Below are 69,233 nucleotides of genomic sequence, written 5' to 3'. Positions count from 1 at the left end.
GCCCTCACAGGTACCCTCTTGTCTAACCTCAGCAGGGACTTTACATATATTCCTCAGGCCCCACTGGGCCTTCAGTTGCCCTTGACTCATGGACTATGAGGATTACAGACTCTCAGAATCAGAGAACCCTATGGAATTAGATCCTCCAGCTACTGTATCCACACCCCTAGCTCTGTTTTCACCTTTGCTTGCCTGGATGCAGAACATGGATCTTCCTCAGTTTTCCCAAATATCATTGCTTGACCTCCAGCCCACTGGCCCCCAAGATGGCTCCTGTTGACACCTTCCTCCTGGAATTCACACCTTGCGTCGTCCCCTCCCACAGTGCACAGGGCACACCGGTGCAACCAATAGGAAATTGCCTGAGTGACAGTGTATAACTTCTGAGGTTAGGTCATGCAAGAACTGTGGCTTCCTCCTTGTTCTCGCTCTGGGAGCAGCAGCTGCCATGCTGTGAGGACACTCGAGCAGTCCCGTTGACAGGTCCTTGTGACAAGGAGCTGAGACCTCCCGCCAATAGCCGGCACCAACTTGCCAGCCATAGGAATGAACCGTCTGTGAAGCAGATCCTCCAGGGCAGCCTCCAGACGAGCGCAGCCTCAACCAAACATCTTGACAGCAGTCTTAGGCAAGGTCTTAAGCCAGAATCATCCACTCCCAAATTCCTGGACCACAGGAACTGCGAAATAACCACTATTCTTTTGCTGTTGGAAGCCGCTAAGCTTTGAGGTAATGTGTTCCACAGCAATAGATGACTGATATGATAAGCATGTAGGTTTTTCTGAAGGGGGTGGGGGTGGGGAGGCTGAAGTGGGCGGAGGGGCTTACATTGCATGCTCTGCAGCAAAATAACTGAAAAATCCCCTTTCGAAATCTGTGTCTTCTCCAAAATTCCTCCACAGCCAGACGTCCTCTGGGGGCTTTCCTCTCACCTTCCTGCTGACCTGCCGTCTCCTCTCCTGCCTCCCATGCACTTTTCCCCAAGCCCTAGCTCCAAACGGTCTCATCCTTATTAGGTGCAGCCGTGATGTGCTCCCTAACCCTGACCTTCCACCTGGCATCCCCTGACCTGTCACAGTGCCCAGCAAAACCAAACGCCCCCAGCTAAGAGGCCCTGAGAAGGCAGCTGGAATCTATCTCTTTATACTAAATTTGGGATGGTTCCATGATGGGCCAGGGGCAGAGGTTTTAGTGGGGAAACTTCATTATTTTTCCCTCTGGGTTCCCTGTCTCCTCATTGGTCCTTAGTGATCATAGCTCGCGTTTCCAGCATTGGAAGCACAGCAGAAAATCTGATTTTTGGTCTGAATCCAAAAAAAGGAATATGACACCCCATCCACGGTCAGTGTGTGTGTGTTTCTCTAAAAGAATCACTTAACCTAATTTTCTTAGCATCAACTGGAAATGCCATGCGGACTAAGTGAAAAAAAAAAAAAAAACTCAAGTGCAACGGGGAGATCTTGTTTTTTACCTTAAACAGCACAGGAAGCTTTTTAGCAATTTATGGGTTCCTCTGTCTGTCTCTCTCTCTCTCTTCTGTTTTCTAAGCCATCAGAAAGGAAGCTATCCTGGAAACATGTGGTGATACGGCCAGGGCAGTAAGGTCATTTGGATGTGACCACATTTGGTCAACTCGGGAAAAAAGGGCACTTGGTGGGCTGTGAGAGGCAGCTCTCAGGCACTGCTCAAAAATCCCAGAGCCTATGAGGGTCTGGGATTTGGGACAGGGGTCCAGGCAGCTGGAAATGCCTGTGCATCATCTCGCGCTGAGGCTTCTGGGTTGGTTTTGCTTCTGTTGTTTTTTCTGTCCGTGCATCATTCTGCTCAAGACTCAATTAGTTCAGCTGTGGGCTGGGGGAGGCACTTTGACTCAAATTCCACCAAGACTGTGCATGGTGGTGGGGAAAGAGGAAAGTGGGGGGGGCTGGTGAGAAGGGGGATAGATGCTGGGTTCCCAGGACAAAAGCCCCTAATGTTCACATTAGTGACTTATTAATGAGAATAATGTATGTTAAGGACCCTGCCTGGCCCTGAGCGAGCCCCATACCAGGTAGCTACTGTGAGAGGTGATGGAGTGAGATGTAATTCGGGGGAGGACACATGTGAGAATGAATAATGATACAACGTGATGCGCGCTGTAACTAAGGCCTACACAGACTGTTCTGGGAGCCAGGGGAGGAAGAAGTAACTTGGCCAGCTCAGCTTAGGGATGGTCAGGGAAGGTTTCACTGAGAAGGCGGCCTTTGAGCAGTATCTGATGATAGACTGGAAGTAGACAGTTGGGGAAAGCATATGAAAGGAGTAAAGTCTTCCAGGCTGAGGGAACAGCATGATCAAAAGCACAAAGGTGTGGAGTTTATGGGGTGAGAGTTTCATGGCATGTTCTGGAAAGAGGAGATACTGGAGTCACTGGGACCCAGAGCCTGTATGGGGTGATACAAGACGATGCTAGAGACGTAAGTAAGGGCTTGAGTGCAAAGGGCCTTACTTGGGCAAGGTAAGGAGTTTGGGTTTTATTCCCTAGCAGGGAGGGTGTACCATTCATCTCTGTGTTTGCACCCAAGGCAGACATCACTAGCTGATCATGAAACTTTCTGCAGAGGGAGCTGCTGCCAATCAATTGGCATTGTCATGAAAAATGAAACGAACTGCATCCCTGCATGGGCTCTGGGGAGACATTGGAGGGGTTAGATAGGTGGGTGATGAAGGAGGCTGCTGCAGGTGTTCAGGTGAAAGATGGCAAGGCCTAACTTGGGACAATGACGACGGGGATGGACTTATTGCTGCCCGGTTTGCCCTTACCTGTCCACTAGAGAGTCCAAGCAGTCTTATCATCTCCACCCCCAGGCTTGGCCAGGTGCTCAGGATCCTGTGTGTGTGTGTGTATGTGTGTGTGTGTGTGCGTGAGTGTGTGTGTGCATTAGCTCTGTCTGGGCGCTTTCTTAGTGCGAAGGTTGCTGTATTTCTGGACCCGTGCTAACCAACATGGTGGCCACTAGCCACAGATGGCCATTTAAATCTAAATTCGTAAAATCAAAATAAAATACTCAGTTCCTCAGTCCCACTAGCCACAACGTCAAGCACTCAATAGCCACCTGTGGTTAGTGGTTACTGTATTAGACAGTGCAAATATATAACATTTCCACCATCGCAGAAAGTTCTGCTGGAAGGCGCTGGTCTAGGGAAAGCCCGGTCAGAGGGTACCCACCATGACCCTCAGTTAGCTCAGGCCAACCCCATCTTCTGTCTGGTGGAGGTGACTAAGTTAAGAGTCTGAAAGTCTTGCCAATTTATGTCTGCCTACCAAGGGCAAAGTCTCTGATGGGAGAATCTTTGAATGTTTCAGAGTTTTAAACCATCTCAGCGCTAGTTCACCAGACCTGGAGGTTCCGGGGGAAGGAAGTTCCCATGTGGTGAGCTCCAGCATTGTGCTGGCGGACAAGGCTGCTTCTCTCTCTTTTTTAAAAAAATTTATTTTATTTTTTTTCTTTTAAAGGCTGCTTCTCGTATTCGCACTTCACAAAGAAGGAAACTGAGGCTCAGAGAGGGGTGTGATTTGTCCTTTGGCAGATGACTGGGAAAGTCACGCAAACAGAACCAGAAGAGACTGTTTTGCCGTCCGCTGCCTGGTACTCCTTGGGGGTCAATACTCAGTGTCTTGGGCCAGAGGAGATTAGGTGGGCGTCCTCCAGTGCCCATGTCTGCAGGCCTCTGCACCGGAGAGCCTCAGCCACAGGGGCAGATTGGGGAACTTTCTGCAATTACGCCCTACATCCGCCAGAGGGCGCAAAGGCCGTTGTCGCTCCGCCTGACATGGGCGGGATGGTGGGGGACCGCTCGTAGAGCAAGGACTTTGGTCTGGGACCCTGCTTCAGGCCCAGCCCTGTCCAGGAAAGTACAGTGTGTTCCATACGGCCCCTGCCCTCTAGGAGAGCTCAATGTAGAGAGCAGAGACGACATAATGACATGTTTGGCTCTGCAGCAGTGGGCCTTGAAGGGTGGATAGGAGTATGCCAGGCAGCCTCGAGTGTAGTTGTGGAGGGCAGAGGTGGCATGCCCAACAGTCTGTCTTCTACTTGGAGAAACCGTGACCTCGGTAGCCTGCGTCCCACAGCTTGTCAGCTCTCCTAGTCCCACCCCAAACCTGCTTTCCTGTTTTCAGTTGACAGACAGGAGGAATTTCTGAACAGACGTTCTTTCTGCTCTAGTAATACCTAACTCTGTGGAGTTCACTGCACACACACCCCAGGTGGTTTCATGCCTCTGTGCCTTTGCACATGCTGTTCCCACAGCCTGGGACATCCTTCTCCACGTTCTTCAGTTGACCAACTCCTACTCATCCGTCAAGATTCAGCTCAGGCAATGGCTTTTTCCAGGGAGGCTCTCCCATTCCTGGCCTTGATAAGATGCTCCTGCTGGGAGTTCCTGCAGTCGGTCTGCTGTGCACTACCTGAGGACAGGCACTGGCGCATGCTACCCCATGAAAGTGATTGAGATACACAGGGCCTGCTCCAGGCAGGGCTTCAACCCGTACCAGGTGTGGAGAAGGCTCCGGTTTCTTCTGCACGTGACATAATCTCACCAGGCACTTGTGTGCCCAAGTGCAGGGGGTACAGACTCTGGACGCCAGAGCTTCTTGCTGCATCTCCTACCTCTGTAGGTGACTCAGATGTGTGTTTATGGGGGGTGAAGGGGTGGGAACGGTGGCCAGGGAGGAACTCGAGCTCAAAGGACTTAGGAGGTTTCTCTGGGCTGCAACAGAGCCCAGTGTCCCCCTGGGCATACTCCCTGAGGGGTGGGGAAAGGTAGTGAGCAGCAGCCCAGAGTCCTGGCCCAAGGACAGAGAGACCTGGAGTCTAATACTATCTCTGCTATCAAGCTCGCTGTATGACCTTGGGGGAGTCACTGCTCTCACCGAGCCTCAGTTGTCTCGCCTGTAAAATGGGAATGCAGCACACACACTTTTCGTGTTGCCAGCGGGGTGGGGTGTTGTGGGGTCCACAGGTGCGACGGGAGCCTGGGGGTGTAGGCGTCCTCGGGCGGGCGCTGGGAGGCGCTGCGCACCTCGGGCGGCCCTCCCGCCGCAAGTTTGCCTCCAGCTGTTGAATGCGCCGGCGGCGGCGGCGGCAGCGGCGGCGGGACCGGGTCCCCGTGGGGTGAGCGGGGCTGGGGGCCGGGGCGTGCCCAGGACTCGGCCGTCCGCGGGGCCGCGGCTGCAGCGGCGGCGGAGCCCGGCGCGGCCCCCGCCCGGCGGGCGTGTGTCTGCGAGCGTGCGTGTGTCCGCGGCAGCATCGAGCCCGGAGAGGGGGCGGGAGGGGTCTCGCTGCGGAGAGGCCTAAGGAGGGCGCGGGCGGCGCGGGCGGCGGACGGACCGCGGCCGCGGCCCCTGACGCACGCGGCGCCCCGGCCCCCTCCCGGGCGCGGGCCCCCGCGAGGCAGAGGCGCGGCGGCGGGGTCTGCGCGCACACGCCGGCTTCCAGACACACACCCGCCCCGCCACAGACACACGCCGCGCAGCGAGCCCCGGCCGGCGCGCCAAGCCCGCCGGGCGCCGCGCACATCGCTCCGCGCTCGCACTCGCACTCGCACCCGCGCGCAGGCTCCGCAGCCGCCGCGGCCGGAGGCGGCGCTCGGCCCGCAGCCCGGCTGGGGCCGGAGGTGAGTGAATTCCTTCGGATCTGAGCGCCCGCGGCCGGCCGGAGACGGTGGGAGTGGGCGCTGGGACCCGAGGACACCCCCTCCGCCAGTGGGGGTGGGGCTTGAAGGGGTACCCAGCCGGGGGAGGATGAGACGGGAGAGCCACCCCCAGTGCCTCCTGGGTCTGGGGGTCCCCGTAAGACCCCCGGAGGTCCGCCCTGTGTAGGGGGTGGGGGTGGGGGAGGTGGTTGTGGGCGGAGGCGGGGTGGGAGGACGAGGAGGACGGTCGGTGAGGTGAGCAGTTTTGGGGGGTGGTGCAGAGGCTTGATGGTGGACGGTCGTGCCAGCCAGTGCCACACCGCACCTCTCTGCCCCAATCTTTGCCAATCCGGGGGTCTTCGCTCCCCTCTTTCACGGAGTGCTGCCGGGGTCAAGGAATTCATCTTCGTAGCTGGTAAGGGGGAGTTGATTGGTGCTGGATGACGGCTCCAGGGGGAGGGGGCCAGGGTGGGGCTTTACCCCCCTCTTCCCCGCAGGAGGGCGATGGGTTTGACAAGAGGACCGGAATTGGGGAGTAGGGGTCCCGGGGGTGGGGTGGGGACCCTTGCGAAGGCTTTGCTCCTTTCTCCGTGGCGCCGGTGTGGGGCAAGCAGGGAGGCAGCCCGGGGAAGCAGCAGAAATCGGCAGACTGCAGCTCTGGCAGGGCCAGGGCCACTGCCGGGTGGTGTGTGAGTGTGTGTGTTTGTGTGTATGTGTGTGTGTCTGTATTTGTATGTGTGGGCTCCAACAACTGGCAGAAGAAGGGGGCAGGGGGTGGGTGTGTTGGCTGGTGGGGCGGTGTGTGCACGTGGGGAGGGATGTGTGTGCTGTGTGTGTGCACACAGGGCTGTGTGCAGGGGTGGACCCCAGCGCTCTGTCTGTACACACACACACACACACACACACACACACACACACACACACTCTCTCTCTCTCTCTCTCTCTCTCTGTGGCCCAGCAGCGTTTCCTCAGAATGTTTGGAGGGGGGAGAGCTGATGTGTTTGCACGCGTGTGCACTCGGGATCTCGTGTCCGGGGCAGAGGCAGCCAGGCCGTGGTGTGTCAGGCGTGCCCAAGGAGGGTGGTGCTGACCCCCGCTGGGCTCAGCCAGGGAGAACTGTGGTACCTGAGGGCACTTCCTGTGGCTCTGGGCTCCCTGCTGTGCCTGTTCCACCTGGACCCCTCCCACCCCAGTGGCTGCCTCTGGAGGGCACATCAGTCCCCTTGCCGGGACACAGGTGTTGTGTGTCCGGGCTGCAGTGGTTGCTGTCAGCAGGCCAGGCTGTTGGAGAAGAGAAGCTGAGGGGAGGAGGGGGTGCTGGCAGCACCTGGAGGAATGTGGCGGAAGCTGCAGGCCCCAGGCGGCCAGATTTAGTTACCGAGGGACGAGGGACGTTTCCAGATGGGGAGCTGCATCATGGGGGGGTGGGGCAGGGAGCACCGACTGGTGTGCGGTGTGCGTGCCTGGCTCACACACCTGTTCTTGGGGTCTGTGGGCACCTGTGGGACATGTCATGTCTTGGCTATCAGCAGGGCATGGGGGCCTGCACACGTGTGTAAGTGTGCGTCCGAGGAAAGGAATGAGCGCAGACGCACATGCAGGCACTGTCTGCAAATGCCTGTCCCAAATGAGCTGTGTTCGTGGGTGGGGACCTTTGGGCCATCGGTCCCCGGACAGGAAGAAAGAGGAGAAATTGAAGTGGGTATCAGGGAGCAGTGGGTGCGACGTCAGTGAGAACCTCTGGGTGTGACATCAGCTCTAGATTGCCAGTGACGTCACTGGGACAGCAGTGTGATGGGTCACCCCCAAGGGCCGGAGTGTGTGATGTCAGTGGGAGGGTGAGGGAGGTGTCACTGTGAGGGTGTGTGGCGAAGTGTGGTTATGTCCCCTACGTAGTGAGGGGGAAGAAGGCGAGAGGGATGGAGCCTGGGAGTGAGCAGTCCCTCCCAAGAGGCCCCATTTCCTGAGTGGATGTGGGACCCTTTTCCTTAGGGCCTGTCCCCCTTATAGCACATTGCCACTGCTTCCCCGACTTATGGTGTCCCCTCTCCCCCTCCCCCAAGCTGGGACCCTGCCAGTCCTGTTCTCCACCCCATCCTAGCCATGCCGCACAGACCCTTGGGTGAGTGTGTACTGGTGGGCGAGTATGTGTGTGTAAGTGTATGTAACAACAGAAAACTGCCACCACCAGAGAGCCAGAGACCTTTGGTTCTAATCCCACGTTGCCACTCTGGGTTTTCTGATTTAGGCATTGCCTTCACCTCTCTGGGCCTGTCTCTCATCTGTCACCGGGGAGGGGGGCAGTGGTTAGGGAGGTGAGAGGGGATTACAGGCTTCAGGGGGCTGGGTACCCAGCACATGGTGGGGGCTCAGTCCATGTGAGCCCCATCCTCTGGCGTCCTGTCCCCCAGCCCAGAGCAGCTGCTCCCCTGTTTTGCTTTAAGTCTAACTTTGTAAAGAATGTTCTTTTCTCTCCTTGGATCCTCACAGCAGTCCTGTGAGGCTGGCAGGCTGGCTGCAATTTTGTGGCCATTTGACAGATGAACAAACTGAGGTCAGAGGGTAAAGTAAGCTGTTTGTTGCTTCATTCTTTAGTGAGAACTCCCCCACCCAGTGGACGCAGGGAAAACCATCTGACTGGTAGTTCACTGCCCCACAGGGCACTCTCATTGAATGGAGGGACAGGGAGCTCCGTGCAGTGGGGGCGGGGAGTGGGATGTGCCAGAGTGAGGGCCCCAAGCCTGAGAGGTCAGTGGCTGCAGTGGAGGCTGCTTCCTGACTCCCAGTCCAGCGCTGGCTTGTTCTGCCCTCCCCATGACATTCCGAGATGGAGCGGGTGATAGAAATGGGTACATCCAGCTGCCAGGCCTTCCCTGGTGGGGTTGGCCCGGGGTGGTCATTGGGGGCTCTGTACCTGCTCCCATTGTGGCTCCCTTGTCCCCTGGGGTCTGGCAGCGTGTCTGCTGTGGAAGCAGAACTAGTTCTGGTGACACCTCTGCTGTGTCCTGGCCGTGTATGACACACGGGGATCAGCCTCTCCTGTCTGTCTCCAAGGCGGTGGCTGCTTGCCTTGAGGCCTCGATGAGCCAGTGGGAGAGGGTGGCATCCCTGGGCAGGGTCAGGATGGCACCCATCACAGTTACTCTCCCTGCTTCAGCTCCAGTGCCCCTGGGCCAGGTCCTCCCTCCTGCCACCCTGCCCCCCGCCAAATCTGCTGTGACAGTGTGCCGTGCAGACTAGACAGCCAGGAAGCAGGATTGCCTTGAAGCCCAAGTCTCCTTAACAAGTCAGGCCTCTTCGGGCACAGCGTTAATAGTCCAGAAGGTTAACTCAATCCTCTGCCTCCTGCTGTCCCAGCCCAATCCCCTATTAAATTAACCTTCTCCTGGCTCAGTTAGCACCTGGGGCAGAGGCACAGCCATTAGTACTGGGGATGGTGTCTGGGGGCTTGGAATAATAAAGCCCCTGTCTTCTCCCCCCAGTTCTTCAGACAGTCTCCAGGGAGACCCCAGAGAGCCCCTGAGGACTGACGCTGGGCAAGCTTGCTTACACCTGGGGTGCCAGAGGAAGGGCGCGGGCTGCCTGATGCTGCCGACAGCAATAATTATAGTGATAATAATAATAATGATATTAGCTCATATTCACTGAGCCTCTACTGAGAGCCGGGCCTGGCGTGAAGCTCTTTATAAGGGGTAGTCGTTTAATCCCGCAAAGCCTTCTGCAGTTAGAGCTATTATTATTTCACATTTCCAGGTAAGAAACAGAGAGGTTCCAGACTGGCTCAGGGCCACACAGCAGTGGAACCAGGAAGCCCCACAGGTGGACTCTTTGCATCATTAACTGTTAACTGATGAACTCCTTTGCCAGGGGACCCTGGGCATCTTGGGGCGCCCCTCTCGCTGAGGGACCTCTCAGGGCCTTGTTTTGCTTATCTGTAAATGGGGACAGTGACCCTGCCACAAGGAAGCAGTGGGTGTGGCTGCAGGGACAGAGGGGTAGAAAAGCTCCTGGGTCTCAGTCCCAGCTCCCCACTCCTCCTGCGCCCCCTCCCTCTGCAGTGACCTGTGACATTCCCAAGGGCAGCTCCTTGCTCCCTGCTTCTCTCACAGTGCCTGGAACAGCATAGGGCACATAGTAGGTGCTCCATAGGGGCTCCCCTGGGTGACAAAGGGGTTGCTGCTCCAGGACCAGTATCTTCCCCAGGCCTGAGTCCGTCATGGCCTCAGCTGGGGGTCCCCAGACCACTCTGCCACACTCCCCCATCTTGCTTGTGGAAGAGCAGGGGCTCAGGGTCCAAATTCTGCCTCTTTTCCTCCTTGACGTGTGTCCTGGGTAAGAAAATTCACTTCCAGAAGGTTCTGTCTCCTCAGTGTAAAGTGGGGGTAATGGTACCGAGTTCTTAACTCTCTCAGGTCGGTTACATAAGAGAATGGCAAGTGTGGAGTATTGTGTCTGGCACATAGTAGGTGTCAAGTAGATGGGTTCCCTCCCCCTTCCCGTCTGTCTCCTGTGTTCGTTCCTGGTTCCCTGGAGTGGGGCTTGGGTTGTGTGTGTGTGTGTGTGTGTGTGTGTATGTGTGTGTCCGTCCTTCTCTCTCTTTTCAGTCTCTACTTTCACTCCGTGAAATGCATAGAAACTGTTTCCTGGAGCCAGGCTGGGGGATCTGAGGAAGCGTGAGAAGGGCCTGGGTGCCGGGTCTGCTCCAGCTGGAGTGTGCAGACGGGCTGGTGTGGAGGCAGGGCATGTCTTTGTGTGTTCGTATCTGTGCGTGTGTGCAAGCTGGTCCCTACCTCTCTCAGGGGGAGGCAGGGAGCCATTCCTAAGGGCCCAGCCTAGTGGCTCAAGCCTGACTCAGTTTCCCTCCCTGGCCTATCTTTATCTTGTCTCTTCCCTCAAATCCTCTCTGGATCCTGGAGAGACACAGGCTGTGGGGTCAGCTGGCCAGCCGCCCTCCCTTCCCTGCCCTTCTCACTACCTGGGGGATTCCCTGTCTGTCTCTCCCACGGCATGGCAGCTCCAAACAGGTAGAGACTAGCAGGTCCTCAAAAAATACTTGTTGAACAGCTTCCTTTCATCTGCCTGCTGTTGAGGATGGGTTGATGTATTTTGCATTTAGTCCGTGCACACACGCACACAGTTATAAGCACGTCTCACTGAAGGATAACTGCTGGACTCAGACGGGAACCCTCAGGGATGAGCCCTGGTTCTGAGCAGACAGAAAACATGTGGACCATCTGCCAGGTGCTCAGCACGGGGCCTACACACAGTAGGGCTTGCTGACAGGCGATACCCATTGGTCTGTGACCCGACTGACTAGGGGCTGGTGCTGAGCCAGCCTTATAAGCAGGGCTGGAGAGGTCAGAACGACTTCTGCTCAGACATCAGAACCCCCATGACTGCACACCTGCTACGTGCCAGGCACGGGGCGAAACACTCTCTATTATCTTGTTTAATTTTGGCTGGAGGATTGTGGAAGAGGTCCAGCCGGCCTCTGGGTGGGGGGCATGCCAGGTGGAGACCATGTGAGCCAAGGTCCGGAGGTAGGAAAACCCGGAGTGGATTTTGGGAAGATGATTCTGGACATGTGGTTTGGGGATCAACCACTCAACAACCTAAACAATCTTAAAATCTGGGCTAAGAAATCCAGAGTTGTCCTTTTTGTCAGAGAGTGCCCGAGTCTCTGGGTGTTTTTTTAAAATGCAGATTCCTGGGCCCTGCCTCCTGAGATTAGGGTCGATACGGAGCCCGGGAACCTGCATTTTAAGTGCATTTCCAGAAGATGAATGCCCAGGTTTGCTGGGTGCGTGGCAGCGGAGGGGGCTGCTGCGTGTTCCTGGGGATCTTCTGGACTCCTCCCACACACCCCGGGAGCAGCAAAGGCGTACCGTTTTCCAGAAGAGCCTGAGCTCAGAGAAGTGAGGCGTCTTCCCTTGGGTGACACAGCAGCAAGACCGAGGCCGATACTGACTAGTACTGACTAATAATCTTCCTGTTCACTGACTGCTGTTCTAAGCCCGCTCAAGGAGCCTCTCATTAAATCCTCAGAACCACCCTCTGCATCATTCCTGTTGCAAAGAGGAGGCAGAGTGTGCGGTCAGGGCTTCAAGTCCGCACCACTGGTGAAGGCGTGAAGTGCAGTGGGCGTGAAGTGAGGCTGGAGAGGGCCTGCCCCAGCATTTTGGACTGAGCAGTGCCCTCCCTCTCCCTTCCTTCGGTGTGAGGGAGCGGGTGGAGCTGAGCCTGCAGTTGTGCGTGTGAGCAGAGGCCAGAGGCGGGGGTGGAGTGGGGAGCAGAGAAGCCTGGAGGACGTTGGAGAGCCAGGAAGGCGTCCCGGAGGCGGCGGCGGCGGCGACGCAGAGTCGCGTAGCGGTGGCCCGAGGCCGCTCATCCGGTGGGCGCTCTGACCGAGGCAGGTCCGGGTCTGGTGGGCGGCGGGTGTGTCCTCCCCAGTGCGCGTCAGGGACTGGCCGACGCGGGGCGCCCGGGCGCAGCCCCCGGCTAGGCATGTGCGCGGCGGCGGCGGCGGCGGCGGCGGCGCGGAGCAGGGGGCGGGCGGGGTGGGCAGCCACCGCGGGGGAGGAGGCGCGGCGGGGGCGGGAGCGCGCGCAGAGCCCCAGCACGGGGCCGCCCGCCCCGCCCCGCTCCCCGCCCGCGCGGCCCCGCGGGGGTCCCAGCCCGGCCTCCCGCCACTCTCCGGTGCCCCCGCGCCGCGCGGCCGGCGCGGCCGGGTTTCCGCCTTACTTCCCTGTGCTTAGAATTTGCAGTCGCATCCCCTGGCGCTCGCGGCCAATTTCACGGCCTCTGGGCTCGGAGCCGTGCGCTGGATCGTAAACCCGCCCGCGCCCGGGGAAAGGGGTCGGAGGGGGCGACCGGAGCGAAGACCTGCCAAGTTGTTGGCAAGGGTGTGTGTGTATGTCAGGTGGGTGTGGACGGGATGGGGGGCTCCGCCGGCAACTGCCCTGGGAGAGCTGGACCGGTGTGCAGGCGTGGCCATGTGTGTGCGGAGCAGGGCTGTGTGTCCGGAGTGGCCCCCACTGTGTGAGCATGCCTGGGGCATTTATGTGTTGGTCTGTGAATCTGTGCAGGGGCCCCTGTGTCCATGTGCATGTTTGTCTGGGTGTATATGGTGAAAACTGTATGTGTGTATTGGGGGCTGGTCCACAGTGAGTGGCGCTGGTGTGTTTCTGTGGATGTGTTGACATGTGCCTGTGTAGTGTCCCCAGGCATGTTGGCACATGCTCCAGCCTGCATGTTGGGGCAGGCACCGCCGGGTATGGGGTCTCTGGGCAGCTTCTACGTTGCATCTGGGTCTGTGTGCCCACGTGTGTCTGCGGGAGTATGAAATTCTGATGTGTTGGTTGCTGTCTAGGTGTGCTCAGTGGGTACTGGTGTGTGAGGGTGAGTGTGCAGCCCAGAGCCAGTGAGCTCAGGGTCAAAGGTGAGTCATGTAGCTAGGGGGACGATATCCCTCAGGACCTGGGCTGGAGAGCTCTTTCCTGGAGCACACTGGCTGGTTCCTCTTCCTCTGCCTCTGGGTGGGGGTGATGGATCTGAGGCAGCGCAGGGGGCCAAGTGTGTGTTTCTGTTCCATCGTCGCTGCCACTGGCTGCCAGCACGTGGTGGGTCTACATATGTTTGTGAATGGCTGTGTTGGGGGGGGCCGAGGTGTGAGCCCCTGCCTGCGGAGGAGGGCCAAGAGTGCCATCTGGGCCGATGGGGATGCAGGGCCAGACGGAGAGAGGGGCCTCCGAGGGAAGGGGATGAGTGTATGCGTGTGCACGTGTGCGCACAGATGGAGGGCAGATTCGGCCGAGGCACATCTGTCTGGGAGTATGTGTGTGTGTGCAGGTGGAGGTCAGGCAGGTACATTGCTCTAAGGATGTGGGTGCACATGTGGTGGGCGGTGAGGTTGAGGTAGAGTTAGAGGTGGAGCAGGCTGGGGGCCACAGGGGTGGGTGCCAGTCCTTGCAAGTTTTGAATAAGAGACCGGCTGGGGTTGGGGAGAGGAGTTGCTGGTTCCCTGCAGCAGAACGGATGGGGCCCAGCTTTAGAAGGGGGTGGGCCGAGTTGGTGTTGGGGTGACCAACATGAGGGCAGAGTGGTTGGCATGAGCGTGGGGAAGGGTGTATGTGTGTTGGAGGAGCCGGGCGTCAGGTCAGTGCAAGGGTGTGGGTGGGCATCCTCACCTGGCTGTGTGTCCATGACTGTGAGTGAGATGTGGGGCTCGGATTGTGACTTGGGATTAACCTCCAGGCTGTGGACCCCAGGAAGGAGTGATGGGGTCGGGTAGAGTTGGTGGGAGTGGGGGCCCTTCAGCTCCTAGAAAATCTCCCCATCTGTTTCTTGCTCCTCCTGCCCAGGGGCCATGGAGGGATTGAAAGATGCACTGTGGCCCCTGGCCCCTCCCCTCCTCACCCCCTTAACCCTGTGTGACAGGGTGGGGAGCCCCCAACCCTCCATCTGGGTTTGAGGCCCCTTCCCTCCATCTCTCTTGCCCCATCATCTTTCTATCTCCATCTCTCTGCCTCCATCTCCCCCATCTCCCTACCCTCATGTCCCCCATCTCCCTGCCCTCATGTCCCCCATCTCCCTGCCCTCACGTCCCCCATCTCTCTGCCTCCATCTCCCCCATCTCCCTGCCCTCATGTCCCCCATCTCCCTGCCCTCATGCCCCCCATCTCTCTGCCTTGCCTCTATCTCTCTCCATCTCTGCCTCCATCTCCCTCCAGTCCTCCCCTCCCTCTGCCTCCCCCCCTCTCTCTCACACTGATATTCATTTGTGGTATATTCGGTTGCCATGGGAAACCTAAGAAAGAAGTGAGTGTACCCTTCAAGACTTCAGCATTTTTCCCTCCTCCCTCCCTCCTGCTGTCCCCCTCCCTCTCCTCCTCTCCTCCTCTCTTCTCCCTCCCTCCCCTCTCTCTCCCTTGCCTCCTCCTCACAGCAGGAGAGCACTTGGGTGAGGAGCTGCTGCCGCCTGAGCTGGGCCAGGACCTGAGACCCCATTGCTACCGCCGCTGCCGCCGCCACTGCCACCACCGCCTCTGCTACTGCGGGGACCTCCCTGAGACCAGGCCAGGGACAGAGCTTCGCTGGCCAGAGGGGCTCCCTCTGCCCGCAGACATCTGGTAAGGACAGGGTCCTTCTGACTGTGTGTGAGTGCGTGGCTGGATGTGAGCAGGGCTCACATGACCTGGCCTTGAAAACCCATGATGTAGCCCAGCCTCTGCCTCCTATTCGTCCCTTCCTGCCTTGCCTGGCCCCTGCCCCCAGCTGCAGGCACCTCCGCTCTCCTCCTCCTTGGCTCCCCTTCCACGGGGCCTGTGAGGCAGCTGGCAGAGAGGTGGGCCTTTGGGAGCTGGGACAGGTCCACTGGGGAGGGTGGGGAGAAAGCCCCTGCTGGCTCAGAGACCCCACTCCTACCCCTTCGTCCAGCTGAGAGACTGAACCAGGCCTGCCTGTACCCCAGCAGGGCAGGGAGCATCTGTGCCCTGGCGGGGGGTGGGTGGTGGGGAGCCAGCTTCCAGGGGATGTCCTGGGAGAACCTGGCCTCTTCCTCCTTGAATGGGGGCCTTTCCATGTAGAGCAGGGCAGACTGCGGGGCTGGGAGTGAGCTGGGGGCAGGGAAGCACCAGCAGAGTCAATACCAGGCCTGATCCAGTGTCACTAAGTTTTGCAGGAGGCAGGAAGGCAGTCTGACAGTAGGAGGCCGCGGGCAGGCAGGCCAGCCGGCTGGCAGGAGCTGTTATGTCCCGACTAGGGCCGGTGGCTGCCCTGGAGAGGAGAAGCCAAGGCTGTCCCTGTCACCGTGGCTGTGTTGGTGGTGGCCACGTGGAGGGAGCTGTCCAGGCGGGGCGCTGAGTGACGGTGGTTGCCGTGGCGAGGGAGCCGCCTCTGTGGCATTGTGGTCTCCATGGAGAGAGGAGGAGACAGAGGGAGGAGGCTGGCTGTCTGGGCTTGGGGTTGGTGGTTGCTAAGGAGAGGGAGATGCCGTCTCTAAGATGTGGTGGTCCCCACGTGGAGGGGCCGTGACTGCCAAGGTGTCAGGGTTCCCCATGGAAGGGCTGCTGCTGGGTGCTCTGGAGGGGGCTTGTGTGGGGACAGTGGGGGTGGTGGGTGCTCCGTGGAGGACGGTGGGAGAGTGAGGGGGGAGGGGCTGTTGCCGTGGATTTGGTGTTGCTGGCACAGCTGAAGCAGGGTTTTTTGGAGGAGTGTTGAGGCACACTGGGTGGGTCTGAGCTGTGCTCCCCACTTCCGTTGCTCATCCTGCCCCGTCCAGGCCAGACCGGAGCCCCTGCTCTACCACTGGCATCGCTCCTCTCATGGTTTCTCGTACCTGTCCTTCCCTTCCGCTTCTGTGACCAAGCTCTCCTGCCTCTGCTTTGTGCGCCCTCCCTCCTCAGGGCCTTGGAGCATACAAGTCCCCTATCTGGATGCATGCTCCCTCCTTGTCCCCAAATGGCTTTGTCCCCATCCTTCCATGTTTGCTGAGCTCCTGGAAGCCCGGCCTCAATACCTGCCTTTGAGGTATCAGAAAAGGAAAGTGACTTGCCCAAGGTCACATAGCATGCGCTTGCTGGGACTAGGATTTGACCCCGGGCACCTGCCTCCCCAAATGTCCAACTCACAGGCCTAACTCCTCCCCTTGGAGCCTGACCCCCTCCCCCCGCCACGACCACCCGACTCAGAGCTGTCGCTCTTCCCCCAGTCCCCAGGTATTCTCCCCAAGCACACGTTTCATTTTAATAACAGGAGGAACCGGCATGGAAGAGCACCGAGTTCTGGGTTTGAATCCTGACTCTGTCACTTACAGCTATATGGTTCTGTGCCTCAGTTTTCCCTTCTGTAAAATGGAGACGATGTACATGCCTCTCAGAGTTTCTGTCACTTGGGATAATGTATGGGATGCCCTGGCTCCTGGGACACAGACTCTCAGTAAGTGGTAACCACCACCATCATCACAATTCCTTTAAGAATGATTTTAGAATGATTTTCTGACATGCCTGGGGCAGACAGGGTGCCTTCTCACCAGAGATCGGCCTTGTGGTGTCCTTCTGTGGGATCCTTGAGCCTGGAGGTACTGGGCTGATGTTGTGGAAGCAGGAAGTGGGGGGCCTGGAGTGGAGGAGGGCCTCCCAGTGACCACACAGCAGCTTGGTTGTTGAGGCAGGACAGAACCAGGTGGGGCCGGCTCCCTGTCCGGTGCTCCTGCCCGCTTACTCCCGGGGCCCATTTGTGCACTTGAATCAGATGGGCCTTGTCCCGCTCAGCTGTTGCCTGAGACCCCGGCCTCCAGGCTTCCTCCCCAGGGTCCCGTGTTCTGAGCCAGCTCAGCCAGCCCTGGCCTAGGGCACAGCGTGTCAGGCAAGTGGCTGGTGGGACCCTGGGAGTAGCAGGAAGTCTGTCCTGTCAACCTTCTTGGCACCAGGGGACAGGCCAGGCAAGGGACTGAAAAGGATATTCAAAGAGGGACATTTGAAGGATTTGGGGAGTGACAGGCAGGATGGCTGCCTTTTGAGTGACAGAGCTCTGAGTTCAGATCCTGGCTTTGCCACTTTCTAGGTGGGTGGCCCTGAGAACATTTCTCTGCCTTTCTAGGCCTCAGTTTCTTCATCCACGTAATGGGTATGATGAGGATTCACCTTGCCGATATGGGGCAGGGGAATGAAGTTAAAGCACAGGACCTGGTACCTGGGAGGTGTTTCCTGAAGTGGCAGCTGCTCCTTCTAACCTGTCAGCCTTCTTCACGTTTTAGGTTGATCTGGGGAAGAGGGGAAAGAGCTGTCCTGGGTGGCCCCAAATGGCAGCAGTGGGACCAACCATGCACAGACCTCAGTTCATCACAACAAGAGACTTTTTCACAGTCAGAGCTGTCTTGGGATGGAGTGGATGAGAGGTGTTGAGCGCTCTGTATACGGCGAGATCGCAGAAGGCTGGCAGGGGTATAGAGCTTGGAATTACAAGACCCAGGTTCATGTCCTAGGTGTTGCCATTTATGGGCTGTGGGATCTTGGGAGCCTCAGTTCCCCCACCCTGAAAAATGGGAGGGATAATAGAACAGGGGTTACTTTAAATGAATTCAAAGAGACCTCAGATTCCCTTAAATCTGCACAGCATCCCATTTTCCAGAAGAGGAAAGCAAGATGCAAGGAGCTTAAGGGGCTTATTGCAGTAATACCAACACCTGCTCTTTGCCGATTATCTGCCGCACGGCCCGCATGTTCCCACACGCTCCAGGTCTCACTTAATTCCCTGGCCTTTGTCCCTGCTCTTGTTTCTACAGGAGTGGCTGTTCCTTCTGTGCCCATGGCTGCTACCTGGACTTGTTGTGTGGCTGTCTCCTGTGCCGGCTTATTGTCACCTCTTCAAGGAGGCCCTCCCTGATCACTCTGTTCATTGCTCTGGTTCTTCACTGTCTAACACTGCTAACGCAAATTTGTTTATTTGCTTGTTTATTATCCCCACTCCCACCATTGGAGAGTATCAGTTCCATGCAGGCAGGAGCTTGTTCCCTGCTCTATCCTGAGGGCCTTGAACAGGGCCTGGCACATAGTAGATGTTCAGTAAATATATGGCAAAAGCATGGGTGACCCTGCCAGCTCCCCTGGGAGGTCAGTTTCATCATTCCCCTCTTACGTCCGAGGACAGTGGGACTAGGGAGGCCTGGTAAATTGCCTGTGGACATGCAGCTGGAAGTAGGTGGCAGACCTGGCCCTTGATTCCAGGCTGGGCGCACTCAGGGTCAAGTGCTTTTTCTGCTGCACTACACCGCCGTGCTGGGGAGCTTTGCATTTTAGGCCAGAGAGTTTAAACTTTACTCTGAACACAGAGGCAAAATCACAGAGAGGCTTTTAAATAGGGAAGACTCCTGCCATAAGGAAAAGCTTTCAGTAGCAGCCAGAACTGTCAAAAGAAATCAGCTCTACTGCTCCCTAGCTGTGTGGCCTTAGGCAAATTACTTAACCACTCTGTGTCTCAGTTTACTTGTCTGTAAAATGGAGGTACTATCTTAGCTTATCTCGGCTGGCTTCTGGGAGGCAGTGGGCTTTGAGATTTGATTTGCATCCTGGACTCCAAGGTCCCCTCCCCAGGATGGAAAAGCAGGCTCTGCTGAATCACCTCAGTCCTGGGAGGCCTCACTGCCAGCCCTGAGGGATCTGAGATTTTGACTTCTAAAGAGGGGACATTTTAAGTGCTTGGGACACATCATTTTCTGCTTTACCAGCCTGGGCTCTCTTGTCCCACCCCAACCCCACCCTCCCTTAAAAAAAAGAGAGAAAGTCAAAGAGGGAGGAGAGAGGAGGTTTTAACTGAGCACCTACTATATGTGCCAAGGACATTCCTGTTTATAGCCCCTTTTCCAGCTGTAGCAGACTATGCAGAGTAGGATTGTTGTGCCCATTTTACAAATGACCGAACTCAAGTTTGGGAAATTTCTCTGTAGGGCACAGAGCAGGATTTGGACCTAGGCTCAGAGTCTCCTGTCTGTACTGTGTTGGGAGAGGGGAGAGAGTAATATGTCTAGGATGGGTTTCCTCTGGGGTTACCTGGGGAGTGGGCTCGTGGTCCCAGCCCTGCCAGGTTGGGGCTTAGAGTGGCCCAATTTTAGAGGCTGGACCTTAAGGGGTTTTGGATGGACAGACTGCTCCTGCCAGCCTGGCTCCCTGACTCCCCCACACTGCTGGCAGCCTCGCTGGCCCCGAGAATAGATCTGGTGTTGTGTGTGGTTGTCCCAGTGTCTCACTCAAGACCCCATTTGTTTGGGGAGGAGAAAGGGGGGTCTGTGGTGCCCAACAGAGGTGGGATTCATGGATAGGGCCGAGGCGGGGGTAGCCTGCCTGGTACAGGCCAGGCCTGGAGGAGGGCCAGGAGGGAGTGAGAGGAGGGGGCTGGGGTGTGGCTGGGGGTCCTGCTGGGGGCAGAGTCTGGTACCCTGGGTGGGGTGGCTGTGTAGATGGGGGTGCAGGAGGAGGAAGGTGGGAGTCCCGCTCTCATGATTCCTGGTCTGAAGGAAGGAGAGTGTGGTAGCCCTGTCCTCAGGGAGCCCCAGGTCTTAGGGAGTACAGGGAGAGGCTGTGCCATCAGGAACCTCGTGAGGGAGACACAGCCCTGACTCCAGGCAGCCTCCTGTCTGAGAGGGGATAGAGTCCCAACTCCCAGGAGCCCCAGTCTGAGAGCGGAGGCACTGTGAGTGTTTTGCGCTCAGTTTGGTTTTTGAGTGGAGGAGGAGAGGATGGTCCCACTGAATGGAGGCTCCCTGAGTTCTGGGAAGACTTCCTGGAGGAAGCAATCCCTGAGGACTGGGAAGGGGTTGGATTCAGGGCAGGGCCTCCAGGAAGGCCTGTTCTGTTGTTGGAAGCAAGGCACAGTGGGTTAGATCCTGATTCTGAGAAGTCATGTGCACCTGAGTCTCAGTTTGCTCATCTGCGTAATGGGGACACTGCCGGGCTCCTGGAGGGGATGGGATGAGATAGGGTTGGAGGGAGGAGTACCTGTACACAGTAGGCCCACAGGACTGTTGGGGCTGCATGGTTGGTTAGGCCTGAGGGGTTCTAGAAGCTGTCGAAAACCCATTTCCCACCCCCTGCCTCCACCCTGGGTCACAGCTCAACCAACTCAGCTTCCATCTTTACAGGCACAGGAGGGAGGGCATTATTGGTGCTGGGCTGTGGGTGGAAACAAGGGCCATAGGGCTCCTTCCTGCCTCCAACTTGCTGTGTGACCCTGGCTAGTCCCATACTCTTTTTGGGCCTCAAGGGCGGAGATGGGGGCTGGCCAAGGACCCTGAGCATCCTAGGAGGTGCCACAGACAGGGGTCGACAGAGAAGAGCAGGTACCCCAGACGATGGTGGCTCAGGGGCTCTTGAGCTAGGCAGAACTTGGGGGAGAAAGGCCTTTCCTGCCTCTGCCAGACACCCTGGGATGCAGGCTTGGGGACAGCAGGTTGGAGTGGAGAAGGTCCTGGAGCTGTAAGGGGGTGACACAGTGGTCAAGCATGCGGGTGCAGGCCTGAGTTCAACTCCTGATTCCACCCATAATAAGTGCCTCAGTATCCTTATCTGTAGAATGGGAATAAAAATAGTACCCACCTCATAAGGCTGCTACTCTAAAGTACTGAGCACTATGCTTGACATACAGTGAGTACTCAGTAAATGCTAACTCTACATGCTGGGTTTCCTGGTGGTGGGAGCAGGTAGGCAGGGCTTCATGGCCATTCCAGCCACCACCTTTCAGGCTGTTGGGGATCAGCCGTGGCCTGTGGAATCCCAGAGTGCCGGGTCCGGAAATATGGGGCTCCTCCCACTCTCGCCAATGCCAGCTGAACAAGATGCTGTGGAAGGAGCTAATGAGTTTCAGAGTAGGCAGCGTGGGTTCCATCCCAGCTCATTCATCCGCTGGCTGGCTGCCTGGCTCTGGGCAGGTCATTCTCTGAACCTCTGTTTTCGTCTATAAAATGGGATCGAGGGCTGTCATGAGGATTAAGTGAGATGATGCAGGAAGGCAGCATCCATCGCACCTGTACAGACGCCTGTTGGTACCTACTGTCTCCAGCTACCGCCCCGCTCTTCCCGTCTCTGATTTGGTGCTGAGGTTGCTGCCAGGGAAGGGGCTTTGGGAACGGAGTTCCCAGCTTGGCTGAGATGACAGCTGACCCAGAAGCTCTGTCCTGGGTTCAGCAGCAGGGAGCTTGGGGTGGAGACTGTCCTCAGGGGCCAGCTGGGCCTCCAGGGCAGCTGCAGACACTGAGGGACCCGGGGAAGGATGGGAGCTGGGCTTTGATGGAGAGTTAGGACCCCAGAGTGATGGAGGGTCCCAGCCAGCAGGGTCTGCACCTGCTCGTGCACTCGTGGGAGTCTGATGCCCAGAGAGGCGCCAGCCCAGGGTCACATGGCACTGAGGGTGACTGAGTGTGCCCCGAAGTAGACTCTGGTCTGGCAGCTTCTAACTTGTACTTTCACTTTTCATAGCCCCTGGGCCAGGCTGAAGTGGCTGGTCCTGGGCAGGGTCACTCAGGGCCTGGCTGGGCTTTCTTAGCTCTGCCTCTCATTCTGTCTATGTGTCCCTCTCTGTCTCCACCTGCCCCAACTCTGGCCTGAACCACCCCCATAAACAGCCTGGCCCTGTCTGTTTGCCGAGACTTCATGTTCCTCCCTCGGCCTCCTGAGGGAGGTGGATGGACTAAAGATGGGCGTGCGTGGGTGTGAGCACATGTGCCCCAGGTGGTTTTGTGTGTTTGTTGTGTGTTGGAGCGTGTGCACATAAAGGAGAGTGAGAGTGTTTCCAACTCCTTTCTAACTAGGGGCCTGACATAGGCTCTCTGTCCCCTCCCCATCTCTGAGGACCCTTCCCCAGGTTTCCGGACACCTGCAGACACCTGTACGCTGTCTGTTTTTCCCCATGGGATTTACCTTGCTGCCTCTACCCTGGAGATCCTGACTCCACATTCCAGACATCTCCCCTCGGGCCCAACGGGGCCCAGTCCTGATCACCTTGGCGTGGGGTCCTCGCACAGCTGTGTCCCTGTTGTGGATGCCTGGGTTGGTCACAGTCTTTCCACTTCCACCAATAGCGCACGATATCAGATCCTCACACCTCCCATCCGACGGGCTGCCCTGTGACCTGGGTGGGCTCGTTTGTGGGGTGGTCTGCTGCCGGGGCTGAGTGCGGACGGCTGGGCTTCCCTGGCAGCTGTGGGCCGCGGGCTTGAGGCTGGACCCCCCCATTCTGGATGGGGCAGGGGTCAGGAGGCCTGGCCCCCGGCCTGCATTCTCACCTCAGTCTCTCTTCACACCCTGGGGCCTGAGTCTGGGTCAGTCCTAGGACGTCTTTGTTCTCTTAGCTGTGCTAGAGATATCTCGGTGCTGTTGGGAGAGAGCACTGGGCAGAGAGCCCTGGGCCCAGGGTTTGAGTGTCAGCTCTGCCCCTGACCCTCTGTGGGACCCAGTTCTCAGCCCGCCCATGAATCAAAGGGAGCCACTTAGTCCTTTTATATAACAACACCTATATAACACTTACCACGTGCTGGGCTCTGTTCTCAGAGCCCTACAGAAATTAAATCCTCACAATAAGCCAACAAGATATTATTATGCCCATTTTACAGATGGGGAAACCAGGGTGCTGAGAGGTTAAGGAGCCTGCCCATGGTCGCACAGTGAGTGGTGAGACCGGGATTTGAACCTGGGCCATTTGGCTCCCTGCGCTGTCCTGACCAGCTTGCTGTGTTGCACGCCCTCGGTAGTCTGTGGAGAGTGGTGCTTGAGCCGGGCCTGAGCCAGCCCAGTTCCCTGGTCTGAGCCTTGACGGTGGTCCAGGAAGTTGGTCTTGGCACACAGTAGGTGTGGCCGCTTGGGATCAGGCTGGATTTGAGCCCCTGGGTTATCACTTACTGAGCAAGTCACTTGACCTAGCGGAGCCTCAGTTTCCCTGTATGTAAAATAGGGTAACAGTACTATGGAGCAGAGTTGTTACGGGCAATTCGTGCAGTGCGGTATTGTGGGGCACCAGCACACAGTAGGGATTCAGCACATTGTGAGGGGCAACCATGATGGCTCCATGACAGGGTGAGAGAGGGGCAGCTTAAGGGTGGTGCCCCGTGCCAGCTGCAGGGAGTGTGTACCCTTGGGAGCCTGTGATTAGGAGAGGGGGTGTCCAGGGGATGTACTGCCAGCCCCTCTCATCATCCAGTGCCCATCTGTCCATCTGGTGCCTCCACCATGCAGCCGGGCCTGGGGCTGGGACACAAGACACACCCACGATGGAGGCACAATGCCAGCATCCTCCCTCATTGTTATGAATGGGAACCTGAGGCCCAGAATGGGGAAGGGATTTATCCTGGGGCCCACAGTGAGTTTGCATTATCTGAAGTTTTATTGCTGAGTGGAATCTTTTCTAAAAAATGCAGTGACAGCCCTGCCTACAGTAGCCCTGTTCCGGCCATACTGGACCCCATCCTACGTGGTCCATACCCTGCAGGGCGTTTTTCTCTGTCCCATGTTCTGGTGACCAGTTTACATGGGACTCCCCGGCTCATCCACCCCAGGGGAAGCCATGAGGACCAGGACCTCGTCCGTCCATTTATAGCTGATCCTGCCTGCCCAGCAGAGCCTGGTGTGGCATAGGAGGTACTTAATAAACATTTGTGGAAAAATGAGTGATCTTAGAAATCATCCCCTTCAACTCTGTTGTGGTAAAGTCTGAATTTCAGAGGGGTGGAGAGCTGTCTGGCGCCGAGCTGGGAACTGAACCCAGGTCTCCCGGCTCCCAGTCCTGAGCCCTCTGGTTTGTGTACCCGTGTACGTATGCAGCACACATGCACGCATACACAAATGCACACTCTGCCATGATTCAGAAACTTCACTCTGACCGTTACTCAATTTTCAAGCTTCAAAGTGTCCATCTGTCCATCTCTCTCCAAGGCTGTGGGCTGGACACCTACTGGGACACCTGCTCTGGGGCCTCCCCCGCAGCCTGAGGCTGCCCCCAGGAAGGGGCAGGGGTCCTGGGGGAGGGTGCAGACCGCTCAGGTGACATCTTCCCCAGGCACATACCCTGCTGTGTGCCCAGTGGGTTCACTGTGTCCCCTGCTTCCGGGGCCGCACCCTGAAGGCCCACCTGCCCCAGCCTCCTGGTCCCCCCGCCCCCCATCACTGGGCTGTCTCAGGTTTTGGGGGAGGGGGTGTCATTCCTGGGGACCAGGCTCCCTCTCTGCCTCCCCCAGGAAGTCTGCCCTAATGCCCGGGAGGATGGTAATTAGTATGAGGCAGGCTGATTAGCTCAGAAATTAAGTCTTTGTTTTCCTCACTCCCCAGTTTCCCTAATTGAGCAGATGCAGAGCGGGGGAGGGGGAGGGGCTGCTGGTTTGGTCACGGGGCTGGGTGGGGGCGTGTGTGGCGGTGTGCTCGCTGCAGGGGGTGGCAGGGGTAGGGGTGGGCATAGATTGGGGGCATGGTCAGGGGAGCCCTAGTGGAGGAATCACAGGGCAGGTGCATCGTCTAGTGGACCCCTAGGCTGCTGCCCTCTGGAGGTGTCTTTGCGTGGCTCTGGGAGGGCATCACACCTGGGACCCCACTGTGGGTGCCCATCTCCATTTATTCATTCCTTCAGGTCTTCACTTCCGGCCACTCATCATAACTGCTGTCATTTATTGAGCACCTACTGTGTGCATTCCCTTGGCTGGATGTCTTCTATATATTGCATTGTTCAGTCCTCATTTGATGGTGCTGGTCTGGGACACCCATTTCCTGGGGGAAGAATCTAAGGCTCAGAGATATGAAGTGACAAGTCCGAGGTCACACAGCTCAGAGTGGCCAGGGCAAGATTCAGACCCAGGTGGTCTCATGTGGCCCTGCTCTGGGCTGAGGGACCATTTGGGCTGGGGGAGAGGGGATCCTGTGACCAGATGGTGACCAGCCCAGGTCCTGGACATTAGGATGGGTAAGGCCTTTGTCCTTGTTGGTTTCATGGGGGTCAGTCCATCTACCTTCTCGGCTTATCAGGAGGGGCAGGAACAACTGTAATAATGACAACAGTGATGATTTGTTTGGTGCTTACTGTGTGTCAGGCAGGTGACAGATGCTTTTCACAGATTCATATTTCATGCTCAGAACAATCCCAGGAGCCATGGGTAGACACCCTTATTATCCCATTTCACATTCACAGAAGGCAAGGTTCAGGGGGTAAGGGGCCTCCCTTGGACCCAGTTAGTAAGTAGTGGATGTAGGATTTACCCAGGAGCCCTCTGACTCCAGGCTCTTACCCCTTGGCCACTGATCCACATGGTCTGTAGTCCCTGTGAGGTACCTGGAGCATGGCAGGTGCTCAGCAAAGGTTAGTGGCCTCCACCCTCCCTGCAAGGGCCAGTTCTTGGAGATCCTGTTTCTCTGGGGCTCAGCCTAGGGCTTCAGGGGATCAGCCCTCCTCATAATACCCTATGGGGTAGGTATTGCTTTTATTTCCATTTTACAGATGGAAAAGTTGAGGCTGAGAGAGGTGAAATGACTTGCCCAGGATCTCACAGCTGGTGAGACGAAGGGGCCGGGATTTGAACCCAGGTGGCCTGGCTCCAGGTGCTGCCATGTGGCAGGCTCCTGAGCATCGGCGTCCACTCCCAGCCAGCCTGTGACTGAGAGATGCTCCCTCTGGCCTGGTCCTCAGCCCCTGCTATTTGGGCGGTGCCTCCACTTACCTGGCTCCTCTTAACAGCTGTGTGCAGGGGATGCCCAAGTCTCCTTCCTCTGCTGTTCCTGCTTCTGGCTGTTGAGCATCGGGTGTGGCTACCTGCTGACTGGACATGTCTTTTGGGGTGTCCCTCTGGCCCCTAAAACTCAACTTGTCCAATGCAGGACTCTAACTTTCTCCTGCATCCTGGTCCATTTGCTCCTTCTCTGAGGCTCCCTGTTCCAGGATGGGCACCACCGTTGTTCAGCCACCCACCTGGACCCTAGGAGTCATCCCTGAACTCCACCCCTGTCCTCCTATCCTTATCCTGTAGGTCCCCAAGTCCTGCTCTCAGATGGTCCCATCGCCTGCCCACCCCGCTGCCCTCACTTGCATCAAGCCACCGTCATGGGCCTGGACCATTGCGGAAGCCTCCTCAAATGCCAGCTCTTACCCTCTCCAGTTCATTCTGTTCCCTTCTGTTGGCCTGGGCTCCGAAGCATGTCACTGGTTCCCCACTGTCCTTGGGCTAAAATCCAGGATTCTTATCCTGGCTTCTGAGACCTGCTGGACTTAACCCAGCCACAGGCTTCCTGCCTCTGGGCTCCCTCTCCATCTCCCTTCCCCTCTCAAATGCCATGATCGTGTCTCCTGGCCTCATTCCAGTCTCTCAAAAGTGCCACCCTCTGGGTACTGCATAGGCAGTTTGATCGCCAGGATCACCCTCAGCTAAACCTTCCCTGACCCCAGGATAAATGAGGCCACTCAGGTGTCCCTGCACTGGGGACATCCTTCTAATTCTCCTAAATGCCCTTTGAGGGGAGCAGTGTTGCCCATTTTGCAGATGGGGAAGCTGACACTCAGAAAGCTGAGCTGGCACCTGAACCCAAGTCTCTCACTGTGCAGTCTGTGTTCTCCCCCCGTCTGTGCACATGTGTGTGTGCACGTGTGCTCACACCGCAGTCACTGCTCTCTGCTGTCTGTGCCAGGTGGTGTTTGGGCTGGGATGAGCTGCTGCCTCCTTGGGAGAGGAGGTCTGAGATTGTCTCCGGGGGCCAGGGCCTGTCTCTTCCTGTAGACGGTGGAGATGCTATGTGTGAACGTTGGTGAGTGTGTCAGCCCCTCTCCAGCCCCTAGACCACAGCCTCCCAGCTGATCCTGCTTCTCTCCCCTTCTTTCAAAACAAACACCCGCGAGCCCAAACTACCCATCCAGCCAAGGCACAGATGGAGCCAGAGTTGGAATTAATTAGTCCTGTTGCCAGCGCAACCAGGATCCAGTCCTCTCTCTCTCTCAGGTTGGCCCCCACCTGCCAGGCTGGCCCCTGCCTCTCAGGGCCCCGCCCCTCAAGGCCCTGGCCCATCCCTTTTCCCCAGCAGCAGCTGTTGGTGCCTTTGGAGACTCTTCCAAAATCGAGGAGGGCGAGGGTAGGGATATCTAAGAGCTGGGTTCGAGTCCCTGCTCGGCCACTCTTGGCTTGGTGGGAGCTTGGACAAGGCCCTGAGCCGCTGGGAACCAAGCTATGACTGGGCCAGCCTGGGAAGGGCAGCCTGGGGGGATCTGAGACTAGTGAGAGATGAAGGATGGACGTGAACTTGGGGTACCTTAGAGACTAGCCTTCGGCATATGGAACTGCAGAGGCCAGTGCCTGGTGATGGGAGCTGTTAGTGCTACTGCTGACAGCAGATGTGGGGCTGCCTCCCCTGGCCACAGGTTCTGGACCATTCCTCCTCCCCCATCCCGACTTTCTTCCTCACATCCTCTGAGCCTGCACCTGCTGAGTGAACACCAGCAACCCGGGTTGTGTTCTGCATTCTTGTCGATTTTTCTGTCCACCAGTCCACCCTGCTCTGTCTCTTCCTGCGTGGCCCTGGGCAAATTACTTAGCTTCTCTGTGCTTCCAATTCCTTGTCTGAAAAGTGGGCACAACAGCACCCACTTAATGAGCCATGGGAAGCCCCCACCATGGTGTTTAGCCTGTGCTAAGCACCCGGTTGCTTCTGTGCCACTGCTGGATGCAGGCCAGGGGGTGCCCTGTGAGAGGCGCTGTGGGGAGGACAGGGGACAGTGGTCCCACCTTCCTCTTGGGAGTTGAAGTTCATGAGCATGGCTGCACTGCTGGGCAGCTGAGGCTCCTGGCCCCACTGTCTTCTCTCTGAGAACTGTGCACTGTGTCCTTCAGCTGTATCATGCTGCAGATGGGAAAATCAAGGCTTGGACCGGGTATTTGGTGTAGCAGGGGCTGATCTTTCTAGCATGGCCCTGTTTTCTGGATCTTGCTGACTGGTGCTGGCTGGAGGGTAGCACAAGCCAGGTCTGTAAAATCCAGGGCTTGAGGCTCCGTCAGTGTACTCAGAGGGTATCTGTTCTTCCTGCCTGAGCCTCAGTTTCCTCATCTGTGAGGTGGGCCTAAACATGCAATCCATGAGATCACCTGTTGGAAAAGCTTTTGAGAGGCATAAACTAGGGGTGGCAAACTCCGATGCCCACAGAGGCTGGGTCACATAAAGTGTGCATAGGGCAGAGGAAGGCAGTAGGGTGCGGTGGGGCCTGTGGTCACATCACTGCTCAGGCTCTGCCTCAAGGCATCAAACCTGGATTTGTATCAACACTGAGCCCACCAACAAAACTGATTTTGGAGCTGCCAGCTTGCCCTACTGAAGGCAAACTGTACAAATGGATGAACTGGGGGGCGAGGGTAATTTAACTCTTTAACAGAATTACAAGGACTAGCATTTACTGAGGGCTTGCTCTGGGCCGAGAGCAAAGTCACCACTTCATTCAGATGATCTTGTTTGATTGTCACAGCTCCCGGAGGTGGGCAGGGTGCAAGTGCAGGTCCAACTTTGTAGATGAGCCAGTTAAACCAGAGAGGTTAAGTCAGAGCCCAAGGTCACACAGCAGTGGAGGAGGAAACAGGGCCCACCCCTGGGCCTTAGGATTCCTGATCTGGGGATTTTTCCCTCTGGCCTGATGGGTCAGAGTGGAGGGAGGGAAGGGCAGACCCGCTTGGCAGGGGAACACCAACGTCTGTGGCCTTTCCTTTCTCTCGTAGAGGAGGCTGGGAGAGGGAGGAAAAACAAAATTAAACCAACGAAGGATGTTGTGGAGCTGAGGAATAACTTATTTTTTATGAGCTTGTTAACATTTGTGAAGTTAAGTAAGCAGAAATTTATGCCGTCCATTTGCCTGCATTAAAGGGAGGGCTGCCTGGGCCCAGGGTAGTTACTTGAAACCTCACTGGCCTCACAGGGCAGCTGCCCCTCCGCTCATATCAAGCAGCTCTCACGTAAAGAGGGTTTATTTTGGTGGTTTTCTGTGATTTCTTCCGATCCCGCTGTGGCCGTGTTTCCTGATGGCCCACTGTGTGCTTGGTGCTAGCCTGCTGCGGCTGTCGCTGTTCTTGCTGTGGTTGGGAGCAGCTGACCTGGATGCTGTCAGAGCGGTTTGGCCCTTAGTTCAGAGGCTGAATGTTCTAGACACTGTTTCCAGCCTCCCCAGAGGCCTCAGAAAGTGCAGGAGGCCCAGAGACCACCAGCTTTGCTGCCAAGAGCTGGCAGACCTGAAGCATGTTGCTTCAGCTCTCTGGGCCTCAGTTTCCTCATCTGTAAAATGGGAACAGAAGTAACATGTGCTCATCTGAGATGACATGGCTTGTGAGGGTGACATGCCTCTTTTGCTAGTTGACCTGGCTCTTTGGGTCCCTTTGTTTCCAGTGGAGCTAGAAGACCCTTTCTCTAGGAGGCCTTCCTGGACACCTTGTTTTGAAGCCCCACGGAACCGCCCCCCCCCCTGCCCCCACCACTCCCTGCAGTGACTGGTCTCCTGCACCACTCCCTTTGAGCTGTGAACTTCCTGGGGCAGAGCCATCTCTGTCCTGATCACTGCGAAGCTACTGAATGAGGGAGTGGATGACCTTCTTAACCTCAGCCTCGGTTCCACCACTTTGGAATGAAGAGCGCCTTCCAGGTGTGAAGTGATTTGTGGTTTTAAAAGCACTTCCAGGCTGCTGCTATCATTTGATCTCCACCTTTTCATCCCCTTGCGAAGAAGACGAGGCAGAGACTGAGATCTGCAGTTGTAGACGGGGAAACAGAGGCCCAGGCAGGGGTGCAGGGTACCCAGCACTCATTCATTCTTTTGTTCAAGGACACTTTTGAACTGCTCTGTGCTAGGTATTAGGAGAAGAAAGATGGGGTCCTGCCCTTTAGAGGCATAGGAGCTGCACTCAGGAGGCAGGCACGATGAGGGTCGAGGGTCAGGAAGCCGCAAATCCTCATTCTTTCATTCATTCACCCAAGAGGAGCAAGGTGGCCTTCCGTGGGGCTGGAGCCCCAGCAAGTGAGGAGAGAGGTGAAGACATGAAGTCAGGGAAGGCGGTACGTTTTATTCAGACCTGATGGAGTCAGCAGACAGGTGAGGGTGGTGGCAGAGAGGAAGGTGATGGCCACTGCGGTGGCTCAGGTGTGCGACTGGAGGCTGGTGGAGGTGGGGAGAGGGGGGTGAATTTGCATTGGTTGTGGTTGGCTAATGAACTGGTTCCCTCTGTCTCCAGGAGCTCAGGGAAGGCTCAGGAGGGAGGAAACGTGTTTATTCAGCAGACAGTTCTGAAGCATCTGGTGTGGACCAAGCATTGTGCTGGGGCTTGGGGGTGAATGAGAACAGTCCCTGCCATCAGGGACCCCATAGCCAAGGGGAAGGCAGACTAGGCTGACTAATGCCCCAGGTGGGCTGGAGGGCTTCCTGTAGGAGGCGGCTTTGAGTCCCGTCTAAGGAGTAGCATTTAGGAGGTGGGAGTGGGGCAGGAGAGCAGAGCAGGTCGTGGGAATTTCAAGGGGAAAGGCCCTGTGCTAGGGCCTGGGAGCCCGGGGAGCCCGGGGAGCCCCAGAGGAAGGCAGGACCTGTGAGCTCCCTGCAGGCCAGGAGAAGGAGTCTGGACTGTGCATCTTCCAGCAGCAGGGAGCACGCCCGGCATTTAGAAACAGGGTTGTGGATGATACCCTCCAGGACGGAGGGAGTGGAAAGAGCTGAAGAATTGGGGAGGGGACTTCTCAGAGGTGCTGTTCTGGGGTTGGGTTGAGGGGGTGGGAGGCTGGTGCTGGTAGAGGACGGGTAGAGGGAGAGGCCCAAGTAAGGGAGGAGTCGCGGGGGCCCAGCACAAGTGGGGGTGCACGTGTGCCTCCGTGTGTATGCACAGTGGGGCACCATTTGTTCCAATGGCGTCCTCGTGACAGGAGGGGTGTTGGAGGGCAGATCTGCAGACAGGACCAAGCCTGATCAGGATGGGTCTTGAATGCAGGGATAAGGACTAGGGAGGCACCAGAGGCTTCTGAGCAGAGCAGTGACCCACAAGCCTGCTTGTGCTTTGGTAAGTTTCCCCTGGCAGCTGTGTGGAGGTTGGGCAGAGGCAGCGTCGTCCGAGTGTCTCCTGAGGAGGCTGCTCCACCTGTCCGGGGAGCTGTAATGGATAGTGTCCAAGCGACGGAGGGGCACGAGGGTGGCAGAGCGCAGGGCAGGCTCAGTGGAAGAGGGGGCATTTGATCAGGGCTGCAGAGGGCGAGAGGGTTCGTTTCTGTGGAGGTGGAAGAGAGGACACGGCAGGTGGCTGCAACGGAGGTGGGAGAGACCAGTCTATTCAGGATGCCTTTGAAGGATTAAAGGGAAGGTGTGAGCTGGAAAGGAATGTCATTAACGAGGACCCACCCGTGCTGATCACCCTCGCCCCAGCGCCCAGCTCCACGTGTACCTACATGGCTTTGGGTAGGTCCACTGTGCCTTCATTTCGCTGTCCTTAAAGGAACTCTGGTTAGAACCTGCCTCTTGTGGGGTCGTTACGAGGCTGAGGTGAGTTAATCCACCTACAGCCCAGTCTGGGAGATGCTCTGTAGTTATTGGCTGTGGTCATTTCAGTCTCATTTACCACTCCCAGCAGGCTGGCAGGGCAGCCTCCCATCCCCGGGGGCAGATGAAGAATCGGCTCAGAGAAACTGTTCAAGCTGCCCGAGGGGTACAGAGCAAGGATCTGAATCCAGGTTGTGCGGGACCCCAGAACTGGTGCTTTGTCCTCGGTGCCTGTGGCTCCTGGAATGCTTGTAACGTGCCCAGCTCTGGACACTGGGTGAACACTCACGCTCCTCCTTAGGATCAGGTGCAAGGAGAGAGGGCGGGGGCGGGTCCTGATCCCTAGCTCAGCCCCCACCGGCTGTGAGGCTCCAGGTCAGCTGCTTGCCCTTGGAGCCTCAGTTTCCTCATCTGTAAACAGGGGCCCCACGTGCCCGGATAAGAGTCGCTGGGCCTCCAACAAGGTCAGCTATGGCAGCCCCCTGGCCCAGGTGCGGCTCCCAGTAGGGACTCCGTCCACAATCCCTCCCTTTCCCTGTTTCTCTGCCCCTGCCCGACAACACTGCCCTGAGCAGGCTGAGGCCCGGGGAACGCAGGAGCCGAGGCACTGGTCGAGGCCCTAATGGTCGTAATAATAAGGATAAGGAACGGGGAGGCCCTGTTGTCATCACTAGTAATGAGTGGGGAGCTGGGCAGGTGGGTGGGGATGGAGGCCAGCTGGGAGTGACATTCCTGGGGGCCATGTGGTTCTTGTGCTTTTTTTAATCCTCAGCCCCCCAGGCATCTCCTCTGTGCCAGGCCTCTTGCTCGCGCTGGAGACATGGAGGGACACGCGGTGCCAGCTCGGCCCTGGGGAGGGGAAATGGTGGCTGTTCGGGGGATACAACTTGGAGCTGATGAGCATGGGGGTGCTATGGAATGGTGAAGCCAGGCCTAGGGTTCAGGGAGGGCTTCCTGGAGGAGGTGATGTCTGAACTGAAGCCAGTAGGGGTTCCCAGTGTTGGTGGCAAGTGGCAGGGAGAGGGACAGATGTGGGGCGTGTGTCAGTCGGGGTGGGCAGGAGGAGCTTGGGCGAGAAGATGACCTGGACCAGCTGAGCCCGGGGCATCTGAGGGCACCTGTGGAGGCATCTGGCAAGCAAAGGCCCAGGATCTGGGCGATCAAGAGCATGCCTGAGGCCACCCTGGAAGAGAGGGCACACGTAGGTGGGTTAAGGACAGCAGAGCCTGGAGGAGCAGCAGTGTTTGGGGGGCCTGGGCAGGAAGGGGGTGCCTGGAAGGAGAAGGGATGTGGCCCCAAGGCCTTGGGCAAGGCTCTTGGCCTCTCTGGCCTCAGTTTCCTCACCTGTTACATGTCAAGGGCCCAAATCCGCTGAGGGGGCTGCCAGCTCTGACCTTCTCTAAAGTACCCCAGAGGGTCTGAATGTGGATGAGGGAGGCAAACTGGGATGGAGGGTCCCTGCACACAGTAGTTTTGATCCTGGGGCCTGGAAATGAGTGCATTAACAGTTTGCTTGTCCAGAATTTACTGACCTTCTGCAGGCTGGTCCCTGTGGCAGAGAGGGGACTCGACTTGGTCCCCACCCTTAGCGCTCACAAGTGGTGTGCACTGAGGAAGCACCCAGGAATCCAGGAGTGCTACCGCACTTTAAGCAACCCCAATCTGCAAATTCAAAGTCTTTATAAGAGAAATTAGAGGCTGGTTCTCTATTTTATAAAGTAATTTGCAGGAGGGTTTCCGGAAATAGCGGAAATCCCCAGGGCATGTATGCTGGGTCTTCATTTGCGTGGGTCCCCTACTGGTCTCTGATTTCCTTGCTCACCTTTGTCTCTTCCGCTGTATGCCAGGAATCCTGGTCCAGGCATGCAGGATGTGCTCCTTAGATGTGGAATGTCAGGTTGGCAGGGTTCAGTGCCTTCTGGGGATCCCTGGCCCCCTTGGGTGACAGCAGGTCCTCAGAAGTGCTAAGCCCTCCCAGTTAACCATCAGCTTCTCTTCTGGCCTCCTGGTGGCTTTGTGATACTCTGGGTGACAGCAGACAGGGACTTGCATCCTGCTCGCCCCTGAACCCTGAATGAGCCTTCCCACCCAGGGTCCCTCACCCCTTGGTGATCCCCTGCAGAGACCAGTTTTGCTGGATGGTGAGGGAGGCGTAAAGTGGATGCTTCTCACTCAGGGTACCACTGGCTGCAGAGACCTGCGGAGATTTGAGCAGAGCTGGAGGGACAGAATAGCCCCCCAGCTAGGACTTGGTATGTCCCGGGCTCTTCCACTTCCTAGCTGTGTGCCCTTGGGCAAGTGGCTTCACTGCTCTGGGCCTCAGTTTCTCCATATCTCAAATGGGTATAATAATTGTGCCAGACTCCCCAGGCTGTGAGAGGGTTGAATGAGTTAGTGTGAATCACTAAGTTCTAGCATGTAGTTAGTGCTCGGCACTCGGGCCCAGGCAGTGGGGCTTGGTCCCAGTCCCACTGCTTACTGGTGGTGACCTGGGAGCCCACTTTATCTTTCTGAACCTCTTTTCTTCCCTTGAGAAATGGGTCTGATGATCTTTACTTTGTCATCCTAATAAGTGGGGGCCATGTCTGCATGCAGACGAGGAGTGGTGAGGCCCGCACCTGGTCTGCTGGGTTCCCTGTTGGCACTGGCTGTAGCCCCGTCGGTCTGCTGTCTTGATTTGACAGAGGTGTTTGTTCAGGCCACAGGACTGCAGGGCTGACTGTGCCGGGGGCTGGAGCTGCGGCAGAGAACACACTGTGCTCACTGGCTGGACTGTGTGGGATGGACAGACGCCATCACGGGGTCAGACAAGAGCAGGGGAGTCACCTCGGGAGAGAGGAGAGCTGCCTTGAGGGGAAAGCAGGAGGGAGGGTCTGGAGTGGGTTGTTGGGCCAGACCTTCTGTGGCCTTGACCTTCAGGAGGATTTATGGCTTCAGCCTGGAGCCATGGAAAATTCTGGAAGGGCTTTAAGAGCAGGGCCCTCAGTGAGTCTGTGATGGGCTATTTTGAGGGGCTTCCTGGAAGCTGAGCAGAGGATATTAGGGGAGGAACCCAGGGGACACCTACAGACGCTGGGAGGCTGTGTTGCCATCCAGACAAGATCCACTTGGACACGCGGGTGTGTGGCCTGGGCAGGTGTCAGGATGGATTGGAGATGAGGGATGAGGCAGAGGGCAGAGTCAGGAGTGATTCAGATAATGAGACCGAGGTACAGAGAGGTTTGCTAATGGGCCTACAGTCACACAGCCAGGGAGTGAAGCCTCAGGGAGTGAAGCACTGGTATGAGGCAGCAGCCTGGCCTGCTGCTGGGGGTGGCCCTGCAGCCCAGCAAGCAGCCCCACACAGAGGTGCCCCTGGAGCGGAGGTGGAAGGCAGCAGAGCCAGTGGGGCCATGCTGCCAGTGGCATCCTCACGCTTCATTCACGGGCTCTGCTCTGTGCCAAGTGTGACGGAGATGGGTCAGAGCGTCTGCCAGGGAGTAGGGGTCCATTCTGTGTTGCCTGCAGCTCCATTAAGCAGGGATCGGCATGTAGGGGAACCAGTCCAGGAAGGATGGAGCCAGAGCAAGGTGGTGGCCGAGTGTCCCGCCTCCGGGTGGCATGTGTGATGGTGAGGACCCCAAGTGAGATGGGGAGATGGCCTTGACCTCACTGGCTTTGGTTTCCTCATCTGTGAAGTAGAGGTGGTTCTAGGAAGGATGAGACAGTACAGGACTTAGCACAAGGCCTGGGGCGTGACGCGTGCTCAGGAAAAGCTGCGTGCCATTATGATTACTGTTGTCATCACTGTTGTTGTGTGGAAGCTGGAGTCCACCCTTGCTGGCCATGGGGGTCATTTGGGACATATCACTGATTTGGGACATGTCGTGGTCTGCCATGCCAGCTTAGCTCAGGGACAGGTGATGCTGACTGCAAAGCCCAGGCCTAGGCCCAGGGGAGAGTGGAGACTGCTGGTGGGAGAGAGTCAGGAAAACTACTGAGAGGGCTGGCTCCTGTTTTATGGAGAACAGAAGGTCATGTGCTTCCAAGAAAGACACAGAAGTGCAGGGAAGGGAGGATGGAGTCTGCAAAAGGATCACACGGGGCCGACTTTGACAAGCCCAGGTGGTGCTTAGAGGCCTGTCCTTTGCCTGGTTTTACCAGATAAACATGTAGGAGGTCCAGAGAGGGTGAGAGCCTGGCTCAAGGTCACACAGCAGCTGGCGCTGGGAGCAGAACTGCTGGCTTGGGGGCCTGGTTGCTGCACCCCTCTGTGAAGGAAGGATGTGCTCATTTATCAGGGGAGTTTAATAATGAATGAAGTTGAAGTGTCTTTAATGCAGGCAGCAGGCCCGAAGTAATAAGGGGCCCTGTATTAATTCGGAAGTTAATGAATATGCAGGTGTGTCTAAATGATTAATGGGGCTCCTGAAGGCCTCGGAGAGGGGTGCGTGAGCTGCTGCTGATGGAAATATGAATATTGCATCCATCTGGGAGGTTGGATAAACCAGGGAGCAGGTGGGCATTAGTGAGCCAGAGGGCTCTAGCGGCCACAAATTGCTGAATATACAGATGCTCGGGGGCACGTATACAGTGGTGTGGCTAAGGGCTCTCATTTCTTGCTGTGTGATCTTGAACAAGTCACTTAATTTCTCTAAGTCTCAATGTCCTCATCTGCAGAATGGGCATAAAAATACTGCCTGATTCCTAGGATCCGGGGGATGAAGTTCATGCTAGGCCTTAGCACCAGAGCATCCGAGGAAGACTGTCATAGCCTTGTTAGAAAGGCGGGCGGAGAAGTGGTTGAGGACGGACAAGGAAAGTATCAGAGTAACAGTTAAATTTGTAGGAGGGCTGGTCTCTCATTTGCTCCTAGAGGCAGCTGCATGGGGCAAAGGAGATGGGTCTTGGGGAAGCTGAGGCTCAGAGAGGGCTGGTCCCTGCCCAAGTCACCGAGTCACCAGAAGCAGAGTCGGGCCTGGGCCCAGGTCTACACACCTTACTGGTGAATCTCAGAGGGGATGGAGGTGAAGCTGCCAGCCAGCAGGAGGCGCCCACCGATGCACTGACCAGAAAGGGCCTTCTGAGTATTTGTTGGGCCGGGGGTTAGGGGACCCCACAGCCCCTCTCAGAGCCTCAGTTTCTCTGTCCATAGTGTGAGAGTCTGTCTGCCACTCCGGGCTGTCTTGAGACTTTGGTGAGAAAATGAGACACGGAACCCACACTGGTGCTCAGCCTTTGGGGAGTCCCCAGACTGCAGGCGTTATCCCTCAGTGCTCAGAACAACTGTGCCAGGAGTTTGTATGCACCAGTCGTGTCTTGTATCTGAGGAGCTGCATGTCCTGGGCCGCTTTGTAGCTTTGGGTCATTGGGCACCTCCCCTGGCCTCTCTCTGCCTCAGTTTCCTCATCCTTCGAGTGGGCGAGTTGTGTATTAAGTGTGTGGGCTCCCTCCTGCTCCCCCACCTCCCCGGGGCCTGCTTCCCATCCTGTGTACAGGCGTCTTATTCATCCTTTCAGCCCATGAACATGTTTGGATTTCTTGAGCCCCTCCTGGGTGCCGTGTTGTGCCCTGGGCTTCTGGGTGAGTGAGATCGCCCTCCTCGTCCCTGTCTTTGATGAGGTCCTGGTCCAGGGAGAAGGCAGGTGTGAAACGAGCGTCCAGGGGTGCGAGCTGGGGTAGGACACTGGAGCCAGAGGACGGTCTCTACCGGATGTGGGTCAGAGGAGAGGTGCCTGTTTATCTTGCTGTCTTCCCCACCGCAGCTTCCACCTGAGGCCGTGTCTTTTGGCTGTGAGTCCTCAGCTGCCAGCAGGAGATCCTAAGAATGGCTTTTGGAGTGAATGACGGAGTGAGTGAGTGAATGGCTGGCATCTAGGCCCCTTTCCCTGCCTCTCCTGGGCTCCGGGCCAGGGAGCAGAGGCCCAGCCAAGCCCTCCCTTGGTTGTCCCAGGTGGACCAGGGCAGCCCATCTTGCATTCTGTTTTGTTCCTCCCTGGGTCTCCAGCCCGGGGCCCCAAGGCCCCCCTGCCGGCCTGGCAGGGTCACGGAGCTGCAGGTTGTTGTTAAGGGACCTGAGCCGTCATCACCATGTGTAGCCTGCTGCTGACAGAGGAGGAAACTGAGACCCGAGGGGAGGGGGCTCTGGGGCGGGGCTGGGGTCAGAGCCCCTGCTGGGCTGCTCCTCTGGCTTGGCCCTGTAGGGCCCGGCCTGGCTGTGTATTTATAGTCTCTGCTGATCTATATTAACACCAGGGCCTGCCCAGGCCTTTGCAGCCTCTGGATCTGAGGATGGCTTTGAACCCTCTGGGGGCTGTGGAATCAGAGCTCATCCTCGGGGAGATGGGGAGAATGTGGCTTCTCACCTTTCCCTTCACAGCCCTGGGGCTCACGCTGGGCCCTGCGCCTGGACAGCGTTCGCCAGCCTGGGCCCGGTCTCAGGCCCTTTGTGGGGGTCGATGTCTTTGCTTGGGTTTGTTATCATGCCTCGCTTCCCTCCAGCTCTGCAGGAAGACTCTTTGTACAGCATGGGATTGAGCGCATGGGCTGTGTGGCCTCAGGCAAGCCTCCCCCTTCTCTGAGCCTCAGTCTCCCCATCTGTAGAACTGGCCGTGATTCCCGCCTGCCTTTGTTTCAGGCCCTGAGCATCAATGCTTGTGAGCTGGGGTCGCTGTTCACCCTCCTCACGTCTCTTCTGCTCCTCATCACAAGCGGTCCTCAGAGCCTCTAGGGACTGGAGTGTCATCTCCATTGGACAGATGAGGCCACCGAGGCCCTAAGGGTGGTGTGACTTGCCAGGGCCATGCCGCCTGCTGGGGCTGAATTCGGACTGAACTAAGTCCGAATATTCCAGCTTCCCAGAGCCCACCTCCTTTCCAGGGCCCTCGGGGTCCTTGGGGCAGGCCACCTCCTAAGCCACCAGCTTGGTTCCCACCCCCATCGCCATGGGAACGGCTCCACTAACTCTATGCTTCTCTTACAGAGCAGAGACGACTGGCCGCCCTGAGCGCAATTCAATTCAACAGACATTTACTGAGTGCCTACTATGCGCCAGGCCTTAGGCTAGGCATGGGGGTGGGGGCGCAGAGAGGAAGATGGAGTCCTGTCCTCAGGTAGCTCCGGGGTGGGGTGGGGGCCATAGAGAAGACTAGGCAAGTGCTGAACGACGACAGCTCAGCTCCAGGAGAGAAGCTGCCTGTAGGGTTGGAAGCAGTGGAGATACCTTTGTTCAAGCACATCCCTAAAGAGCTTCTGTCCCTCGTTTGTGCCTCAGTTTCCCTGTCTGTAAAATGAGGGGAGGGGAAGTGGGAGTTAGACAGTCTTGAGGATCCTTCCAGAAGTCCATGGGAATGGGATCAGGGCATGGGGGCAGAGTAGGGAGGCCATTGCTCTCCTTTTGGAGAGGTAATCTCTGAAGGCTTCTTGGAGGGGGAGGCATGCAATCTGGGCTGCAGGGGGTGGGGAAGGTGGAAGTGATACCCCAGGCTCAAGAATAGCATGAGCAAAGGTCCAGAGGACATGCCCATGGGCATCCCTTCAACTCTGTAGGTTGTGAAAGGATGTCTTAGGGTATGAGTTCAGAGAGGGAGGGAGGGACCGAGGGCTGCATGTCAGGGTGTGAGCTCTACTCTGTGGGCTGTTGAGGATGGAGAGTCAGGAACAGTGGTCCTGATTTGTGCTGCCCCTTTCACCTCCCCTCTCTCCCTGGGTTACACCTGAGGGTCACGTTCCCATAGAACCCGTGGCCGTGGTTGTGCCTGCACCGTGCTAGACACTTACCCATTAGTGCCCAATTGTAACCCCAGAAAGTGGATGTTACTGGGCTCGATTCACAGATGAGGACACTGGGGCTTTTGCCCAAGGTCATGATCTGACCCCCAGCTCCTCCATGCTCCTCCCACTAGCTCTCATTTTGGGAGTCCCTGTCCTCTGTGACACCCGCTGTCCTATGAACCCCCAGGCTCTGAGGAGTGCCTGCTAATGGCAGTGCAGCTGAGTTTGGAGGTGAGGTTGGGCAAACCCTCAGATATCGCTAGAAGGACCAGCTTCCTCCAAGACCTGAATTTCTGCCCCCACTGCAACCCTCTGAGATGGGGGTGAGGTGGGGCTCCTTCCCACTTTACAGATGAGCAGAGGCCCTAGGAGTCATATGGCTGGTCCCAGGTTGAGGCAGAGACAGCCTGGGCAGGGAGCCCCATCTTCTTATCATCCAGCTGAGGCTGGAGGGAGGTTCGGATCCCCTAAGATCTGTGCACAAGCTGACCCCCACAGCCCTCCCCAGGGAGTGGAAAGGACTGGCATTGGAATCACAGACCTGGGTTCAAATCCTGGTTTTGTCTTGCACAAACAGTGTGATCTTGAGCAAGTCATTAATTACTCTGAGACTCGGTTTCCTTACCTATAAAGAGAGCAGACCTCTTTCATTTAGCCATTATCAGATATATATTCAGCACCTTCTGGGTGACCGGGGCTGGGCTCTGATGGAGAATTGGGCCCTTTCTTGGAGAACTCAGTTCAGGAGTATAAGCAGAAGTTATGATTCCAGTTGTGATAGAAGAAGTTCAGGGGTATGTGGGAACCCACAGGAGGGACCCCAACCAGAGCATTTTAATTGGTGGTGGAATCGGGGGAGGCAGGAGGGCAGGAGAGGAAAGCAGGAACCAGCTTTGCAGGACCCCAGGGGCTGGGCTTCAGATGCCCGCTGTTGGAAATTTTCCTGATCAGTAGGGAGCCAGTGAAGGCTTTTGAGCAGGGGAGTGCCATGTTCAGATTTATGGTTTAGAGTGCTCCTCCTCTGCCGGGTGTAGGGGGCAGTGAGGATGCTGATTGAGAGATTCATTTTGGGTGAGGAAGGAGGCTGGAGCAGGGCAGGAGCAGTAGGAGGAGGGCAGCAGGGCAGGAGACCTTCCAAGTGTGGGCCACCGTGGATGCTTCTAGCTAACTCAGGGAATGGGGAGAGAAGCGAGGCTGGGGAGTGGGTGAGCAGTGGGAGGTGTGTCCCGTCGTGGACAAGGACAGGTGGAGTTTCAGGCACCAGGGAGGGGTTTGAAAGGCAGCTGGGAGGTGGTGGTCAGCACCAAGCTGGGAACAGAAGCCTTGGGAGGAGCAGAGATGCGGGGTTGGGGTGGGAGGAGCGGTGGGGAAGCAGGTTTGGGAAGAGCAGAGAGCCGGCTCCAGGACCTCAGGGAAGGTCACTGCGAGGAGCCCAAGGGGAGTGGCCCGGCAGGTAGGCGGGATGTCGAGGTGTAGGGACTTAGGTCTGCAGGGAGATGACAGAAGTCACATGTGTCAGGCACTTGGCCTAGTGCCAGGCTCACAGGATGGGGCCCAGGAGGGTCAGTTCTCACCTTCCTTTCACCGGAAGGCAGAACTGTAGTCTGTCCCCTTGCTGCCCTGAGGAGGAGGCCACCGAGGAGGAAGGTGTTTGGGAAGGAGGGAAAGGGGAAAAAATATTTGCATGCATAACCAGGCTGAAGTGAGGGAGAGAGAAAGAGGGAGCAGGAGATGAAAAGAAATTACCATACGCCGGGTTCTTGTTATTCAACCCAATTTTCAAAGGACCACAGCTGTCGCACTGAGATAATCCGTTAATTATAACAGCCATTGTGCTCTGGCAATGGGAGAGAAACCGAGGCTGGGGAACAAGCTGAAGGCAGGGGTGGGGGCAGGCCTTTGGGGGGGCTGGACCTACATATGAGAGGGGGCAGGGACAGGCAGGAAGGCCGACGCTGGCAGGGTTTGGGCCTCGACCATTCCTCGCTGCCAAGGTTGCGGCAGTGGGTGACAAGGACCAGCTGTGTGCCTGGCACTGTGCCACGCCTGTGAGCCAGGCCACCATCACCCTTCTAGAGGCAGCTAGCTTTATTGAGCACTTACTGTGTGCCAGACCCTGCTCTGTAGATTTCATCCTACCACCCTCGGAGGTAGTGCCTTTCTAGTCCCATTTTACAGAAGAGGAGACTGAGACTCAGAGGAAAAAAGTAGCTTGCCAAGGCCATGCTCTTTGTCCAGTGGCAGAGCTGGGATTTGAGCTGAATGTGGCCTGTCCTTCCAGGACGATGCTAGGGAGGGCCAATCTCCATGGGTTTGCCACACGAACTTGGTGGCCACGTGTCCCAGGCCGTGGTCTTTGCGCAGCCGGCAGTCCACAGGGTGGCCCTCCCCTGGGCATTTCCGGGGCTCCTCTTGCACAAACAGAGCTTCCTTGTTCTCTGATGCCACAGCTGCAGGCCCCCGCAGACCTCCCTACCCACCCGCACCAGAGCAGCTAGTCTCAGGGCCGAGAGAGGGACCCCACGCTCCTGCCTGGTTCGGGCTTGTGATGGGCTACAGCCCGGGGAGGGGTCTCAGCCTGGCCATGGCTGGCTGTGGACCCTGGGTGCCGGGCCCTGGGAGAAGTGGTGGGGAGGCTGGGCAGGAGCCCCAGGTGAGCAGAGTGAGGGGAACCCGAGGTCTGTGGGGAGAGGGATGGGAGCAAGAGCCCATTCCAGAAACCCCAGAGTCCTTTGCTACAGGCCCTGCTCTGGGGTGTCACTTCAGCAGCTGAGGCCTCAGGCCTCCTGGTGTCCACAGCGGCCTTGTCCAGAACCTCGGCCCAGGCTGGCTGGCAGTGTTTTACTGAGTAGGAATCATACTTGGGAGTGAGTAACCCTCACACCCTAACAGGAGCCCCAGACTTGACCTAGAACCCAAGCAGCATCGTTGGAGAGCCAGGGGCCCCACAGGGTGACAGGCAGGCCTGGAGGGCTGTATGGGTGCTCTCCTGCTTGGGGGTCCCCACTCCAGTGGGCCTGCTTGGAAGCAGGGGTGTGGGATGGGTCAGGGCAGCCAGAAATCCTGTAGAATTGGTGACACAGAGGCTATCACGCAGCCCATTTTTTGGATCAAGGAATTGTAGATATATTGTAGAACTCTTGAGGCCCAGATTCATAATCAGAGACCCTCCCCTATACCAAAAAAAAAAAAAACCACCCAGAACCACAGAACCAGGGAGGCAGGGGCTGTGGCACCCTTGAGGTCTCCCCCACAGGCTGGGATTCTAATCGTCCCCACCCTGGGGTTCCCTCTGTGGCTGGCCTCACAAACCCCAGTGCCCGGGGGTCAGTGGCAACCTCAGCCAGAGGGGCAGGGAGGAGGGTAGGCCCACCCGGGCTGGCCCCACCCGTTCTGTCTCCGCAGGGCTGCAGAGCCTGGGCAGCCAGGTCTTCCGGGTTTTTCAGTGGATTCTGGAAATGAGGATTAAAAAAATAAAATCTCCCAAGTTTTCAACCTTGGCAACTAATTGAAAAAAAATTTTAAACCATTGTCCAGATGAAACAAGATCCCACAGCCCAGTGCCATGGAGGGTCCAGGCCAGTGTGTAGTGGTTGTGAAACCTCAGTTTCCTCCTCTGTAAAGTGGGAGTAACAGCAGTACCGACTCCCGAGGTTATGCAGAGGATTAAGTGAGTTCACAGGAAAAGCACTCAGGCCTCGCCCAGGTCAGCCCGTGACTCTGTTTTCGTCTTGCCCCAGGCTGCCCATCCCTCCCCTGCCAGCTGCCTCCGGGTGGGCTACGTTCTCCGCCACCCGGAGCCTCCACTTCTCCCCACGGGCTCCAGATGCGCCACCCCGCCTTGGGACAGCCCTGAGGGTGTTGGAAGGCAGGGAAATGTTCACCCCTTGGGGCCCTGGAGGAGGAGGCAGAGCCGGGAGGGCGGGCCTAGCCGGCGCCTGGTACATAGTAGGTGCTCCATAAATGTTTATTGAATGAATGAATGGAGGCCATGCAGGCAGAGGCAGCCACGTGTGCGCAGGCACTGGTGAAAGAGTGGAGACTGGTGAGTAGTGCCCGGGGCTGCAGCTGAGCGGGGCCTGGGGTTTGCCGGAGCCGAGGCCAAGAGGCCAGCAGGGATCACGTGGGGGAGGCAAGGCCAGGTGGGGGAGGCAAGGGCCAGGTGGGGAGGCAGGGGTCAGGTGTGGGGGGAGGCAGGGGCCAGCTGTGGGGGGAGGCAGGGACCAGGTGGGAAGGCAGGGGTCAGGTGGGGGGTGGTGAAGGGCAAGGTGGGGAGGCAGGGGTCAGGGTGGGTAGTCAGGGGCCAGATGGAGGAGGCAGTCCCTGGAATAGCATGAAGGATTCTGGAAAGCCAGGGATGACCCTGGGGCGGGACTAGGAGGTGGACTTTTAATACAAGTCATCCTTGGCTGTGAGCAGGAGGCTCACGTGCTCTGCAAAGTGCCTGGTGGTGGGTGGGGTGGATGCTGGGCTACTTAGGGCCGGGTAGTGGGTACCAGGGAGTGGGCTGTGTGAGTGGGCCACCTGTGAAGAGCTGCCAACGGAACCAGTGTCTGGGCCACCCCTGCCAGGCTGCTGGGTGGCTTCCCAAAGCCAAGACCTTTTGGTAAAAGCCCTTCCATCCTCCTCCTCCTGCCTACCTTCTTCCATTGAGGCCTGGACACGGCACAGGTGCCAAGGACAGATGTAATGCCCCTGGGAGCAGGGGAGACCCAGGTACCAGTTGAGTTCATGGGAGATGACACAGTGAACAGTTACAGAGGGCTTGGAGGTGGCCCCAGTAAACCAGAGAGACAGGTGTCCTGCTGCTGACCCCCTAAACAGGGGAGGAAACTGAGCCCAGAGGAGTAAGGCGCTGACCTGCCCGAGGTCACACAGTGCGCCAGCCATCAGTGTGTCGTAACAGCTCGTGGCACAGCAGACCAGCCCAGCCCCCTCTCTGGCCAGGGTTACTGGGCTTGGAGATGGTTGCTCAGTACAACGAGGCCTTGCCGACCCAATTAGCCCCCAGTAACTGTCAGCTGTTCCTGCTGCTGATGCGGCGCTGCTCTTATTAAGCTCTTTTGGGTGAGTTGGAACTCGTGAAGGCAGGGTGTGTCTGTCTGTTGTGGTGCCCGTGATAGGCACACAGTGGGAGTGTTGTAGATACATGCGGATGTGTAAGGAGCGTAGGGGAGTGTGTGGCTGGTTGGACAGCATGCCCCACCTTCCCCGGGGTGAGCTGCAGGCCTGGTCCCCATTTCCCCGCGACATGGAGTCAGCCGTGGCCTGCTCACCCAGCAGAGGATGGCACAGAGCCAGGAGCGGGTGCCACGGTATCAGGGGGCAGGAGCCAGCTCCCCCGAGATGTGGAGCAGCTGGCACGAAGTGCTGAGACTAACAAGACATGATTGAATGGGAGTGGACGGAAACCCGGCACCTGGGGTGAAACCCAAACAGATACTGCCCAGGGCTGCCCGAGGACGTTTTGAGAGCATCGGGGCGGCCTGGCAGGATTGCGAAGAGGCCTGGGGCCTCGGTTGACATCTAGGACAAGGTGAGGACATGGGGCAGTGCACATTTGCGCGGCTCTAACAGAGGTGTGGCGCCAAAACGTAGGAGGCAGAGGGACCCTGGTGCCCATCACTGCTCAGACCACGTTGGCACTGAGGCTCCGCTCTGGGTGACACATTTTAGGAGGGACCTTGACAGCAAGCATGACCCAGGGCAGCCAGACCCAAAAGTGTGGGACTTGACACCGTGGCGCAGGAAGAGCAGTAGGCACATGAGGCTGTTTAGCCTGGATACACGGCTTGCAAGGGCACGAGATAACAGCTAAACAAATATTAACAAGACCTTTGAGGTGGGCTGTTGGCCTCAGTGGCTCCAGACTGGCTGTGTCTGGCCTGTGGCAGGCTGGGACTAGTTAACTAGAGAGGTACAGGAGCTAGGTTTGGCTTTGTAAGTTAGAGAAATCTCCAACAATCAGAGCTGTTCAAGAAGGGAGTAAGCAGCCTCAGGTGGGTGCTGAGATCCCTGTCACTGGAGGTATGCAAGTTGGAGGCAGTCATATCTGCAGGGATCCTAGAAAGTCTGGTAGTTCTAAGAGCTCAGGCCAGTCCAAGTTGTTGGCTGTGTGGTCTTGAGCAGATCACTGCACCTCTGAGCCTCAGTTTCCTCATCTGAAAAATGGGAAGCATAAGGGGCTTCATGAGACTATAAAGAAGACTCAGCACATTTCTTGTACACCGTGAGTGCCCCATCGGTAGTGGGGCCCCTCCCTCTGATATTTAAAATCCTGACTCAGTGGAGTCAGGGACTCCAGGATCTCCCTCTGTCCCCCATCCCCAGCCCCAGCCCCAGCCCTGAGCTCTTATTTCACATATCATGTTTTGAGCACCTGCAACATGCCTGACCCTGTTGCAGGCATGGAGGTTACAGTTTTGAACCAGATAAAGCCTACTTTGATTTTCTGATAGGGACAAGGAGGGGGCGATAAGGAGTAAATGACATCTCGTATTGTTGAGGACTCTGAATAGACCAAAGCCTGAGTTGAGTGACCAGTGAGTTATCTCAGATTTGGTTTCAAGGAAGGTGGGTTTAGGGGAGCAGTTATACAAGAGACCTGAAATCAGGTTGTGAGTTGTACAGATATTGGGGAATGAGCAATCTGAGCGGCTAGAACAGCATGTGCAAAGGTCCTGAGGTGGGAGTGTACCTGGGGATATTTGAGGAGCTTAGCTGGCCTGGACTGAGTATTTCCTGATTGATGGAGAAGTTGAAGTCTCTCTTGGTTTGTGGACAGTCCACACTTGCACACTTTTCTGATAGGGAGGGAGGTGTCTATCCAAGAGGCAAGAAACCCACAAGATGGCCTGTGCATGTCCAGTCCCTGCAATGGACCCAGCTGTTTGGGGAAAGCTAGGGAAGGAGGGGGCCTCAGTTTTCTCACCTGTGAAATGAAGCCAACAGCACCAGCCATGCAGGGCTGATACAAGATTCAAGGAATGTGAAATGTCAGACACAAATGAGCCATTGGGTAAGGGGTAGCTGTGACTATCTTATGGACAAGGAGACTGAAGCCCCGAGAGGTTAATTAATGTGTCACACAGCTCAGCATTCAATCCAAGGATTTGCCTCCCAACAGCCGTGCTGCTTCTCTCTGCCCTGCAGCTGGGGCTCTGCACCTGGAATCCAAACGGTTCACTTACCAAACAGTAGTTCAATTGCGAAGGTATATTATCCCGTTTTACAGATGAGGAGCTGAGGCCCAGAGCAGCCTGCCTGAGGAGCCCTGGTGAGGTGGAGGCAGCGACAAGGCCCAGTATCCAGTTCCCAGAGGGGTGGCAAGCTTTGTCCCCGAGGGTGGAATGGTGGCAGCCCATCTCTGGGCCCCCTGGCCTCGTGCTACGCTTCCAGCAGGAGAGGTGAGGTGGCTGCCCGCCCCGCGAGTTCTGGCTGGGCCCCAGGAGTCCTTGGTCCTCCTAATCCTGGGTAATGGCATTGACACGGACTGTAACAATGACACCTCGGGGAGCCTTGGCCTGGCTGGCCCAGGAAGGAGCCCGTGCCAGGGCTGATCAGCTGCTGCAAATGAGATTTCCCTGGCTGAGCCTCACGTCCCTGCTCCTGGGAGGTCAGAATAACGGATAGCATCTCCCCACCTGCTCACAGGCCTCACCAACAGTCCCTCAGAGTGTGGTCTCAGGAGCAGGAGCCCTGTATTCACTGGGCCCCCTGCCCTGTGTGCGGCATGTTTGTCTCCACCGTGTCCTGGGGTTCCGTGAGAGCCTGAGGAGATGGGAGGCACCAACCTTGCCACACAGGTGGAGAAACTGACGTTTGGAGGGGCCTGCAACTTGCCCAAGGTCTCAGAGCTGGCAGTTGGTCCGGCGTCTTCCCGGCTGACTCCCGCTCCCCCATCCCCTGCCCCTTCTGCCCTCTGCCAGGGACCGCGTAGGTGGACCTCCTGTCCGTCTGCTCGCCGAGCCCAGGCAGGGCAGGCAGCCCCATGACCCTCTGAACCTCACAGCCCCCCAGCCTGGAGCGGAGAGGCCAAGGCTCCCCTCTGCCTGGGGAGCGGAATGGTCAGCCTGCAGTGGAGGGGTCTGGGGGATGTGGCCCAGGGGCTCAGGGAGCCTGAGTCCAGGGGAACCCTAATCTTAGGTGATGAAGGTTGTGAGGAAATGATAAAAACCTGGGTGTCCTGGGTTAGCTGAGTGGGGAGCCCAGGTCTGGGGGCAGTGAGCTCCCAGAGGGGATTCGAGGTTGGCAGATGAGGGTCTGTCGCTGCCCCCCTGGGTCCTGGGCTAACCTCCCACTAGCTGAACAGGTCGCTTCCCTGGTCCTGGCCTCAGTTCCTCCTCTGACGGTGGCTGGCATTGGGCAGAGCTGGGGCTTCTCATCCCTGCTGCTCTGAGGCCCCGGGATTCTGAGTCCATGGAGGGGCCCTGAACCTCGTGGCACCTGGAGAAGGGCACGGAATCCAACTGGGTCAACCGATGACTTCGGGAGGCAGGTGCTGAGGCCCAGCGAGAGGAAGTCTTTGTCCAGAGTGACTCAGACATTCCGTGGCCATGCCCAGCTCTGAACAGAACCCCCCACCAACTCAGCTCTGCCCCTCAGACCTGTAGGGTCTCGCCGACCCTTCTCCCTCCTCTCCTTCCAGGGGTGTCCCCGCGAGAGCGGGCATCGTGCAGTGTGTAGCCAGCTCAGCTGGGGGCCTGCCCCAAGACCCCTCAACAGCATGCTGCCCCTCCACTGCACCGCGTTCCTTCTCGCTGTGGTGGCGGGAGAAGGACCCTTGTTGCAAAGGGGCTGAGTTGGGGTGGGGGTGGGCGTTGGGGGGAGGGGTCCTTTCAGGGCAGGTCAGCTGGGAGCGCAGCTCTTTGTCCAACAAGCCCTGGCACCCGGGCCAACCCGCCACTGCCACTGGCCCACAGCCTGCTTCCCTGCGGGGCCCCACCCTCCCAGGGGTAGTGCTGTTTAGGTCCCAGGCCAGAAAGGCCTCTGCTTCCAACAGCTGCTAGCTGCTGCTCCCCACCCCGGCTCTGGGCTGGTCACAGGCTGCATTTTGGTGGCTCAGCCAGGCTCAGTGCTCATCTGTCTCCCTGGCCCCTAGGTGGGTGGGCGGAGCGGGCAGCAGGCACTGGGTCCCCTCCTTTGCACTCCCTGTATTTGTCATCTTGCTGTGCTTTTCTGCAGATCGATTTCTCTGTGTCAGATATGCCCTCTCCATTTATCTCAATTCCTCTGCCTCTCCCTGCTCAACTGTCTCCATATTTCTGCTTTTCTCTCCTCCTCAGCCCTTGTCTCCTGTCTGCAGCTCCCTCACTTCCTTTCTCTCTCTCACCTGCCCCCCTCCCCTGGTGTGTGCGGGGTAGGGCCAAGCTCCTCCCACCAGCGTCTGTGCTGGAGCATCACTCTGAGGGAGCAGGGGAAGGGCGTGACCCCCAGGACCCTCAGCCTCGGGCCTGATAGCAGGGCAGCCGGCATACCTCTCCCCGCACCTCCAGTGGGTGTGCAGCCCAGCCAGGGACCAAGTGCTGCTGTCAGCGCCTTCCTGGCCTTGCTATCCCCCCTCCCTGGCTGTGTCAGGCCTCGATGGGTGGTGGGCAGGCAGCCCAGGGACAGGGACAGGAGGCTGACGCACACAGGACAGGGTGATGGGGAGCTTCCTCCGGCTCTGTCTGAGTCACGGGGGAGGATGGGGGGTGGGGGGAGCTGGGCCCAGGCCCAAGTCATCCTGGAGACCAGAATGAGCAGGAGAGAGGGCAGGGTCACCTTGGGGGACCAGGTGGGCAGAGCTCAGGGTGGCTGGGGTAGGGCCATGGTATGCCTCTGTGCCCCCTGGACTGTTTGGGAAGGGAAGAGGTGGGCCAGGGCTAGTGCAGCACCCTTCTCCCACAGCCTGGTCACCTTCTCCTACTCCCCTCCCCTCTGCTTCTTCATACACTCTCAGCCTGGTCTGGGATTTCTGAGGCTCAGGCCAGCTCAGCTTTGCCGCAGCCTGGCTGAGCAGGTTCTGGTTTGAGCAACTCAGATCTGAAGATAGGGGGCGCTCAATGCAGCTAAAATTGTGCATGTGCGTACATACTCACACATAGTCTTGTAGAACACACGTGTGCTTAACATGCTGACATACAGGCAAGTGTGTGCCTGAGTTCCCTTAAGATGCCCACATACATCTCTTCCCACCCTCCACACGGGCACGCCCTCGTTCACTCGAGAGCACTCCTGTAGCTGGCCACAGAGGCACACATCCTGTGCACAGGGACATATGTGTGCAAGCACACCTGCCCGCATACCCATCCGCATACCCATCAGCTCGTACACATCAGCACACCCCTGCTCCGGTGCTCCGAGCCGGCACGCACCTGTGTGTGCACCTGCATACAAATGCGATCCTCAGACATTCCTAGTCGGAGGAGGCACAGATGGAGGATTCTCTGACAGAGCGGTCTTGGCAACTCAGCCTCCCCCAGTGTAACCTCGATGCCTGGGGAGGAGGGGAACTGAGGCCCTGAGAGGGGTAGGACTGGCCTGAGGCCCCCTAGGAGCCAGTGGCCACATTGGACGGGAGCCCAGGACTCCTGACTCCAGCCCTGAGACTGGATGACACAGCCAAGGACAAAAATGCTCTCTGCTGCCTGTGTACCCTTCTTGCCTGACAGCCTCGTGGTTATCCCCTCCCTGCCCACTGTCCAGCCTCTCAGCCCAAGCTGGCCGTGCAGGAGACCGGGAGGTGTGAGGCTGACTCCCCTGAAGACCTTGATCATCAACAGCCTCTGACGCTGCATCAGCCTTTCATCCGAGGGGTCACCTGGATGCCCTGCTCACTTGCCACCTCGACAAAGGCTGCTTGCCTGGGCTTCTTTAGGGACTTTTATCCCTCTTCACGTACCTTGCCTCTGTCCCAGCCTTCTGGGGCTCAGGACTGTAAATTGCTTTTGCTTTAACAGCAAAGGTTTAACATTTTTTCTTAAAGCGCTCTCTCCTGGAGTTTCCCAGGAGGAGGAGCAGGAGGCAGAGGTGGCTCTCATGATAGTCTTCGGCTTTCTTTACCCAAACATGGATTTCTCTGGCCTAATCTTCATATCCCTGGCCACTGCCTAGGGTGGAGGGAGGGAGGACCGAGCCCTTCCTGCAGTCAGCAGAGCACCGGGTGTAAGCTCGAGACTGATCTGGATGAGTGGCTGTGTCTAGCTTGCTGGGTGACCGAGGCAAGTCCCCCTGAGACTGGGGTTCAGTTTCCCCACTTGGAAAATGAGGGTCCGTGGGCTTGGCAGCCCTGCACCGCCTCTCCTGCCCCTCTGCATCTTGAGCAGGGGCAGCATGCCCACTTTACTTCTACCCCCATCAGATGGTCAGGCAGGGCCATGGTCCCTGCTATAGAGATGTAGAAACAGACTCAGAGGTGGTATGCTCCACCTGGGTAATTGGGCAGGGTGGACCGGGCTCCAGACCTGCTGACTCTGGAGCCTCAATCCTGGCCCAGGCGGTTGTGTGACTCCAGGCAGGTCCCTGCCCATCTCTGGTCCTCTGATCTCCAGCCATTGAGGGGATACTGGGCTCTGGTCACACGATTGCAGACGCTTCTGGCTTCTTCCCCTGCCTGAGGCCCCCTGCAGGATCTGGGCCCTCTACTGGAAAGGACTTGCGGGAGGGGATATCAGCGCTGTGTCTGGCTTCCCAGAGTCTCTCCCTCTCTTTCTTTGGGCTCTGCTTCTGCCTGCAGGATGAGCTCATCTTGTGCCCTCCAACTGCGGGAGACCCCAGCCTCTGCATCCCCCTTCCTGGGGGGCCCCACAGCCATGCTCTGCTCCCCCTCCCCCAAGGAAGCCAAGTCAAGGGAATTATTTTTGGAACAAGAGCAGTTACACAACAAATGAATTATTTATCTTTGGGCATGGAGGAGAGGAGGCATTTTGCTGGGGCTTCTTAATTCTTTTCTGGATTGGAGGGTGGCTGCTCGGGTACGTGGCCATGTGTGTACAGGCCCGTTGTCATACACAAGACTGTAGGTGTGCTTGTGTGTGTGTGTTACACACCTGTCTCTGTGCATGCCATGGAGTTCCGGCTCATGTAGGGGCACGTGGTTGTGCAGGGAGGTGGACGAGCGTGGACACGAGTGTGCTGGGATGTGTGTGTGTGTGTGTGTGCGCGTGTGTGTGTGTATGCGGACCTGACCCGTTCCTCCTACCCCCACTTCCTTGTTTCTCCCGTCTCCCTCCTTCCAGGCCCTCCAGCCCCCTCCCTCTCTTGCCACCTACCACCTCCCTTCTTGTATATAACAGGGACCCCAGAGTGCTGCTGGCACAGGACCCCTGGGAGGAGGTGGAAAAGGGACTGGGGGCCTGTGCTGGAACTTAGAGGGGCAGCTCTGAGCCTCAACGCTGATCTGTCACCCCCTCTCGGTGCTGCCTTTCAGGAACCAGGTGACAGATGGGTCTCTTCCTTCCTGCCCCCGTCTCTCGTGCTCCCCCCTCAGAGCTCCAGTCTCCAGCCTCCCGTGGGAATCGTGGGAATTGTCTGAAGTTCTGAGCCCAGAACCCCAGGAGGAAGAAGAGGAGGAGGAGGCAGAGGGAGAGGAAGTCAAGCCCCCAGAGCCTGGGTACCTTCCCGGCAGGAAAGGAGCAACTCGTGGAAGCAGGCTGTGGGGCCCACAGCCCCACCTGGCCCCGGTGCCCAGCACCCGTGGGTAGCACGCCGGAACGCCCCTGGCCGTTGGCACGGGCCGTGCCTGCCTCACCTGGGGCCCCCGTGCTGGGGGTCGCCCCCAAGATGGTGGCGGCCCCAGGGAGGACTGTGCTGCAGGCCCCAGCCTCCAGCCTCTAGGCCCCTCGAGCCCCGGCCCCCCACTCTGAGCCTGGCCTGCGCGGGGGCCGCGGCCGGAGCCATGCTGCGCCTGGGGCTGTGCGCCGCCGCGCTGCTCTGCGTGTGCCGGCCGGGCGCCGTGCGCGCCGACTGCTGGCTCATCGAGGGCGACAAGGGATACGTGTGGCTGGCCATCTGCAGCCAGAACCAGCCGCCCTACGAGACCATCCCACAGCACATCAACAGCACTGTGCACGACCTGCGGCTCAACGAGAACAAGCTCAAGGCCGTGCTTTACTCCTCGCTCAACCGCTTCGGGAACCTCACCGACCTCAACCTCACCAAGAACGAGATCTCCTACATCGAGGACGGCGCCTTCCTGGGCCAGTCGAGCCTGCAGGTGCTGCAGCTGGGCTACAACAAGCTCAGCAACCTGACCGAGGGCATGCTGCGCGGCATGGGCCGCCTGCAGTTCCTCTTCGTGCAGCACAACCTCATCGAGGTGGTGACGCCCACCGCCTTCTCCGAGTGCCCGAGCCTCATCAGCATCGACCTGTCCTCCAACCGCCTCAGCCGCCTCGATGGCACCACCTTCACCGGCCTGGCCAGCCTCATGGTGTGCGAGCTGGCCGGCAACCCCTTCAACTGCGAGTGTGACCTTTTCGGCTTCCTGTCCTGGCTCGTGATCTTCAACAACGTCACCAAGAACTACGACCGCCTGCAGTGCGAGTCTCCGCGGGAGTTTGCCGGCTACCCGCTGCTGGTGCCCCGGCCCTACCACAGCCTCAATGCCATCACCGTGCTCCAGGCCAAGTGCCGCAACGGCTCACTGCCCGCCCGGCCGGCAAGCCACCCCACGCCCTACTCCACCGACGCCCAGAGGGAGCCCGACGAGAACTCGGGCTTCAACCCCGACGAGATCCTTTCGGTGGAGCCGCCGGCCTCGTCCACCACAGATGCTTCTGCGGGGCCGGCCATCAAGCTGCACCACGTCACCTTCACCTCGGCCACCCTGGTGGTCATCATCCCGCACCCCTACAGCAAGATGTATGTCCTGGTCCAGTACAACAACAGCTACTTCTCCGAAGTCATGACGCTCAAGAACAAGAAGGAGATTGTGACGCTGGACAAGCTGCGGGCGCACACCGAGTACACCTTCTGCGTGACCTCGCTGCGCAACAGCCGCCACTTCAACCACACCTGCCTGACCTTCACCACCAGGGACCCGGTCCCGGGCGACCTGGCGCCCAGCACCTCCACTACCACCCACTACATCATGACCATCCTGGGCTGCCTCTTCGGCATGGTCATCGTGCTGGGAGCCGTCTACTACTGCCTGCGCAAGCGCCGCATGCAGGAGGAGAAGCAGAAGTCGGTCAAGGTCAAGAAAACCATCCTGGAGATGCGCTACGGGGCCGATGTGGATGCTGGCTCCGTCGTCCACGCCGCCCAGAAGCTGGGTGAGCCCCCTGTGCTGCCCGTGTCCCGAATGTCCTCCATCCCCTCCATGATCGGGGAGAAGCTGCCCACCTCCAAGGGGCTGGAGGCTGGGCTGGACACGCCCAAGGTGGCCACCAAGGGCAACTATATCGAGGTGCGCACGGGCACGGGTGGTGATGGCCTGGCCCGGCCCGAGGATGACCTCCCCGACCTGGAGAATGGTCAGGGCTCGGCCGCTGAGATCTCCACCATCGCCAAGGAGGTGGACAAAGTCAACCAGATCATTAACAATTGCATCGATGCCCTCAAGTTGGACTCGGCCTCTTTCCTGGGGAGCGGCAGTGGTAGCGGGGACCCTGAGATGGCCTTTGAATGCCAGTCCCTCCCTGCAGCCTCCACCGCCTCTTCAGCTGCCACCCCCGGGGCACTGGAGCGGCCCAGCTTCCTCTCACCCCCTTACAAGGAGAGCTCCCACCACCCGCTGCAGCGCCAGCTGAGTGCCGATGCCGCCGTGGTGGCCCGCAAGACTTGCAGCGTCTCCTCTAGTGGCTCCATCAAGAGTGCCAAGGTCTTCAGCCTGGATGTGCCGGATCATCCGGCTGCCACGGGACTGGCCAAGGGCGACTCCAAGTACATCGAGAAGGGCAGCCCCCTAAACAGCCCACTGGACCGGCTCCCACTGGTGCCAGCGGGCAGCGGCGGGGGCAGTGGCGGGGGCGGCGTCCACCACCTGGAGGTGAAGCCTGCCTACCACTGCAGCGAGCACCGGCACAGCTTCCCGGCCCTGTACTACGAGGAGGGCACCGACAGCCTGAGCCAGCGCGTGTCCTTCCTCAAGCCGCTGACCCGCTCCAAGCGGGACTCCACCTACTCGCAGCTCTCCCCCAGACACTACTACTCAGGGTACTCCTCCAGCCCTGAGTACTCGTCCGAGAGCACGCACAAGATCTGGGAGCGGTTCCGGCCCTACAAGAAGCACCACCGGGAGGAGGTGTACATGGCTGCTGGCCACGCCCTGCGCAAGAAGGTCCAGTTCGCCAAGGACGAGGACCTGCACGACATCCTCGATTACTGGAAGGGGGTCTCAGCCCAGCAGAAGCTGTGACCCTCTCCTCCCCGGTGAGGTTGGAGGGGGAGGGCCAGGGGCACGTGGGGAAGGGCCCCGGGCGGCCAGGCAGGGGGCGCGCGGGGGGCCGAGGCCGAGGAGCAGACGCACACGCACACCCGCACGCACGCACCCATGCACACACCTGACCACCACCTGACTGTGAACAACCACCACCCGACAATAACAGACAGGAAAACAAGGATATGTTCTCCTTAAAGTTTACACACTGATACCGAAACCAGTCGTCTTTACTGTGCTGCCCAGGGACTCTGCTGGGGTGTGCAGGCTGGGGAGGGGCAGGGGGGCAGGTGAGGAAGCCAGAAGAGGGTGTGGGGTCTGGGGCTCTGGGACTAGGGACAGGTGTGGGGGCAAAGGAGCCTGGGGTGGGGATGGACTGAAGCCCCCCTGAGGCAGGGAAAAGGTCCCCCAAGCTGAGGAACCAGTCACTTGGAGATTTAGTAGCAGATGGACATTGAGCATCATTTCCTTTCTTTATGGATGGGGAGACTGAGGCACAGAGAAAGGAAGTGATAACCCCAGGGTCACGTGGCAGGTTAGAGTCTGTCTCCCAACTTCCCAGCTCAGTGCTATTCCCCCACCCCCAGTGGTTCCCCCAGGGACCTCACCCTCTTGTCCACCCAGTACCATTTCCAGGGCTGTGGTCTCCTGGGGCTGAGGGACTTGAGAATCAGGTGGGTGCTTTTCCCTTCTAGAAAGCCTCATGGCCATGCCCCCAGAGCGTGGAGCTGTGACATCATGTGTGCAGTGGAGGGGGGGGTTTGTCCCGCCACCAACAAGCACCCAGAAGAGGTGGGAGGTCCTGCTGACAGGAGAGGAGCAGAGATGTGGGGACATTCCACCAGCCCCCTTCAAGTGTCTTCCAAGTCGCCTGGGAGCTGCTGAGGGGGTCTGAGGAGAGCGGCTGGGCCAGTGGCCACCACGTCTCAGGTGCAGGCCCCCACACCCCGGCCCCCCAGCCTCTCTGGGCCTCCAGGACCCCTATTCATCCCAGAAGGGCAGCAGTGAACTGTGATGCCCGGGGGCAGCAGAGAGGTGGGGTCTCATGGGGGCCTTCCTGCCTACGCCCCCACATCCTGGCCTCCCACCTGCCTGGCCACCATCAGGGGCTCCTGGGGCAGCATGTCAGTCTGCCCAGAGGAAGGAGGGCTTTCCCACCCATCCCCTCTTGGCTTCCTGTCCCTGCCTCATCCCCTGGCCTGAGGGGCTCCTGTGTTTCTTTGGAAATGGCCACTTCTCCCTTGCTGACCCCCACCCAACATCGAACAAAGCACAAACGGTGAGCACCCCCCAACCCCCGCTGGGAAGGAGGAGGCTGGGTTGGTGGAGCCCCTCCCCTCCCTGGCCAGCCTCTGTCGCCATGGCAATCCAGAGCCTGGCAGTTGGGACCGTTGGGCTCCTGGGGGTTCTCTCTCAGTGTGGGCGGCAGAGGGCGGTGAGGGAAGACAGGGCTAGAGGAGGCTGCCACTTTTCTCAAGAGCTAGTGGCTTCCTGGGGTGTGCCCTGAGAGGCAGATCTGGGGTCCTGAGGCTGTGGGGTCTGGAACACTGTCTGGGTGTCCCCTCACCTGTGGCTGGGAGGTGGGCCGGTGGGCGGTGGGGACAGCTGTAGCTTTGTCACTGTGCCCCTTGGCGCCCTGCCCACCTCAGGAAGGGGAGGAGCCCACTCTGTACTCCCCGCACTCCTGCCTTGGGCCTGTCACCCAGTTGGGTTTCTTGAGATTTCGGGAGTGTGACTGTGGGGGTGAGGGTGGGTGCTGGGATGGGACCAAGACCTGTACTGTGTGGGGGATTCTGACCAGGAGAGCTAGTGCCATTCCCTGGGCAGGAGGCTCCAGCGACCTTCCTGCCAGGGGTAGGGTCTGGGGGAGGACAGTGGAGGACAAGGGGACCTTGGGACTCAACTGAGCACCTCTCTCACACCCACTTGGGGGACAGACCAAGCCCGGGGCTCACTTTGGGGGTGACATTTGCAAAGAAAGGACTGTTCTCCTGGGGAGTGGAAGGGAGGTGGCCAGCACGGATATGCAGAGCAGACCTCCCTCAACTCCCCCAAACCTGCCTCCCAGCCCCTCCTCACACCGGATTGGCGAAACAGAAAAGCAAGCAGGCGGAGAAGCCAGTGGTGTGAGAAAGCAGATTCCCTGTTATATTTGCATGACGATTTTACTGTATTTTTCTGAGCAAACATCTGTCGTGTATGTGCCCGTTTGTCCAGACTCCCTTTTCCCCTCCCCGCCCCCCGACTCCCACAGTCCCCCTGTTGTGATCTGACAAGCAGCTCTTGAAACCTGGGGAGGGGCCAGCTCTGCAAAAGACCCAAAACAGGTGCCACGAAAGCATAGCCCCCGCCCCACACCCGCCTCCTGTTTTTCTGGATGTTGGTCCCTCAAGTGCCACCTCCCGTCCTCCCATCTGTCCTCGCCCCTTCCCTGCTTCCCTGCCAGGGAAGGCCCCGGGGAGGGGAGTGTGAAAGAACCTCTTTTCTGTCCCACTTGCTCGCATTTTGCAGATGAAGAGGTCGGGCCCCCAAAGAAGGAGGGGTCTGGTGACTCGCCTGCCAGGTGGCGGGGCTCAGTCACACTGCTGAATACAGGAGGCCAAGAGCTTGGGGCTTCATGGGCAGCTTTACAGGGAGGCTTGGGCCCTGAGGGAGGAGCCCATGGGAGGAAGGGGGGGACTCCTGACCTTGGCCTGGCCTTACTGGAGTTGGAGCTGTCCACAGCGGGGTGGTTCCCTGCAGCAGGAGCCAGAGCCCCCATGACCCCTTGCCATTCTCCTATCATTCCTGGTTGAAGATGACCTATAAAAACCTCAGACAGGCTCACTTTGGGGGGCTTTAAAGGATAGGCCCCTGTCCTAACCACAAGGGTCTTCCACTCCAGGAGGCGAAGTGACATTCACAACCCAGGTCATACGGACCTCTGAGACAGAAGAGGATCTAAAACTCAGGCCTCTGGCCTCATGGCCAGGCTGGGTCCCTCAGCTGCCCAGGCCAGGCCCTGGCTTTGGGGAAGGGGCAGCTGCCCTTTAGCTCACCCTGGGGGCTTTTCTGCATCTGTGTCTTGTGTCTTGTTCAATATACTTCTTCCTCGGGAGGTGGTCGGGGAGGACGGGTATAATATTCATGAAAGACAAATGAAAACTTAAGTCAAGGAATCTGCTGGCTGGGGTCCTGTATCTGTACTGGCGATGAGGATAGTGGAGCTGGGCCATGGCCTGGGCAGTCCAGGAGGGCAGATGGCCAGGGGAGAGGGGAAGGGGGGCTGCTGAGGAGGGGAGGCAGGGAGGGGTCTGGTGGAGTCGGGGGTGGGAGGGGGCGAGCCAGCTGGTGGAGATATGGGTGCCCCACCCTGGACCTCCTGGGGGAGGCCTCCCAGCCTTGGGTCCTGCCTGGGCCTGCTGTCGGTCAGAGAGTCTCCAGAGGAAATTCCTGGGCGCCTATTCCTGGGAAGGAGCGCACCGATAGCGTCGCTAACTCTCTGTTGGAGCTAATGGCCTTCCAGAAGTGAAAAGCGGAGGTCTGGCAGGAAGAAAGCTGAGTCTGGTGCGGCCACCTCCTCAAGGGTCCCAGGCTGGCTTCTCCCTTCTGCAGGAGAGGATTGTCTGGTCCCCCGAAGGCCTCTCGCCCCTGACCCCTCATCTGGGACAGAGCAGGAGGACTGTGGCAGCCGCCTGTGTCCAGGCTGGGAAAGCACTGTCTGCCAGGTGATGGGAGTAGACAGACCGCCTTGGGGAGCCCCAGAGAGGTGGGGTAGAGAGCCTGGGCCTGGCTGAGGGTCTCTGATGTTCCCAATGAGAAGTCACTCATCTGCCTCCTCCGTCCTGGCCATTTAACAGAAGGGGAAACGGAAGCTCAGGAAAGGGAAGGAAGGAAATCTTCTAGGGTCTCAAAACCAGTTAAAGACAGACTGAGGACAGGAAAGGGGCCAGGCACAAGGGACAAGAGTCACAGGTCCCAGCTTATAAGAGGCTTACATGCAGTGAAGGGATAGCCACAAAATGTTCCCCAGTGATGGAGACTGTGAAGAGAATTAAAATAGGGTGACGGAAGGGCTGGATGTCCCCAGGCACCTCCTTGAGCCCCCTCCCCCACTACTCTGCCCCAGCCCTTCGAGACATCCCACCCCATTCCTGATGGACAGGGCCCTCCTTCTGGGGTGGGGGATGGGGCATCAAGGCACCGGGAAGCCTGGGGGTGTCTGACCCCTGTGAGGCTTAAGGGGCAGGGCTGAAGTTTGCCCGGAGGCCACTGTGAAGATTCGGGCTCTCCTGACCCTCATACTGTTCTCCTCCCTGCCAAGACTTTTGCTCCACAGAGGCCACCTCAGTCCCAGGAGCTGCCCTGCTCCTCGTCCTCCATCCTGCCCTTCTATCCTCCCACCTTTTAAGACAGAACCAGTATATAGACTCCTTGCTCTCACGTCTGCTTCAGAGTCCCCCGTTAAAGGTCCGTCACTGCTGCCACTGAGCAGTAGGGAGAGGACCGGGGCTCAAATGGGGCGGGGTGACAGGACAGAGGCCTCCTCTCCTTCCCTGGCCCCTGGCCAAACAAGCACACGGCTGGGCAGGGCCGAGGGGGTCCACCCTTGCTCCTCTACTCCCTCCTTTCCCCTCAAGGAGCCACCAGCCCCTCGGCCCTGCCCTGTGGCATGGCACCTGGTTTGGGTCCTGCAGAGTTGGGCTCCTGGCCCTGGGCTACGAACCTGTGAACCCCAGCTGTGTGTGGACCTTTTCTCCCTGGGGGGCGGGGCCTGAACTCTCCTTTTCTTCTTTTTTTTTGGGGGGGTAACTTCATTTATTTTCTCTTCCCTATATCTGCCTCTCACTCCTCTCAATTTCCCGTTTTAAACTGAATGGCACGAAATTGTTTTCCTCAACTCGGAGATTCCTGTATGGAGAGAATCAATTTCTATATTTGCAATAAATTTCTTATTTAAAACACAGGGCCAAGGTCTTTCTTTCTTATTTAAAACACCCGCCCAGCCTCTGCAAGTTGGGGTCCTAGCGCCTCCAGTTTCTGGTGCCTCGGTTCCCATCTCCCCTTCTCACCAGAGCCTCAAACGCAGGGTTAAGGGATGGGGCCCATCAACAGGCAGTCCCCGCCCATGGTCAAGGGAAAAAGAAGTATGTCTGCCAGACTGAGGGTGGACCATTAGGGAACTGAAGGAGCACTGTTCCCCCGACCCCCAAGCCTAGCCGGCTAGGGGCCCTGACAGCCTCTCTCCCTGGAAACCTGGAAGCGCCTCCGCCATATGCCCCCTTCCCTTCCTGATGTCCTGGCCTCCATCATCACTGGATCCAGGCCTTAGAGATGGAGGGGCATTTTGGCCTCACTTAAATCTCAGCTGATTCCTGGGGATTATGCCCCCTAGTCAGTGGCCAGGGACTCCAGTTTCTCATAGGCTGTCTGTCCTCAGAGGGTTATGGTTAAGTGGGACCCTAAGTAGGTCTCCTCCTGGCCATTGCCAAAGTCAACCTCCAGGCTGCCTGCCTCTTCCTACCCTTTTCTCCATAGCCATGAACCACCCCTGCTCCTTCTCAGGGATCAAGAGATGCAACTTGTCTCTCTGATCAGGCACGCAGCTTGGGGCTTCATCCAGTGACTTCAGGCTGAACTGTCAAACCTTTGCTCAGGTGGTGCCTGGAGCCCACCTCCAAGCCCCAGCCTCCTGGTCTCCCCAGTAGGCAGAGCCCTTCCCCCTCTCCTTAGGCTCCTTTGCTCTCCAACTGCTGCAAACCCCTCCTCTGGGAAACCCCTGGACTCTGCCTGCATTGCTGTAGGGGAACTTGGAGCGGACTCCTTGGCAATGAACTCTTCCTCCATGAGTGATGTCACATGGAGGCATTCAGCAGCCCCAACTGGGGTCAGCAGTCCCTGTAGCTCTGGTGGCTCTTGACCCATGGACTTTTCCTGATGCCTTTTGCCTCCCTGGGAGTTGGTGTGGACTGGGGCCAGGGAGGAGGGGCTTGGAAAGGCCCAGGAAGGGAGCCCCAGCTGGCCTCCTGTCCCCTCCAAGCTGCCCTCAAGCGCCCTCAGTGCTGCTGCCCCAAGGTGGCTGCAGCCTGGGCCAGGGTCTCTCTCCCTCTGTTCCTTGGCTCTTCCCAAGCAGCCTGTGCCCTGCTTCCTGAGGGAAGGTTCACTGTGAACTTGCACCATGGGAGGGGGTGGGGGGGTGGGGCGGTTTGTGGGGGAGGGGTCAGAGGAGCAGGTACTGGAATCTCACAAGCTCTGTTATCTCAGGCCTGCAGCCGGGGCTGCCTGGGGGTCCCCCAGCCTGGCTCAGGCTCAGGGCCACCGGGCGCAGCTTCCTTCCCCGGGGCATACTGTCCTCGTTTCTCTTCACCAGCATGGGCCTTTTCTCTTCGAGGGGTCCTATTATTCCCAACGAAACAAAGATGTAACCAAAGGTGGACATATGCCTGGGGGTGGGTGGGTCCAGGCCAGGCTAGATCCTTCACCTCCTGGCTGCTCCAAGCCCCACCACCCCCCTTTATTTACAAAGTTACCAAAGAGTTCAAAGACTCATAGCCTTCCATTTCAACACGGAAGTTATTCTATGTACAAATCTAGTAAATTTTAACATTCACAGTTGAGGGGACTTTGGGTTAAGGTCCTGCTTACAAATGCAATTAAATATCCTTAACTATCCCAAACTTTATCTAGAAGTTTAATATATCTGATTTCCTTTTTCAATACTTCATTTATTTGAAGAATAAACAGAACCTTGTATCCTGGTAAGTTTCTACTTACTTCTCGCGTAACTTTGGGTTCTTACCATGTCCCGAACTTCTTACCAGGTAAATGGTATTTCCAGGAAAATCACAATTCTGAACTAATTCCTTATTTTCAAACAATTGACTTGAATTTCAAGGACGCTGGTGCTTTAATAGAGCACACATCACAAATACCTGAAATGCCAAATATACTCAGATATCTTAACACAAATGTTTAATTATGCAGACATGACATGTTTGTTTTGTACCTATTTCTGATTTTTTCTGGGATGAGGAGGTATTCATCCAGTAAGGAGACAAATGGGTCTGCTTGTGGGCAGTTTTGGGTAAAACCTTCTTGCTGGCTAGGGCTTCCATACACTGGAGATTTCAGCTGGGCCTGGGGTCTGGGCACTAGAGACAGGAGCACAGTAGCAAGAAAGGCCTCACTTTTTACACTTTCTGTGTCATGCCCTCTAGTTGGGGGACCCTCTGAAACCAGTGCCTGTGGGGCCAAGCTGCATGTGACCTGGCTCTTCTGTCTCCTCCAGGAAGCCTGCAGCCCCACCTGCGTCTTCTCATCTTTGACATCTTCCGGGTCAGGACCCCTTCCTCCTCCTCCAGATTCATGGAAACTCCTCCACAGGGGAGGACACCCAGTCTCTGCACTGTGCCAGGGCTTGGTTTGAAGGTGTTCACAGTTCCAAGGTTATTGTGTGACCCCTCATAGCCGCTGGCCAGGGAACCTCCTCTTCTCTTTAGTCGCTTAGCTCAATTCCCCCCCCCTAAGCTCCCACCTTGCCTTAGTAACAGCAAAACCTCTTTCCCCAGAGATGCCCTCAAATTGAGCCCTGGTGCCTGAAGGGCACTGGGGACGTCACTGACTCTCAGCTGGTTCTGAGAAGCAGTCCTGGCTCTGTGACTCCCAGATCTCTGCTTCTCCCATGCTGTCTCCTCCTGTCCCTGCCTTGGGTAGTAGAGGTTTCTGTAGGTCCCAAGGGCCGCCGCCTCCAGGCCTGGCCAGACCCCTGACCTGGGCCACCCTGCTTGCCCTGTCACCTGCTGTTCCCCTCCCCACCACCCGTGGTCTGCTGCCCTTCTCTCCACACTATGAACCACCCCTGCTCCTTCTCAGGGATCAAGAGATGCAACTTGTCTCTCTGATCAGGCACGCAGCTTGGGGCTTCATCCAATGACTTCAGGCTGAACTGTCAAACCTTTGCTCAGGTGGTGCCTGGAGCCCACCTCCAAGCCCCAGCCTCCTGGTCTCCCCAGTAGGCAGAGCCCCTCCCCCTTGCTTCTCAGACCCCTGCTCTCCAACTGCTGCAAACCCCTCCTCTGGGAAACCCCTGGACTCTGCCTGCATTGCTGTAGGGGAACTTGGAGTGGACTCCCTGGCAATGAACTCTTCCTCCGTTAGTGATGTCACATGGAGGCATTCAGCAGCCCTAACTGGGGTCAGCAGTCCCTATCACTCTGGTGGCTCTTGACCCATGGACACTTCCTGATGCCTCCTGCCTGGGAGTTGGCGGGGACCAGGGGAATCCTTCTGGAAGGACCCAGGCTAGAGCCTCAGCTGGCCTCCTGTCCCCTCCAAGCTGCCCTCCAGCACCCTCAATGCTGCTGCGCCAAGGTGGCTGCAGCCTGGGCCATGGTCTCCCTGTTTACCGGCCCTTCCCAAGCAGCTGTGTAAATTAATAAAGGGAAACCTCACTAATCTGGAGACAGGAGGCCAGAAGGGAGGACTCTCAGATATGTACCATTAGATGTCAATACAGACCCCAACAGGAGAGCTGTACCTCACATCTCCTACAGGAAGTGGCACTACTTACTACCACTAGCAGGAGGAAGAAAGGTTTTTCTCCTTGCCTGGCAACAGCCAGGCCAATGAGAGACTGTCACAACTCAGTCAATGAAAAGCCACTGTACTGTGAACTCGCAGTTTCTTCCAATGGACTTTCTGTTTATAACAGCCACTCCCAAGTCCCCTTTCTCCTCTATAAAAGAGTTTCCTCTACTTTACTTTTCCAGGATTTTCAAGTAATTCACCACAGTTGCACGTCCTGAGTTGCAATTCTTTGTTGATCCTAAATAAACCCATTTTGCTGGTAAAGTAACTCGCTATTTTACTGTTTTAGGTTAATACAGCCCATGACCTGCTTCCTGAAGGGAGGTTCACTATGAACTTGCACCATGGGAGGAAGAGGAGAGAGGGAGGTTTGTGGGAGGGGTCGGAGGAGCAGGTGTTGGAATGTCACAAGCTCTATCATCTCAGGCTTGCAGCTGGGGCTGCCCCGGGGTCCCCCAAACTGGCCCAGGCTCAGGGTGCCCTGCCCAGCTGCCTTCCCTCTAGCTCTCCCCTGCTGTCATTGTGAGGATGTGGGGATGTGTCTACAAACCTATCCCCCAGGAAGGACCTGGAATGAGGTCCTCAAGAAAAGAGGCTCTTAGAGAAGGGTCATGCAGGTCCTTGTCCCTCACACCTTGGTACCAGCAACTAGGACCTGGGTCGGTGCTTCTCCTAGGCTCCAACCCCTTCAGAACTTTCCTCCAGGCTGGGTGCTAGCTTTCTGGTACTCATTCTGAGGGAAGCCAGGAGCCACCTCCCAGGCCTGAATTGCAATGCATGTCCGTGGCTTGCTGGTCTCCTTGGGCCTGCACTCCTACCTGGTCCCCTGCTCCTCACAACCTCTTCCTCCCAGCTGGCTACCTCACTGAGCTACAGAGACCTACTCACCCTGTCCTAGGTGACTTGACTTCCCAAAGCTGGGTCTCCCCAAACTGCAGCAGGGAGGCCCTGGCAGTGTGCCAAAGCCACCCATTGTTGAGGTAGGAGGAGAGGACTGCACAGAAGCTGTCCCTCTTGTCCAAGGGACACTGCAGGTCTTCATCCAGTGACCTTGAACTCCTTTGCACTATAGTCTGCTGCTTGGCCCATGACCCTTCTAGACCCTGCTGTCCTGTAGGGACTAGAAACCCCTTCCTCCAGGAAGGTGTCTAGATTTTGCCCCTCAGCAGTAATAAGGACAATCAGGGGCATAACTGGGTCTCAGCATGTGCCCTGGGGCCTGGCACCAATGTGTGGCCCTAGGTCTGTCTCCTTCTATCTCTGCCTTGGGTGATCGAGGTTTCTGGGGGACCCAAGGGCTTCTTCCTGCAGGTCCCGGCCAGGGCAGCCTCCAGACTTGGCTGGGCCCCTGACCTGGTCCCCCTTGCCTGCCTGTGCTGCCCTCAACCAGTCTGCTGCCCTTTTCTCCATAGCTATGAACCACCCCTGCTCCTTCTCAGGGATCAAGAGATGCAACTTGTCTCTCTGATCAGGCACGCAGCTTGGGGCTTCATCCAATGACTTCAGGCTGAACTGTCAAACCTTTGCTCAGGTGGTGCCTGGAGCCCACCTCCAAGCCCCAGCCTCCTGGTCTCCCAAGTAGGCAGAGCCCTTCCCCCTCTCCTTAGGCTCCTTTGCTCTCCAACTGCTGCAAACCCCTCCTCTGGGAAACCCCTGGACTCTGCCTGCATTGCTGTAGGGGAACTTGGAGTGGACTCCTTGGCAATGAACTCTTCCTCCATGAGTGATGTCACATGGAGGCATTCAGCAGCCCCAACTGGGGTCAGCAGTCCCTGTAGCTCTGGTGGCTCTTGACCCATGGACTTTTCCTGATGCCTTTTGCCTCCCTGGGAGTTGGTGTGGACTGGGGCCAGGGAGGAGGGGCTTGGAAAGGCCCAGGAAGGGAGCCCCAGCTGGCCTCCTGTCCCCTCCAAGCTGCCCTCAAGCGCCCTCAGTGCTGCTGCCCCAAGGTGGCTGCAGCCTGGGCCAGGGTCTCTCTCCCTCTGTTCCTTGGCTCTTCCCAAGCAGCCTGTGCCCTGCTTCCTGAGGGAAGGTTCACTGTGAACTTGCACCATGGGAGGGGGTGGGGGGGTGGGGCGGTTTGTGGGGGAGGGGTCAGAGGAGCAGGTACTGGAATCTCACAAGCTCTGTTATCTCAGGCCTGCAGCCGGGGCTGCCTGGGGGTCCCCCAGCCCAGCTGCCTTCCCCTTGCCCTCCCTGAGGCCTCCCCATGAGCCACAGTTGTAAGGATGGGGGCCTGCTAACCTCTTCTTCCAGGAAAGCCCTCAAAGGCTGCTCCCTGACGGCAGGGTACTTAAGGCAGTTTCACACAGCGGAGGGGTTTTCCTGTGTTTTTTTCTTGACAGTTCCGGGTCTGGATTCTCTCTTGGCCCCAACTCACCCCATTGCCTGGGATTGCGGGCCCCAATCTGCAGCTTCTCGGCTTCTGCATTTGCAGTCTCCCACGTGGGTAAAGACTCAGTTCCCAGTATTCACCGTCTCAGGGACCAGTGAGAAAGGGGACCCAGTGCCTGCCACAAGTCAGAGGCGAGGGTCCTGGCACATTCATTGTTCTTCCATCCCTCCTCCTGTGGGTCACCGAGTCCCTCTTCCTGGCCCTGCTCTCAGCCTTGCCATGCCAGGAACTCAGCTACTGTCGCCTTCCTTGGGCCCCTTGCCCTCAGAGTGTCCTCCCCTTCATGCTTGTCTTTGGCCGCAAGACGTTCTGACGTGTGAGCCGGGACAGCAGGGTGTCTGTGCGGCACCCCTTGCTAGTGGTTAACTCAGGGCTGTCTGCCTCCCCTTGCACCCGTGCCTGGAGGGGTTTGTGCTTGGATCTCCAAGGTCTAACCTCCACGTGAGGTCCAGGGCTGCTTCTCTGCCTGTCTGTCCTCTTTCCTCAGTGCCAAGTCCGCCACACCCATCCCTGTCCAGCTGCCCTCTGAAAAGAAACCCTGCCCCAAATCTCCTTGCTTGGGCTGAAATAGCCCACGCTGGCGTCTCTGACAGCCTGTCTTTGCTCCTCAGCCAAACTAAGCAAGAACGCGTGTGACAGGGCTGAAGATGGGAAGTTGTAAGCTCTGAAAGGCAATATTTTTGCCTTCCCCTTTTCTGTCCGCCTCCTCCAGCAACTGCCCCTCCCTGACGTTTAGAGAGCTACCAGAATCTGTAACAGCCCAGGAGGTAAAACTCACCCATCTACCTTTTCCTCTACTTGCTCTTGCAAATAGTAGTTCTGGCCCACCTCTGTTATAAACTTTGGCCTGGGCTCTGTTGCAGACAACAGAACTCTCTATAGCTAATTGAAGCAGGGAAGGATTAACAAGAGGGGACCCCGAGCTGTACCAAATTATTGGAAGGGCTGAAGAGCCAGACTCGAGCCTGTGCTTTCTGGACTGACTTTCTAAGTAACAGTGCAGACTTGGGCCACCTATGAGGCTCCATGCCCCTCGGTCCATTAGCAGGACCCCGGCTGCTGGCATCAGGACCACAGCAGCCCAACAGATGCCCATGGAAGCTGGTGATGGGCTGAAGGTTCCTCTGCTAAGGCAGGGGATGGTCCTAGGAGCAGAAGTGCACCCTCTGCCTCATCGCCTCCTTCCGCATCTCTCCAAAGAGTAACTGATCTGCAGAACTGAAACTGCCTCTGACACTCTGCTTCAAGACCGTCTTGCTTGGCAGGCCACTTTAGGTTTCAGGTCTCACCAGCGCCAAGAGGCGCTCTGTAGGGCAGCGGGCCAGGCTTTCCCATCCATTGCACAAACCAAGTTGCATCTAATTTCAACAGCAACCCTGTGGAGTGGCTGTTTTAGGTCTCTTTTACATTTGAGGGCTAAGGTCAGAAACAGGAATTTCCACGAGCTGGCTTGGCTTATCAGGGGCAGACTGGGAGAGAGCCCCGCCCCAGTTTACTCCCACACTGTGCTTGTTCCTCTGGATCGTCTCTTCCAGACGTCCCCTTGGGCCAACATCCAAAGGCCCGAGGCCCCAGTTAGGACACTGCAGGCCATCCCAGCTCATAGGCCAACAGAAAGTAGAGGCAGGCCAGCTTTGAAAGAGGCCCAGGGCCTGCGACCATCCTGAGCTTTGGGCTTCTGTGATGATGTCCCAAGCTCTGTCGGACTCCGCATTCTGATTCTTGCTGTTAAAATCCTGGCTACTTCTGAGCTGTTACAAATTCTTCATTTAAAGATGAGAATGAAGTCCAGAAAACGGGGCATGGGGAGAGCCTTCCCAGTCACTGGGAGCGTGGTACCACTTGGGAAGACAGAGGTCAGGCCTTGCAATATTTCGACTGGGCCCCAGACATAGGAAGGACAGGAGGTAGAAGAGACCAAAGTCAAGGGAGGAGCCCTGCCCTGGGCGGTGCACATCAGAGGGCCTACTCTGACCTGCCTCTAGTCCCCAGCTCCTCCCAGCAGGGCGACGAGCGTGCAGGGCGGACCCCTAGCACAAGAGATGCCTAAGGGGTAGCCCTGTGTGGGAAGTGGGGACAGAGCTTGGATGTGCGGGCTAGGGGGCGCTATATGCATGCATGTGCGATTGCTCTAAGGGTGAAGAGGAGGAGGTGTGCGGCGGGCCAGAACACGGGGGCTAGCTTTCCCTGGGCCACCACATTCAAGGAGTCCAAGAATTTGCAATTCAAATCTGTCTAGGTCATTATGAAGGTCTATTTGTCAAGGCAGGAGAATGTTCTACGGGTTTCTTAGGTTGATTTATGGCTTAAATATTTGGACCGAAGATATTTGAGTATTTGCACTTCCTTTTGTAGCTTCCCTTTGTACTCTGGCCCAGGTGTGCAAGCACCGGGTGGGGCTAGGCTCCAAGTGAAGGGAGCCTGCCGTGGAGTTGGGGAGCTGCCCTGTGTGGGAGAAAAGGCTCAGGAATTGGTGCTGGATGGGAAATGGTTTTGTGTTTTTGTGTCTGGGAAGGAGCAGGGTGGACTTCTGAAGGCCAGTCCCAGAAAAGGGGATGACACTGCAAAGAGCGAGGAGGTGGGAGCAGAGATGGGCACACCCAGGAACTAGGGGGCAGTGCTGGACTTTTGTCTCCTGGGGAAGGGAGGGGATGAAGGAACCAGCTTCAGAGGGATGGAGAGGTGGAGGGGAGGGGAGGAGATAGAAAATCTGGTTGCATTTGGGGTATGTTCTCCCTGTGCTTTATTGGCTGAGTAAGACACCTATTTTTACCTCCCTTTGCTGCTGTTCAGCAGAATCCCCCCCGCCCAGGTGGTTTTCCTAGTTTCTTACTCTAAGGGTCAACCATACGCATTGCTCTAAGTGCCACCTGAGGCCAAGGTCTGGCTGGCATCTGCAGTGGAGAAGCCTAGAGGAGACATAGCCTCTGGCTCCTGGGAGCCAAGAGATGCCGAGGCAGGACGGGGCCCTGGGGGCAGCACACAGGCAAGGGCCAGGCCTGGGAGCTGCCGGATGTGATTACCCTTAACGAGGTATAAAGTTCCTTTCACAATCTTCAGCTGAGGATTACATGCTGTAGTGTAACCCTAGTGGATAAGGGGGCCTCATGTGGCTTAGTCTCTGAAATGAATACCATTCCAAACAGCACAGCCCCACCATCAAATACTGATGAAAGAGGAACGCCACTCTTTGCTCTCTCAAAGAACACCTAGATTGTATTTAGGATTTATGGCAATCCTTCTCATAAGCTCCTTCTTTATTCTGCTTGTTTGTTTCATGCACAGACGTCATTCCAGCACCCCTAACCCTCCACTTCTCTGGCATTGCTGCTGTCAGCTCTGATCCTTGCACCCCCCATTTTTGGGTCTATGGGTCCCCCTTGTCCAGTGTGTTCTAGCCTAAGGACTTCTCTGGCTTCAGGATCTGAGGGTAAAAGTCTCCCCATCAATGCCCCATTGACAGTTGCCGAGCAACTCTCCACAGTC

At 57.6% G+C, this 69,233-nt stretch overlaps 1 protein-coding gene across 3 annotated transcripts; it reads left to right on the top strand.

The window, feature by feature from the left end:
• The first annotated feature begins 12,348 nt into the window (after positions 1–12,348).
• Positions 12,349–59,910, top strand: LOC105073208 (protein phosphatase 1 regulatory subunit 29). 3 transcript variants are annotated; one of them, XM_074375507.1, is made up of 4 exons: positions 12,349–12,595; positions 14,624–14,804; positions 38,636–43,471; positions 51,836–59,910. In XM_074375507.1, the coding sequence occupies exon 4, from the start codon at positions 52,304–52,306 to the stop codon at positions 54,764–54,766; it is 2,463 nt and encodes an 820-aa protein (XP_074231608.1). In that variant the 5' UTR covers positions 12,349–12,595; positions 14,624–14,804; positions 38,636–43,471; positions 51,836–52,303; the 3' UTR covers positions 54,767–59,910. The 3 variants fall into 3 exon arrangements, with proteins under 3 accessions (XP_074231608.1, XP_074231610.1, XP_074231611.1); XM_074375509.1 differs by lacking the exon at positions 38,636–43,471; XM_074375510.1 differs by lacking the exons at positions 12,349–12,595; positions 14,624–14,804; positions 38,636–43,471 and adding an exon at positions 46,635–46,832.
• Positions 59,911–69,233: the final 9,323 nt, after the last annotated feature.

The sequence above is a fragment of the Camelus bactrianus genome, chromosome 12 (assembly GCF_048773025.1).
Source record: "Camelus bactrianus isolate YW-2024 breed Bactrian camel chromosome 12, ASM4877302v1, whole genome shotgun sequence".
In the NCBI taxonomy this organism is placed as follows: Eukaryota; Metazoa; Chordata; class Mammalia; order Artiodactyla; family Camelidae; genus Camelus; species Camelus bactrianus.
The sequence above is the reverse complement of the archived record's forward strand: the minus strand, read 5'-3'. Positions and strand labels throughout refer to the sequence as shown.

Excerpts from the sequence above, each read along its gene's own strand:
- LOC105073208 (XM_074375509.1), top strand. The coding sequence starts at position 52,304 with ATGCTGCGCCTGGGGCTGTGCGCCGCCGCGCTGCTCTGCGTGTGCCGG.